Raw genomic sequence first — 72,089 nt, 5'->3', positions numbered from 1 at the left:
ACACTTGGCTGGGACAAAGGGAAAGTACTTAGACAAAGCGGTCTCCTGAGTAAAAGCAGGGAAAGATGGCGACTGAGAGCTTAGCAGAGTGACAGTGAGCAAAGCAGAGGGGCTGGGATGTTAGGAGACTAGAAAGTCTTGCTATAACATCTATGGTGGAGAAACAAACTGAAGTAGAACCGTGTGAACTTTTGTTTCTCTTAGAGCTGGCTTTTCCTTCTTTTTAAACATCCACCCATCCATCCATCATCTATCTATCTATCTGTCTGTCTGTCTGTCTGTCTGTCTGTCTGTCTATCATCTATCTTATTCTTCTCTCATACATTACATTCTTACCACAGTTTCTCCTCCCTCCCCTCCATCCAGCCTATCCTGCACCTCCCTTCTCTCCCAAATCCACTCCTCCTCTGTTTCCCTTCAGAAAAGAGGAGGCCTCTCAGAGATAATAACTGAACACAGGCATAACAAGTTACGAAAAGACTAGGAACAAACCTTCCTATCAGGCTACAAAACCCAGCAGGAGGAAAAGGGTTGCAAAAAGCAGGCAAGAGTGAAGAGAATCCACCACTCCCACTTTTGGGAGTCCCGCAAGGATGTCAAGCTACATAACCATAACATATATACAGAGGACCTAGCTCAGACCCATGCAGGCTCCATGATTGTCGCTTCAGTTTCTGTGAGCCCCTATGAGCCTTGCTTAGATGATACTGTGATCTTTGTCCTGTGGTTTCCTCGATTTCTCTGGTTCGTACAAACCTTCCTCTATCAGGTGTGTGGGGGGTGGGAATGGAGGAGGAAGGATGGAGAAAGAGAGTACTGGGAGAGACAACTGTAACTGAGGGACGTTGGAGGGATGTGGAAACCTAGTGCATAGGAAACTCCCTGAAAATCTATGACTAGCAGAGATTCCTAGTAATGGGGGTTACGGAATCTGAATCCGTATCTTTCCTTACCAGGAAAGGCTTCCAGCCGTGGAATCAGGACATCAATCCAGCCACAAAATCCTGAGCCTATAATTTGTCCTGTCTGCAAGATGTGCTCGGGTAATGGCAGGGCAGCCCATGTGGACTTTTAATATTATAAGAATGACATACCAGTCACAGTAACATTTGGACAATCTTGTCACCAACCCAGCATTTGAGAAAGTGGTAAGACATTTGACTCCAAATGCAGCCTTCCTCAACACCTGCACAAATACAGTCATCAAGAGAAGGGAAGCAGGGAAGTAGAAAATTGAAAAGGGCCATTTACCTCAGAAATGGTACCAGGTAAGTTGCAGAATGAGAAGAGGACCTGTTTTTTCACAGCTTCATGGTTTATGACAGGAATATTAGGCAACTGACTGACAGGGAATCTCTGCCCAGATGGAGCATGAGCTAAACAGGAGTGCCGGATATTGCACTAGATCTCTGCATCAGTTGACTGTCGGGAATGTGAGAAATGAAGCCTGCATTTGTCCACAAAGAAACCAGTTTTGAGTGGGAAACACAACTGAAGGTGCTTTAGGAAGCAGAGAAGGCTACATGATCCATGGCTGATTTTCAAGGCTGAAGCTACTCAACAGTAACAAGGGAGAAAAATTCATGAATGGATATCAATATGGTTTTCATGGTTTGTGCTACAAACTCCAGGGAAGCCAAACACTCCTTAAAGAGTTGCCAGGAAGGCACAATGGCCTCTATGGTGCTCGAGCTCTGATTGTCGTTAGAAACATTATCTTCACCTGTGAATCTGATTTCAATTCACATGTCAACTGCCCGTCTGGAGATATTTCTTCTACAGTGACATTCTAATGCAGTCATCAATCAAAAACTGTATAATGCTGACAGGTCAGCACACATTTTTTAGTGTTTGTATCCAAATCAGTGGTGTTCTATCAGACAGGATGTCTTCATTCATGCAACCCCTTAGATTGCTTATACGACACCCATTGTGGCTTCTAAGGCTCACAAGATACAATATGGATAATAAAGACAGATGTTATCATAATAGACACTCTGATTTGCCACTTAAAAATAATCCCCGAAACTCTGTGCATGTGGCTTAAGTGATGTGTCTTTTTTATATTATACACTCAGAACTGAGTAACTTGCCTTGCCTTGTAACATGGAAATATGTCAATAATTGTAAGAAATTAAAGAGAGATTTCTCTTTATAACATACCTTAAAAACTAAAACAGTCACATATTTTAGGAACATGAATTTTTGCTACAAAGATACAAAATACAGAGTAACTAACCCAAACTCTTGACTATTTTTATCTGTAACAGAAAACAAAAATGGGATAATTAAGGCATGTGTAATATCATTTTTATATCATAACCAGATTTAATTTTGTGCATGTAGCACTTTCTGCTCTATGTATTTCCACAAAGTAGAGAACATAGGGATTTAAGGGAAGGAAAGGCAATAAGGTGTTTCTGATAGCATCAGCACATCCTGACGCTCCAGGGAATGATACATAACTGGAGTGTTAATAAGGTTGATTTCCGATCTTCTGATCACAAAACAATCATTGTTTAATAACACAACTTTCCCTCACTTCCCTATACTCAGTTCCCTAGTAACAAAGAGAATTCAGGCTAGCTAGTGAAAGAGGGAACAAGCCCCGGCAGTAAACAATCTCCTTAGTGCTTTCCCCCTGGAATCAGGATGACTCAGGTGTCCTAGATAATTTATAAGAAGTCAGAAGTCTTCACTTTCCCAGTCAAAGGATGAGAAGGAAGCAGCTTGGGATAGTCAAGTGACAAGAAGAAATGTGCCCCATGCTTTCCTTCTTAGCAAAGAACCTTTCCAGGAAATTCCGTTCCACCATTGGGGTTTTTTGTTGTTGTTGTTGTGTTGTTTTGATAGCAGGGTTTCTCTGTAGCTTGGAGCTTACCCTGGAAATAGTTCTTGTAAACCGAGCCTGGCCTTGAATTCACTGAGATCTGCCTGCCTCTGCCCCGCCAACTGCTGGGATTAGAGGTCTGTGTCACCACTACCCAGCTATAACTGAAATACTTTATTACATAAATTATGATACTTTCTTTGTAGTCCACCAAAACTAAAGAATATATCAGGGAATAACTTGAAAGCAACAAACAAACAACTAAGCCCAAAGTAGAACATTTAGATAAAGATGAGCAATCCATAAGTAATCTGACAAGACAAAGTTTGTGATACTCACACCATAGCTAGCTAGCATTAACTCACTGCTGGGTGTGTGTGTCCGCAACTGTGATATAATGTCATCCTCACAACCCTTTTACTGTAACCAAATTTGATGTTACAATGTGGAAAGTGGCATGTAAGAAATCAAATAGTCACCTCCCTCTCTCCTCCCTCTTTCCTCTCTCTCTCTCTCTCTCTCTCTCTCTCTCTCTCTCTCTCTCTCTCTCTCTCTCACACACACACCACACACACACACACCTTGATAATACTTCAAAAACATAACACATGTTCGGATTTCAGTTCTCATGGGACCATTGATTGTTGTTAGTACACCAGTTTCTAGAAAAAATTAACAAATTTTTTGAAGTAGAAATATGAAACAGACACCTTATATGTCTTTAGCAAGTCAACAATGATACTAAAACACAAAATATGTTCTTTTATGTTTTTTATTTGATAACTACAAGTGTATGCAGAATAATCTACCACATTATGCACAAAAGGGGAATATAATAATATTGGCTACAATATTAACAAAATGTAATTATATATTGATTCCATCTTTTAAAATATAAATTTACCATGGAAGAAAAAATATTACCGGGTCAAGAATAAAAGGAAAAATAAAGTCAAAGACCTATAGTCATGGCTGTATGTATTAAGTCTTCTTACTTTCAGTTCTGAGTCTATATTTTCATGTCTGACATGAGAAACATTTCAAACATTTCATTGAAACGAAAAAAAATCAATTGAAAACAAATTTTAAAGCACCACCGTGTTCTCAGATGTCATGTATAGATAGCAAAATTATCCCTGTGCTATTTTAACATTCATGAATATATCGTCCAATCTCCTGTTTACTTTTGTTTTGTTAGATATATCAACTTAATTAACTTTTGTGGAAGAAACACTGAATTATAAAAATAATAAATATATACAGATATTTTAAGCAACTTGGCAAATATTTCTACATTTTCTTTAAAGATGTGATTATTAAAAGATTTTAAAAGGCTGATATCTATAAGAAATAAAACACAGATCTTTACATACAACTGAGTAAACGAATGATCTGTAAGGATTATGCGACAGTTGTAACCACTGAACACATCTCTTCAGTATTTCAGAGAGCACTTGTTTTCTTCTGTAGGACAAGAGCTCAGAAGGTAGCTCCCTTTATAACTCTTGGCATGAAGCATGGAGCACCGTCAGCCTGTGGTCTTACTGCTGGCCATGATAGAAGACTTACATTGCTTATATTCAGTGTCAGGGCCTTTCGTAGTACATCTTGTTTTGTTTTGTTTTTAATCTCCCCACTTTTCTTATCCATTAATAGTAGGGTATCTGTACTGTAGGTTCAAGACACAAACTGAAAGGAGAAAACTGTGTCCAAAGCCCTCCTTTTCTACTGACACTCATTTAGTATAGGTCATCTGCCACAGTATCATTGACATAATGGTCCACTCAGGCTCAAAGATGAAAGGCCTAACTAGAGCCAAACAGAATTTCCCAGGGAAGGGAATAAGTGTGTAGAGGACCATTGTAGCTCAATACTGGAAATAATCACCTGATACAATAATGTATTCTATACTAGAGATAACTCTTGAAATCATTTTCCAAAAACATAATGACTTTGATAAATTAAAAAGTGTTGTTTTACTAGTTTGCTTTTTGTTATTATAAAAGTTTTCGAGATAAAACAAATGGATAAAGAAAAAGGGGGTTTTGGAGGTTTTAGCTCGTGGTTGATCAGTGCTTGCTGCTTTTGGGTGTTATCATAGCTTAGAGGAAGCTGTGGAGAAAAGCTTCATGCAACCCAGAAACAAAAAAGACAGAGAAGGATTTTGTATCCCATAATCCCCTCTGAGGGCACTTCATCATTATAAATCCCTCTCGTTACTTTCTACTTCTTAAAAATTTACCAACTCTGAGTAAAAGCAACAATGAATAAATGAAATAAATGGTAGGAAATAGATCACAAGTGTGTCTTTTCCTGTGGAAGATTCATGATTCAAGCTATAAGGTGTAATGAAAAGCGGTAAAGGGATGATAAGCCTATGAGTATTTGAAAACGACTCAAGGAATCATATTATTTTATATTTATCTAAAATTAAATACACACCTTATTTAAAGTTGTGATGCTTTGTAGAGAGCCCCACATACTTCCCACAGGAACCATAGACAGTCTATCAAGAAAAACCCAAACAAGACATGGAAAATGTCCTTCTGAATTGCTGACCATGACAATCAGAGAGGCTTTGAGAACAGTCTAGGCTATTGTTGCTGTTTTCGGCTGCCTCTGAGAAGTTGCAGGTTAATTCCTCTTGCAGAAACACCATGCAGTGCATACACAGAACTGAAGGTATTTAAGGTGAGTCTGACCTGTAAGCCTTCTCCCCAGAGTCTGTCTTTTATGGTAACGGAAGAGTCTACCGCAATCTGCCAAGGGAGGAAAACAATCAATGGCCTTGACTAGCTCCGATGCCTATGGACTACCATGGTTTCCAACATTACAAGAATCCTGAAAGGTGCAATACTGGTACTCATTTCTATGCTCTGAACCACTGCTATCTAATTGAACTTAAGGCCCACTCAACAGAAAGGAAATTATGGCTAGAACTGGTAACATACCCAACTGCCCAGGGATGCTGTGGTTACCATCACGTAGGAAAAACTAATGCTACCACCATATTTCCTAAAGGTATTCAAATAAAGCCTAACTCCTAAATTTATTCTAAAATCTATATCCTTTTGCCTATGATGAATATCACTCACACCCTTATCAGAGATGTTTCTTTGTTCCAAATGAGATCATACAAGAAAATCTCATATAAAAATTATAATAATTAGCAAAACATAAAAGTAGGAGGTAGAAAAGGTCAACAAATATGGGACAATAGTTTGTGTAGCATTCAATTTTAATGATCTCAAAAAAATAGAAAAAAAGCACTAAAATGAGTAAAAGGAGAAATTACAAGTGTACTTTTTAAAATTTTGGAAATGTTTAAATAAATTAGGGAAAATATTGAAAAACCACTCATTATTTTAAACTTCATATAAAATTTTAGGCTATTTTCCTGATGAGAAACAATTCTAAATCTATTCATATATGCTTGAAGTGAAAAGTTCAAAATAATTTAGGGATATTCCTGGACACTTATACATTATTTTTAAATTGTGTAAGAAATCTTTTGGCTGAGTTTGCATCTAGCATATATTCACACATGATTAAAGTGCAAAATATTTTGGGGGCTATGCATAATATCTGCACTATATCTATAATACCAAGATTCTAGTTTCATAGCCTTTCACCTACACAGAATTTATGTCATAGTGAAAGGATACTGGATATTGATGTTGTAGGCAGATGTGTAAGTATAAATTTAGACGATTATTTCAATACTTGGGATGTGTGACATGATGTATTTTGATGATAAATATAATATGCATAATCTATGAGAAAAGTAATTTTGTATGAAAAATGTTCAGATTGATTTAAAACCATGAGTTTCTTTCTTCTTTCTATCATGGTCAACCCACAGAGACCAGATCTTCATTTCGTTTCCTGTAACAAAGGTGAAAAAAAAAAAGCTAGATTTGCTTACTAGAGCAAAATGTTTGATTTTCATAACAAAAATTGGATTAGTGTAGGAGTAAATTCTCTTTTTTTCCTTTAATTGAGGTTATAAACAATGTTTTTATTACTACTTAGAAGATCAAACATTGAAAATTGAAATTAATTGAGAAATAATATTTATTAATATTAATTATATTTAAACTTGTGGTATAGAAAGATCAATACCCACTAGATGATGTAAGGTGGAGTAGAAGAATAGATGGGTAGATAGATAAATGTTTAGAGTAGTAGTGGGTGGTTGGATTGATGGATAGATAGATGGATGCATGGTGAACAATGAAAAAGTTTAATATATTGATGGGAATGGTAGGTTGGATGGATGGATACATGAATAGATAAAGTTACAATCTATAGATAGTGAGTAGATCAAAGTATATATAAATGGGATAAATGCGTAGGTGTTTGGATGTATAGGTGGGCAGTTGTGTGGATGAAGGTTTAGATACATGGGTGTGTGTTTGAATGGATGGATAATAGATTAATTAATAAAGAACCTTATACATACCCTATGGAAAGATTAAACCTGGAACCACCCATACTTGTATTACTATAGCCGGCTTCTTTTCTGTCAGGAGTAAGAAGAGAAGCATAAAACACATATGAAAAAGTAAGAGATTTAACAGAACCAAGAAAAGATGTAATAATAAATGAGTGCCATACATTAGCCTGCCATTGTTAATTGCTTCTCTGTGAGTAGAAGTGGTATAAAGGCAAAAATGTGTTACTTCTTGCCCCTCTTATTTCTGTCAATACAACGTATTTTCATTGTCTCAGAACCAAAAATGTAGCTGGTCCTTAAATCTAGGGACCACTCAAGAATAAATATTTGAGAAGCCTGATAGTCAGTGTCTTTTCCGCTGCAATATATTATAGTATATAATATAGTAAATTTTATTTGCCTTTCAAGTTTATAAAATGCTATTTGAAAATGTTTGTAGGCAATACACTAGAAATCTGTAAGAGGTTTACAGATCCTTTTATGTGAACTCTCATTTGGTAAAGCATGTTGCACCTAGCACTATGACTTCCCTGTGCAGGTTTAGCCTCACTGACTGTGCTCTGCCTGTTGTTGTTGACGTTGTCTTCTGTTTCATGACAAAAAGGATTTGAATTCCTTGTCTTGAGCACCATTAGATAAATATTTACCATGCCAATCCCCTTCCTTCCATTCCTCGGAAAACATGGAAGCCAGGGTTCAGATGATGTTCATCTATTAAGATGCCTTAATGTAATTTGAGAGAGAACACCTTCTGTCCAAAACTTGATTCTCCACAAGACTTCTGAAAAACAAATTAATCAAGCAAAACTAACTCTATTTTATTTAGTGCCCTAACAGAGTACACTATATTCACAGAATCTTAATAGTGTGTCACATCATTGAAATTAAGAAAGTAACGCAGAATTTAGGATCATGACTGCATTAACATAAAAACAAGCCCACCAAGTCTGTTGTTCTGGTAAGGTTTGGACAGAGCCTATGGCATTTCATAAATTTTTTGTTTTATTTCCTCTTTGATCTATGGCATCTTTTGTGTATATAGATGTTTTGGCTAGTTGCGTGATGTGTACCATTTGTTGTCTTGTGGGCTGTGGAGTGAAGAGGTAGTCAGATCCCTTGGAATTGGAGTGATAGATGGTTTTAAAACAGCTATGTGGGTGCTGAGAATTATATTAAAAATCTTTGTCAAAAGCAGCTAGTGTTCTCAGCCACTGAGCAATCTTTCCGGCTTTGATATATGTTAAGTTCTTAAGGTCTAGTTTCCTTCTGGTGGTCTACCCTAACTTGGTCTTTATTAATACTTACTTATGATCTATTCTGTATAAAGCTTTGCAATTTCTTAATTTGGATGATTATATCCTCTAGCTTGGTTAGCACACATTTCTAATATGTGTTAGCCTCCATCAGATGGCCTGTGAATGTGTTTTTATTAATGATCAATGTGGAAAAGTCCATCCCACTCTTGGTCATTCCATAATTACCTACACAGTGCCAGATTAACACCAATCTGATCAAGCCTTTGGATTTCTGCCTTAAGCTACTGTTTCTGGCTTCCTAATTGACTGGATACTGTAAGATTTAATGCTTCTTCCTCCCCAAGTTGCTTTTCATCATGATATTTATCACAAGAAACTAAGCTGTTGTTATATTGCTTTACAAGATTAAATGTTGCCAAGAAGCTGTTCCTTACTTCATCTCTCTATTATGCGCTTGAAACTTGATGCCCCAGGATTACTCATTTCTCCTTTTATTTCCTCTTTTCATAGTTTTCTGTCTTCCATGATTAAATTTGTGTCTATCTACACACAAAAGTACTTAACCCTCCAAAAGAATAGAAGCTCTATAAGACAAAAACTTGTTCACTGAAAGACTCATGACTAGCCAAGGATCTTATCTTGTCAGGACTTGCATGGAGAGTTTCATGTTGCTACATCAAAAAATCCTCAAGTCCTGTATATGAACATGCTTGTGGGCCACTCTATTATTGGAGGCCTACCCTCAAGTACTCCAATCTGTACCCTGACAACTTGAAGCTATAACCCTTGACCTTTGATGCTGAAGGCTCAATGGAGATGAAGTTCTCTCGCACCAAAGGAACCAATAAATTCACCCCTGTCTGTCTTTGTGATTGCTGTGGGCCTACAGTGAAGATGCAGCAGAAGATGAAGTCTATAACCTAATTCATAATGACATTAATAGGGAACTATGATTCCAAGTCAGTTTTTAGATTCTACATTAAATAATGTAGTCAATTCAAAGTTATAGGAAATTGAACTCCAGTTGTGAATTTACAGAATGTACATGGGGCACAGAGAAGATTTGGATTAGCAATAAGCAAGCAGTCATCTGTGTAGACACTAACTAGGTCTGGGGAATTAGATAAATAGATCTTTATTTCATATCTATATCTTCTACAACATACATGTAAATGTGTCAGGACGCAATGTAGAATAAAATGCATTTTATTCTTTTTCATTTATTAAACTTTTGTATTTATTCATGAGATTTGGTCAGTCTCAACAACCAGTTTAGGTGATCTCAAACAAGCACATTTCTTAGCTCTAGACAATTTGTTAAATATGAATACCAAACTCTAGTGAGCTATGGTGTATCAGGTGTTTTACAAACAATTAGCAAGGCAAACACAGCACCAGAAGGAAAACAAAATGCTAATACAATTTAGTTGTCATCAAGGGACTAATGTTCAGCAAAAAATATGGGTATTATATCACATATTAATTCCATTTGCTAGCCTTTTAATGTCAGTGCAAAAGAATACTAATAATATGATATGATACATTTGAACATGCCAAAAACTCTGGCAAAATGTTGACTGTTTTCTGTACACTTTAGTTACAAGTGTAGCATATTTTTCCATGAAGACATCACTTACAGTGTTTGTGTATACAGAGATGAAGCTGGGTAAGAGAGTCTTTGTGTGAGTGTGTGTGTGTGTGTGTGTGTGTGTGCAATAGTATATGTCTGTGTGTGTGTCTGGTTGTCTGGTTTTAGTATATAAATTTAGTGTGTATGGTTTTAGTATATAAATAGTGTGTGTATTGTTTTAGTATATAAATTTATTATATACAATGCTATCATGCTATATACACACACTATATATGGAGAGAGAGGGGGGAAAGAAGAATTTAGAAAATGTCTCTTTATAATCACCCTGTAACTAAACCTGTAGGGCATTTCTTAATAAGTAATTGGTGTAGAAGGATCCAGCTCACTGAGAGTAGTCACAGCCCTGAGGAGATGAGCCTGGGTTTAATAGGAAACTATAAGAATCAAGCCAGTAAGCAGCATTCCTCTGGGGTTTCTGCTTAAGTCCTGCTTCTAGGATCCTACCCTGCCTGAGTTCCTGCCCTGACTTTCCTCAGTAATGAACTGGAAATGAAAGAGTAAATAAACCCTTTTCTCCTCAAGTTGCTTTGATCTTGATGTTTACTGCAGCAATAGAAAACTAATACAAGTTAATATTGATGTTTGTTATAGTTTTATAGTCAGAACTATAATACATAGAATCAATATAGCATTGTGTAACTTAACACAAATTTAATTTTAGCTAGCCTAAACTATAGCTTCCATCCCCTAAGCATGCACCCTTTATATAACTATAACACATGACCATACACAAGTTCATTAACAATCTAAAAATCAATTTGATTAAAAATATATGCAAAGTTTTACTTATTGTACAATTGTTTATAATATCCTAAATAAATTTAAGATTGATGTGTCATAAATAATAAAATGTGTAATCTGGAAGAGTTACTCAATTTTGACTTTGATGAGATACTTAAGTTCAAAGCCACATTCTTAATGATTTGTTTCAAATATTCTGAGTTTTCTCTAGTGTTTACCTCAAGATTAGTTTCCAAGATAAACAATGCAGGCAACACAGTGTCGGGTCATGATTGCTTTCCTTGCCTTATAATTTTGAGAAAATTATCACAATGGAACACTGACCTTGTTGTTTGATAGCTGGCCTTGGGTTCACAACTTGTACTACTGCACAGCACAGAACTATTGGTGGAGACAGTGATTATGCTCCACAAATATGAAGGTGCATTTATTTTGTTATCTGTGGGTAACCCTTTACCAGCCATTTATTCATTAATGGCTGCAAGACTAAGTTGTATCTAGTTTATCATTCTATATTTAAGAGAATTTTTTATTCTTTTCTTTTTGTTTTTATTTTTCGAGACAGGGTTTCTCTGTAGCTTTGGAGTCTGTTCTGAAACTAGCTCTTGTAGACCAGCATAGACTCAGAATCACAGAGATCTGCCTGTCTCTGTCTCCCGAGTGCTGGAATTAAAGGTGTGTGCCACACTGCCTGGCTTAAGAGTAGTTTTTATTATATAAAAATCACTTGCTTTTGTGCCTTTTCTGTTATTATCTAAATCATAATACACGTCAATTAAATATCCTTTTTATTGTTCCTGAGTACATACCAGGATTGTCCAATACTTAGATGACTTTATTTGAAGTGACCCATCTGAAGTAACCATGGGGATCTGGGCAGCGTGACTCCAGAACGTAAATTAAAGATGACAAATTACTGGTTGTACATAGCAATTTAAGGGACCTTTATAAACTCAGATGACTAGATCCTTTTAAATAGCTGTGAATCATGATCTGAGAATAGGAACAAATATTATTTAAACAATTTAAAATGTTAATTTGATGCCTCACACTGTTTAAATGTGTTTATCAGAATATTTCTAGCCGACTGAATTATTTCAATTATTTCAACAATTCTTTTCAACCTTTCTGAACTTCAGTTTTCAAAATGCAAATACCCTAACACTTACAGTATATCAAATGAAATATAAAACACAGAAATAACAATAAAATAAAGTTGGTTACTGTAAGTTATGAATTAATATTTATTTTTATATTTAAATTTGATTTTAAATAATGTGTTTCAATACTACAAAATCTGAATGAGAATTTTCCTAACTTTCAATTCCCTGGCTTTCTGAACATTCAACTATTTAATCAATGGGACCATATCTGAGGCTTCTTTATGTACACAAATCTAAATGTATTAATGAGAGTGATTATGTGTATCCACATGATATAGATAGACTCTCACACATATTTAACTCCATAATTTATTACAAATACTACTTATTTTTTGTTTTACTATTTTTACCTGATAATATAGCTTGGAGTTCTATGAGAGCATATGTATATAGCTTCATAGTTTTTATATTCTTGTATGAGAATTTCATAGGTACATATAATATGTTTTGATCAAATCTATCTCCTTTACCTCTCCTTTAATTCCTATCCAATCCCCCACATTTTCCCTTCTGATTGCATAATGCCTTTTATTTAGCCCACAGAATCTACGTATTGTTGCTAGTAAGTGCATAGGTGTAAGATCATGCTATGGTAGCCTCTCCAGGGTCAGAGATCTGAAAAGAACTGTCTCTCCTCATCTGTCATCAATCCCCAGTGACTCCTGAAGCAGGCTGATGCTCCATTCCCACCTCCCTTTTCATGCCAGAATTTCTTCTGACTTGACTTTGTATAGGCCTTGTGCATACAGGAATTGGCTGATGTGAATTCATGAGTGCAGACCCTTGTTCCTGTGTGTTCAACATTTGTGGGGCTTTCATAACCTACTGTAAAAGTGTAGCTTCTTTGATGAGAATTAATAGATGACTACATAGCCTACAATTATAAGCATAATGGCTATAGATTTGGCTCATCAGGACAAGCACTGGGCACTTTCCATAGCCAAGGTTCAGATTCCAGCATGAACATAGTGGCTCACAACCATCTGTAATTCTAGTTCTAGGGGATCTGATACCCTCTTGTAGGATTATTTGGGGATTAGTCATACACGTGGTACATATCCATACATGTAAGCATAGCACTCATACATATACAAAAAATAAGCAGAAATCTCAAATATACACAGAAGTGAAGAAAAGGAAAGATGTAAAATTTTAAACTTAGTGGGAGGGCTCAACATGATGGTGTATATCTTTAATCCTAGCACTTCAGAAGCAGAGGCAGGTAGAGCTATGTGAGTCTGAGGACAACCTGGTCTACATAATGAGTTCCAGGTGAACTGGGATTACAGAGTGGGTGCCTATCTCAAAACAAAAACAACAAAAATCAGAAATTAAAGGAGTTTACTAATGTCTACCTAGTGAAATAATAGTGTGAAGTTCATCTTTAGAATCATTTGGGGTTTTAAGTCCACCTAATGATACCAACCATAGGCTTCAACTTGCAGAGTGAGCTTTAAATGCTATCATAAAGTGGTTGGTTACTCCTAGAATATTTATGCTACTGATGCACTGCTGGGCATAGAAGTGGTCATTGCAGCTCACAGATTACACAGCAAAACAAGACTGTTGATTATTTTACTTCCATCTCTATAAAAGCTAGCCAGTAGGGATAAAGCCTGATCTGACCAGGTCATATGATTCAAATATGTGTTGTCTTCAGGACTATACTCTTTCTAAGTTATGGAGAGAAACAAGAAGTATAATGATAGTCTGTAATATTTTGGCTAGGTCTCTTCTTTCTCTTGTTATGAGAAATGTTTTGTGACTTTGCTGAGAAAGTATTATAGGTTTTTATTATGACATTTATGTACCTCTAAGGCCATAATCTGAATTTAGTGTGCTTTCATTGATTCTCAGACACCTCCATGTCTGATTCATGGATTTTTATAAATTGATTTCTGGCTTTTGCTGAGAAATACAATTCTTCTCCTTTTTCTTCCAATTCCAATATTGTTTTCCACATAAATTACTGTATTAGTGACACTTTTTATTGAAGCTTTTTTTGACTTATTGAGTGCTTCATTTCTATCAATCAGTTTTTCACATTGGCTTTCTCTTTCTTATATTTTTTCTTTAATATCATCAATTTTATACAAACATATAAAATATATTATGTATTTGTATCATATTTATCATCTACTATTTCTTTTATAGCTCTTACATTACTTCTAGAACATTCTTATCAACATCCATGCCTTTTTATTAATAAAAACTTTCTCATATGGTATATTCTGGTCATGCTATCCTCTTTCACCAACTCCTCCCAAATCCTCCCCAACTGCCCAACTCCAAGACCTCTTTCTCAGTTTTTTCAAATCAAGCAATAATAAAACAAAAGTAAACAAGAAACACACACAAAAAATGAGAAAACACAAAAATGGAAAACAGAATATAAAAACAAAACATAAATAAGATGAATAACATACCAAAAATAAACCCATACACAGGTACATGACATCACATACACAAGCACACAGACACACACACACCACACACAAACACATATACTCACAAACACTATTATGATAACTACTCTTAGAATTAATAACTACCAATATAACGTCTGCATTAAAGCATTATAACCTTTAATTGTGAGGTTTTTTTAAATTCTTTTTGGCACACACTGTGGAATATTATCCATCCAGTGGTCAACTATAAATGTCCTTAGTAACAAATTTTAAATATTACCATTTCTTTAAGAAACCAACAATTTACTTATAGCTTTCTATTAGCTCATACTTTAAGTGCACAAAACTATATCAGAAAGTATTTGGCCATTTACTTATTTCTAGCTACTCGTGTAGGTATGTAAAACAATATTGATGTCCTCAATTAATCAAACACAAGTTTATTTTATAAGAAGAACATGGGGATATATTTCTGGTAGGTTTGGCCAGGGTTAATATTTGCTATTATTTGGTGCGGAGCTGGTCAAAGGAAGTGGGTAGAGATGAAAGGGTCTCAAGAACCAGTAAGTGCTTGTTTTCCTGAGTGAAATGGATACAGTTCAAATTCCCCTATATTAATTTTCTTTCCTTCCAGCGAGAATAGAAAGGCCAGGTTTGGCTTCCTCTTTTCTTGTGACCCCTGGAGAGATCTCTGGGGAAATCATACAACACTTCCTGAAAGGTTTGAAATGAATTTCTGTCACTAACAGGCAATTTTCTTGTACAAACAAAAAATTCGTGGCTCCCCCGAGGCTCGCCCTACCATTTAGTACAAGGGACGCAATATTTCTGTTTTCATTTCTGTGGGCAAGGGACTGCCAGCTGGTCTTACAGCAGGGCTGCAAGGCCTTCAATGCCTCTGTTTATGTCGCGCTCTTTGTGAGTTCAGCAGTGAGCTGTGCTTATAAGTACTGAACATCCTCTCTGAAGTAACAATGAATAGTAATTTTGCTTTGCTTATGTGTGACCAGGATTCGCATCTCATTAAAACCCTCAAGAACCTGCAAAACACATTTTCACATCTGTAACCAACATGACTTGAAAGAAATGAGTCATCTCAAGTCAGTGCTGCTCCTTCACTCTTGCTTGCAGATTTCTGATTTGAAAGATGAGTGGGAAAAGTGAAACAAAGACTCAGAAACGCCTGTTCAGCGCCTTCCTATCAGCAAGTCATCTTCGGCAGAGCAGGAGACAGACTGCTTCCCATCGGCAGCAGCATCTGTTGAAGGATGCCACAGCCTATGTAGGTGCAACTAAGTTTATGACTGTCGGATCATAAATCAATAGTGAATAGAAAGAACTCCTTCTGCAAAGAGTTTAGATGGTGAAACTGTTTTCTTATCGCTGATCTTTGATCTAAATCTATAATAAAAATATAATCTGAAACGTATCTTTCTTCCATATTTAAACTCATTATTTATGCTATTCCTATTATTAAACAAGATTGTTTTTCAAGTTGCTGCTAGTTGTTGTCTTTTGAAAGATGATGCAACTTCAAATTAAAGAATAGCACTTGTCATAAAAAAAATAAATAAATAAACCCCACATGGTGGGTGAGCATCCCTGGATTTCTTCGTTCTGTTTATATTTGGTCCAACTTTGCTTCCAAATCACGAATAAAGATGCAATTTCAAATGAAGATTATCTGGTCCCCGTCTCAGATTCCACTCTGCTCCAAGGTGGTGTTGTTATCACTTAAGTCAGGAATACGTAGAGACAGCTGTGCTTGCACGATTTTCAGGAAGGATTTTCTCTCCAGTGGGAACTTGGATGCAATTCAACATACAGTTTTTCTTCTTTATTTCTGGATCCAATACGTGTACTTTCCTACTCCACAAATTTTAATTGTAACCCTCAGGGATTCTTAAGCTGCTTTCCAGGTTTCCCATGATTCAATACTTGCCATCTCTGTAGTGGCAATAAATATTAGTTTCCTTTTACATTTTTACCTTACAAATTCCTTCCTGCTGCAGTCAGAGGGACCACTTCTTTTGGCTTTCACATATTTGCTTTCTTTGCTTATTATCAATGGATACATAACAGAATTGTGAGACATTATATTCAAAGTATCATTTCATTTGCTCTTTATAGTTGGTAGGTATACACACATAATGTTAAAATATTTTACTTCTGATATATTAGAACACATATTACAGATTACCTTGAAATGCTTTAATAAAATGAAAATAAAATGCATAAAACATTTAGTCAATGAAAATAATTCAGCTGGAGGGTTATTGTAAGCTACGTGTGTGATGGTTTCTACAGCTGGGGCAGAGAATAGGAGTGGCAGGTGTGCCCTGACACCAGAGCCTCTCTCTTGTTACCATTGTGTGGTAATGAAGAGCAAGAACTGGAATTGCTGTTACACAGGCAGAAGAAAACCTCACAGCCTCAAAGATGTGTCCTTAGCATCTTACGTGTGCCATTCATCTCTCCTTGAATTCCTAATAGCCCTCTCTGTGCCTCTGTGACTGCTGATTCCACATACTTCTTGTGTAAGCTTCACAGCATGGATAACATGCAGGTGTACCGACAGCTTGATGTCACGGTGTTTTCCCTATTTAAGCAAACGAGGAAGAGAGGAGGATGGTGTGAAGGAAGCAGAAAAGGAGGGCTGAATGGAAGAAGACAGAGGTACAAACATGGTGGTGGCATAGCACCCCCTGAGAGGACAGCAAGCCTCATGTAATGGTTCCATAGGGCAAAGCAGCTTCCATTTCTCAAGGTCAGAGATTGGCTCAGTGTGCAGCTATACAACAGTACATGGTTCTCTAAATGCACACTACGTTCTCCTGAGAAGGACGGTTTCTACCTCTGCACAGTTAAACTGCTCTCTGGAAGTCAGGCTCAGAAACGCTTACTAACTCAAAACAAACCAGAGTCATTTGAGAAGAGAAAACATCAGTTGATAAAATGTTCCTGCCAGATTGTCCTGTGGTCAAGCTCATAATACATTTTTTGATGATTGATATTTAAGGACCCAACTAACCATGGGTGGCATCACCACTGGCAAGGCAGTACTGCTGGCATATGAAATATCCTGAGCAACCCCAGAAGAGGAAGACAACAAACAACTTTCCTGCATGGTATCTGCATTAGTTCCTATGTCCAGGTTCTAGCCCTGAGGTCTTCTTCTGACTTTTTTCATAAAGGACTGATATCAGGATGTGCATGCTGAAACAAACACTTTCATCTGCACAGTGATATTTTCATGGTATTTTATTATAGAAATAGAAATCCTAGCTAAGAAAGGTTCTAGTTTGTCCAAGATTTGAAGTTCTTGTTGAATTTTTGGGTTTGGATTCCAAGCAATCCCAGACATACTGAGAAGCGATGGGTAGGCCAGCAGGTAGGGGAAGGGGATCGACTAGGGTGGTATTTTAAATAGGGCTCTGACTCCAGCTCCAAGGAACGCAGCAGAGGCAGACTTGAGGGACAAGGGGTCAGCTTTACAAGTGGAGACGTGTTCCAAAGTCGGAATGATCCAGAAGGAAGGGCAGTGGTAGGTCTAGGAGTATCTTAAGGAGACAAGAAAGAAGGAGGGGAAGGAAGACGCAGGTCCCCACCAAATGTAGCAACTGCATGCTCCCTGGAAGACAGAAAGTTTGGGGTAGGGATGGAAATGGGCAAAGAGGGATATTTAAAAAGAGTTTCAGAGACGGAACTATTTTGCACATTTGTATGATTTGTGGCATGAACATGTTTAAGGAAAATGTGCTGCAAGGGGCAGTGGAAGTAGATATATGTTCTATTAGGAATAATATGGGTAAGACGTTAGGTTTTATTATTTTTTTCAATTTTGCATTAAGCTAGCATATAGCATAGCCATAAACAAAGTTTTACCAATTAACTAATATTAATTGTTAAGTAAATTTAAATATGTTTAAGTGTATTAAATTGTATTTTTGCTTCAAGTTTTAATTTGTCTCAGTAAAATTTTGTAAGAAATCTGGAAACAATTTAGAAATAGTTACAGCTAAGTGTAATGAAAAAGGGATATTTTTGCAATGTTTTTGTGAAGATAAGTTTTAGGTCAAATATACTTTTCAGTATCTATTTCTGATAGGAGTTTAGTTTGGCAAGAATATGGCCAGCCATGAGTATTTCTTCTTATTTAAAAAAAAAGTGATAGTAACTTAAGTAACTAAAATGTTTCAATTTTATTACCAGCTAAGCCATTGTTAATTACTTACCTTGCCTCATCTATAAACTAAATTTCCTCACAGATGCAAGTGCATAGACAAATGCATAGACCCTAGCTGGGTACTAGGAGATCTTTCCTGTGTTGTACCTCACAAGACACTCTGCAGATTAGGACAGGCCCTTGTGAAGTTGTCTCTCTTTGCGACACACAAGGTCCTTCCGTCTGGAGGGACACTGTGTTGCAGAGCTGTGAGCAGGCTCTGTGTTAGAAAACTACTCTGATTTAGCAGTTAACTGTAGGCCAGCGACAATTGTTACTGATTTTCCTGACTGGATTCTTCCCATCTGCAGCCCCAGTTGCACAGACAAGCTGGGAAAGGGATGAAGGGCTCACTCCTTTAGGTGCTATGCTTCCACTGTGCAGTAAAAAGGGCAGCTTCCCTGCCACTCCTCCCCACTGTGAGGTTTCTGCTATGCTGAGCCTGACAAGTGCTGGCTGCCTGTTTCCCTGGAGCTGTACTGGAGCAGCAGGCTGGGAGCTGCAGTGAGCCTTTTGTTTGTCTGCATCCACAGGGAAGACAGCTTCCTGTTCGGTTTGGGGTAAGGTGATAGTAGGTGTCAAGGAGATGATGTGTGACGAAATGAGGTGTCAAGTCTAGTAAGTTTAAAGCCTGCAGCACAGGATGGCATTCAGAGCGGTTTCCTTTGGAAGGGATGCCCCGCCCGCACTCCAGCAGTCAGCTGTTTGCCTGGCTGTTGTTTTCATTAAGGCCTTGACTAAATTAAATGAGGCCCACCTACTTTATGGAGGGCAAAGTATTTTGCTTAGTGTAGTGATTTAAGTGTTACCCTCACCATCTCACCAGCTATATGTGTATGTATATGTGTATATGTGTATGTGTGTGTGTCTGTGTCTGTGTGTGAACATATTTGCTTTCCTACAAAATTAGTATAACCGGTTAAATGCCTGAGTTCGCTGACCTATGTAAGTTTCTTTATTGTATCAGTAAAGTATTATATTAATTTCCACAAGTTTTTTTTTTTTTTTTAACCTTGTCTAAAATGGGCTGAAGTACCATCAGCTAGTTACTTCTTAAGGTTCCTCTAGGTGATAACTCTGGACTTCTCAGCATGGCCGTGCTCACACATCTGTAACCTGCATGTCATCCACGTTAGCAGATGTCCATGAAAGAAGAATCAGAAAATACAATTCATCTTAGACACTCATCTCAAATGACCCTAGAACGTGTTTACTATACCTGGGTGGCTGACAAGCCAGACTGGTTTCCCGTGCCTGCCCACAGCAATGACTTCCTCGCTGTGTGTGACTGCAAGGATGAACCTTGAAGATAAGCAGCAAGGTTGGTTTCCTAGGATTCTCAGAACATTTCAAAGAGTGAAATATCATTATAACACAACATTTTTTTAGTTACAAAGCCCATATCAAGATTCACAAATTATAAAAACAAACAAAAAATATAGTGCTCTGAGTAACTTTATAATATTGTGTCGTGCTATATTGATAGCTGTTCTGAGGTGCATATGGCCTGGGGCTCAAAGCTTGAGTATGCCTGCAAGGAAGCTGGTGCAACTGCTAGGGTGATAAGTATATTCTTCTTCTTTATTCACTGCCTATTGCATGAAGCCATTGACGACAACCAAAAAAGAAATTTAAAGTTACTGTCATGAATTGAAAGAAATAAACCCCCAAAGGTCACACCATTAATTGCTTTACCAAGATATCTTATTACTTATGCAGAGCAAGAAGTGCACAGTGAATATCCCAGCTTGTTGGCATTCCTTACAGGCGGCAGAGGACATTAGACACTTCATCAGGCAGGCCTCCAGTGGATGGCGGGTGTTCACAGGAGCAAGGGGCTGGCATTGTCTGTGGGGCTTTGCAATTTGAGAGAATACAGGAGAGGAACATAAACATGAAAGGTGTTTTGAAGGAATCATGTCATTCCCCTTCCACAGAGACATTTCCTGTAACCCCACTGTAAGGAGCAGGGCCCCTTTCTTTCTTTCTCAGCACACGGCAGAGCTCAGGCAGTTCCTCATTCCCAATGGCAGATGAACAGTCCATTGTGTGCAGATACGAACATGCTATATTTACATTTGAAAGGGGCCTTGCGAGTAACGACAAGCCTGTGACACCTAGTAATTGCACATTCAAGTTTTATAATTGCTAATTTTTTTCTCACACACACACACACACACAGAAGAAATAATAGAGCTGCCAAGTGATGGTAGCAGGCTGAAGTAGATCATCTGTGTCTCCCGTGTGCATTCCCTCCTTTTAATTAGATCTATCAAAGGATCCATTTACAAAAGCCCCAGGACAAAGATTTTCCGTAGCAGAACATGAGTCTCCGCAATCTCTGTTAGTGAGGGAAGGAAGAAATTAAGCCGGTGTTGAAGGCGTGCTGCATAACAGCGACTGATGCGACTGATGCTCAGATCCAGGAGAGCCGAGCATCTCCTCACAGCATCTCCTAACTGCCCATGTGTCCGCCATGACCTGCCTCCGAACACTCTGAGTCATGTCCTTCCCCTTTAATTATCTGAGATTAATTGAGAGAAGACCTGAGCTTCACTCAAACTCCAGTGTGATACTAGTAATAACATTTGTATATCTCAGCATCTTCTACAAAATGCGGATGATTACAGTGTCTCAGCAGTTCAGAGAGTTTACACAACACCCTGGGGACTTAGTGCAGATACTTATTAAAGAACACTTAAGGAATTGGGAACTTTTTTTTCTCTTTTCCATTTTAGAAAAATTGTCTATTGCAATTATCCCAGCCTAGCCTCCAATTCATTCTTTTACCAAGTATTTGAACTTGGGATCTTCCCATCCCAACCTTCCAGGTACCAAGACTATAAGAAGTCTACTCCCATGCCTGTCTATATTGTTCCAGAGACCTACTCCAGGGCTTCCTGCAAGCCAAGAAAGCATTCTACCAGGTGAACTATATCCTCAAACCAGTTTTCAAAAATTCAAAGCATAAATTTCCACAAATTCTTGAAATGATATGGTTTTCTCATATTAGCTAGGATTTCTGAATCTAATACAGATATACACACATAATGGACCCAATATTTTCAGGGTCTTTTTCTTGTCTTCATTCTTGTTAAAGCAGAAGCTGGAATTTTAAGTACACCATCAGGTGATGTGAATTTCTGCATGAAAATTATACCTAATTTAGGCTGTCATCTTATGTTGCTTTTTTGTTGTTTCTACAGGAATTCCTGTCTTTGCTGAGAGTCATTTTTGCTTGTTCCCATCTACATGCTGTGTCTCATGCACAGTCAAGACTAAGCCTGAAACTGACATTTTTTTCTTTTTTTATTTATTTTACATCCTGACTGCAGTTTCCCCTTCTTCTTCTCCTCTCAGTTCCCCTCTACTACTCCACCATCCACTTCTCCTCTGTTTCTCTTCAAAAAGGGACAGGCCTCCCAAGGGTATCATCAAATCATGTCATATCAAGTTGCAGTAAGATGAAGCACCTCCCCTTATGTTAAGGCTGGGCAGAGCAACCCAGTATGAAGCAATGGGCAGCCAAAGCATTAGAGACAGTCCCTGCTCCAACTGCTAGGAGTTCCAAAGGTACAAGCTACATAACTGGCACATATATGTAGAGGACCTAGGCCGGTCCCATGCAGGCTCCTTGATTGATGGTTCAGACTCTGTGATTCCAGATTAGTTGATTCTGTGGGATTGCTTGTGAGGTTCTTGACTCCCCCTTCCCTGCCGGGCTCCTAATCTTTCCTCCCTCACTTCAGATGCAGAGGCCCACATCCAAACATTAGGCTGAAACTGACTTCTTTGGAACTTTTTGAAGGTGAACCTCCAGGTGTAGCTGCATACAAAGACAGATCTGATGACCAAGGAGGGAAGAGAAGGTGTTTTTCTCTGGTTCCTGTCAAAGAATTTGGCTTGGTAGGTAGGAACTGCGTTATTTTCTGATAGCTGAGTCATCTCCCTCCTTTTTGGCTCATTTCACTCAGTTCACACTGTTTCTCTTCCTTATCTCTTTGCACTAAATATGATCTGCACTTATTATAAAGTAGTAGTTTCCTGTGTACTTTTTCAACCATTAAAAAAAATGCAAGCAAATGTGTTAGTTCTTACCTTTCCCATAAACAATGGTGTGGTGCATGCTAATGTTGTTTGCTAATGTTGGATTCTAAAAGTAGAAAATATATAAGTTGTCATGAGTCTATAATACAATAGACAGATCAAGAGAGTCAGAGACCAAGGGAATAAAGGAGAATGTAAAAAGGCAAAACTTCTCTGTATAGATGAGTAGCAGATCATAAGATTATGGAAATGAAGAACCACAATGCCAGCCCATTGTTCTGAAGTGGGAGAAGTCTAAGACCCAATTGGTCACAGATTTGGAATCTTGTTCTCATTGGGTTGGAAGTTAAGTTCCATTTCCCAATCCATATTGTTTGATGCTTAGTATCATGGGTATATGTGTAGTGATTGATATTTTGTGTTTGAATAAATAAAGGTTGTCTGAAGATAAGAACACAGAGCTAAACCACTCGAGGCCAAGGAATAGTGGCACACACCTTTAAACTCAGGACTCAAAGCCACCCTGGGCTACGCAAGATCGAATCTGTCAAAAGAGAGAAAGGAAACACACACCAAGGTGCTCACAGCACTTGAGAGTCACATGACTTTAATCCCAGCACTAAGGGGGTGGAGACAGTGGCAGAGATACCTATGGAGACAGCAGCCATGTTACAATGGTCACAGAGATGGCAAATCACAGAGCATCAAAGACTGTCAGTAACAGGAAACCAGAACAACAATACAGGGTGCTTTAGAGGAACCAAAGGCCTCCCTCATCTTGAGTTTGCAATCACTCCCTGGAAAACTGCTGTATGTATATGAAATATCTTGTTATTTCAGCCCTTCAGTTGGTCCTTATCCCTGCATTTCTAAGAAACTAAAATATATTTAAAAAAAAAACTTCATATACTTCCACTTTGTAGACTTCGTGTGGCTGGGCTAGGTGCTCAGGTCTGCTGTTACTCGCCACTTCACCATCTCTATACTCCATTCTCATGCCTTCCAATTTCAGCCTTCACCAGCACCATCCTTCTTTTTAATACTTCTTAATACCTTACATGTGAGTCTAGTTATTTGAGTGCAGTAGAACTATCTTATTCTGTACCGAGGGACCAAGAAATCATTTCTGTTAGGTTCCTGTTGAAAATGAATAGGAAACAACTAATAGTTGGAGCTACAAGACACTACCCTTCCAGAAATGAAGCAGAATCAGGCTGGAGTTGCTCCCAACCAAGTTTTTTCTAATATTGTTTTAATTGTTTATCTGTTACTGTGGTAAAACACCATGACTAAACAACTCATCTAAGGTAAGGGATAATTTGACTAACAGTTGATTCTATAAAAAAAAAAGAAAAGTCATGGCAGGAGCTTAGGGCAGGAACTCAAGGCAGGAATTCAGGGTATGGACTCAGGGAAAAAAGCCAGACCAGGACTTCAGAGCAGAAGCTCAGGGCAGAAACACAAGCCAAAGACTAAAGCCGGGAATTCAGAGCAAGAACTCTAGGCATAAACTCAAGTCAAAAACCAGGAGCAGAACTTCATGGCATGGACTCAGGGCAGGAATTTGGGGCTGGGACTCAGGGAAGGGACTCAGGGAAGGGACTCAGGGCAAGAAGTGAAACAGAGGCCATGAACAGATGCTATGTACTGGATTGCTCCCTGTAGTTTGATCAGCTTGTTCTTTTATATTTCCCAGGATCATCGACCCAGGTGTATCATCATTCACACTGAACTGGAAATCCCAAATGTCAATCATTAAGCACTAAAATAAAATGCCTGGTAGACTTTCCAATAGGCCAATCTTATGGAGCAATTTTCTCAGTTGAGGTCCCCAACCCAAATGATTCTAGTTTGTGTCAAATTGGAAAAACAAACAAACAACAAAATAGAATAGAAACTCATAAATCTTGTTGTTTTCTTTTAATCCTTCAACAGTTACTTAGCAACTTCACCTGGGAGAACATCCTGAATAAATCCTTCTAATACAAATCATTATGTCAGTACTTAATGCTAGAAAAACCAAGCAGATAGCCTGAGTACAGATGCTTACAGATGCTGTAGCATATATTCTTGATAGTTTTAATGAAGTCTGTTATCTGTCTAAGTAGACACTTAGTACAAATACACAGCAGGTTACAATAGTTACAAAGATTAGGATAAAAAAGCAATCATTGGAAGATAATAGAGTTCACAATGAATGAACCATTTCCATGACTTTATCTCCATGACTTTGAGGTCATTGTCATTCACTGTAGGATACAGATAAGATAAGAGATAAGCATCTGAAGAAAGCCTAGAAACAGTTCTGCTCTGTACAACTCTGTTTAAACCTAATAAAAAGCTTTCTTTATGTTACTATCCTCAAATTCTCTTAGTGGGATATTTAAAAGAAAATAACACTGTGTATTATTGATCTTAACCATTCTAACACAAGTGAAAGCTCATGTTGGTAAGGATTTGGAGCAAGGGGAATATTCCTTCTACACTGGTCGGAGTGCAAACTTATAAAGCCAGTATGGAAATCAATGTTGCGGTTCCTAGGAATACTGAGACTCAATCTACCTCTTGGATATGTACCCAAAGAATGCTCCATCCTACCAAATGGACACTTGCTCAGCTACATTCAATGCAGATTTATTCATAATATCCAGAAACTGGAAACAATTTAGATGAAACAATTCTCAAATGAAGAATGGATAAAGAAAATGTGGTACGTTTACACAATAGAGTACTGCTCAGCTACTAAAAAAGAATGACATCATGATATTTGCAGGCAAGTGGATACAAATAGAAAAATATCCTGAGGGAGGTAATCGAGACCCAGAAATATAAATTGCATGACTTATAAGTAGAAATTAGCTGTAAAGTAAATGATAGTCAAGCTACAATCCACAGATGTGGAGAAGTTAGTTAAAGAGGGGGTCTGAAGGTGCAACATATGGATCTCCCCAGGAAGGGGAAATAGAATAGATCTTACTGCTGGACTGGAGAAGGTGGGGACAGGAGATGGAGGGAGGAAGTATAGGGAGAGATAGTTGGAATTTGGGAGCAGTGGGAGGGGGTCTGGGTGGTGTGGTGGAAACTCCCTGGAGTTGATGACAGTGGCCCTAGTGAGGACTCCTAGTCACGGAGAACATGCAGTTTGAAATTGCCTTCTTATAGCCAGGCAAGGCTTCAGATGGTGGCACTGGGTCGCATTTTGTTGAGTTGTTGGCCAAGGGGATCCTATAGAGATCCCTAAACAACCCAGGCTGATATTAGGACAGAAGGTACCTCCCTGATAACTGATTTCTAGGCCCCATTTTGGAGGACAGCATCCTCTCTATGTTCCATAAATCATTATAAAGAGAGGAAGTTGCCACTAAATAGAGAACTTGGTGATTGACAGAACCTGGTCTTCCTTAGCATAGCAACAGTGGTACAACATGAGGTAAACTCTAGAATGAACTTCTTGAGCATTTAGAGTAAGTTGAGTTTGTCATTCTCTTTCTCCTCCAATCTTAATCTCTTTGGGGGCTATAGACTGAGAAAGATTAGTTCAAAAGACAATGATTTTTATTTTTTATTAATAAAAAATAATTTACAACTGATGGCTATGAAAGTCATTCTATCTCACAGAAATATTTCTAATGTTTAGCTTTATTTATTTTAACTATATTTATTTAATTCGTAGTTATATTTGTGTCAGTTTTTGTTACATCTTAGAAAGCATAATAAATATTTGCTGCCTTATAAAATACCTAGTCTTGAAACAGTGTGAAGAAGTAAAACAAGTCAAAATAACATGTTTTTGTAAGGTTATCTTTCATAAGCTGAATGGTCCAAAGTAAAGGTGAACTCAGTATTAACATTTTTATTTTAATATACACCTTTGTTGATTTTATTCCCATGTAAGAAGCCCTCCATTCTGACTATGATTCTGGAAGCTTTCGGATTCTGAACTCATTATTAAATGCAGAAAATATTATGTCATTATCCACACTAAGAATATAGTACATTCTCTGAAAATTAAATGACACAAATGCATACCAGTCATCTAATATTACTTTTGTGTGTAGTAGATATTAAACTCTTAGTTACACAGTCAGCAAATAAGTATCTGATAAGGTCTGTTATGTTGCTTATGCTATATGAGAAATAAAAATACAATGTTGACCAAGACAGAAAACAATTTCTTCTCATAAGATTCATATAGGTTTGGAAGATAGAGTGTCAAAAAAGAAATGATCATGAGGTGGTAAGACAGGAGAAAATAACATATTGAAGAAGCATGACTCAACCTGTTTATCAAGAAGAACACCAGTAACAAGCAATGTGGATGAGAATCTCAGGAGTGACAATGAACATGTGTCCTGAGCAAAATATCACCTGTCTTAAGAAATTGCAAAAAGTAAAACTCACCATGAGAGACATATACCCTAACTTCTCATGCCACAATGTGGGAGCAACCACAATCTACAATGATTGCTGGTACCTTTCAAGCTGCTAAAGTTGAATGAATGGTCCCAATATTTTTATACAAGACTGAAATGCTGGTGTGATCATTTTTAAACACTGTATGCAGAAATAAAATTATCATTTATAAGTTTATATAAACAGTATGGCTCAAAAATGTAGAAATAAAAAATAGGAATCTAGAGGTATAGATGACACATGCAGAGAAAAGAGAATGGAAATATGAACCAGTTTTTATATCTCCAAGGTAAATTCTTATATATCAACTCTGCCTTAGTCAACAGTCAGTTGTATGTCAACTCTACCTTAATGAAGTAATATTGTCCAAGTTGAAAAAGAAAACTGTAAAAAATTGTAGCAATAAAATCAAAGAACCAGTTTTAGTGACAGAGGCGTTGTTCTCCCTTATTCACAAAGTTGACATCAGTTAACTGCTTGGGTTTCAGTGTGAGCTAGTGATACCTTGTGAATTCAAGGATAGCCTGGGCTATCCTGTGAAGGTCAAAGTAGACATCCTAGAAAGATCATATCTCAAAATAAAAACTTCAAAATGATCTAGGGATGTAGGACATAGCAGAGCCATTGACTACTATGTACCTCTAAGGTCAAGGTCCTAAACCCAGTGCTATAAAAGTAAATAATACAATCAGTAAGTGAGTAACATTACTGCTTAAGAATGTTAGTGGATCATAAATAACTCAACCAAGACAGATGAGCAATAGTGAAATGATAATTAAAAGCACGATATCTCTCTACAGATTTGAACAATGATCTCTCAATTATTTTGTATTATACAGCTTAAACTCTATTTTTTCCCTTTCTTTTTTGCACTATATTTCTTTCTGTTTACTGGTTTTTTATTAATTACTTTTATATTTCCAGAGACAAGTTCGAGGCACTAAAACTAGGGCTTGAAGTAAGTTAATGGATAGCTTTCTTTAAATTGATCTCAGTAGTAACAATAAAGGATTATAATACTGTGGCTTAGGAGATTATCAGAACTAACTATTGGGTGTAATGAGAATATTAGAATCATTTCAATATGACAAACGTACTGAGTGTTTAGAATTATAAATATGGTTTCCAATCTCACAGTGTACTTGATAAAAAGCACTCCATGATACTGTCATGACTGAAATTGGTGAGGCCATACAAAATTTAAATATGTACTTTTACACACAGAGGATGAATAAAAAAATAGTGAGGATTTTAAGTTACTTATATCCTTAAAAAGAAAATGATTTAGCATAAGCTAAACATTCCAGCTTTCACGTGTCCTTTGAAGTAGTGGGTGATCAGTAGACGATCCTTTGTTTGAGTTGCTCTGTATGTTAGAAACCTGACTTGGGAGCTCACAAGTAAGACACATACACAAAAAGACCAAGAGCTCATGGACTCTATCAGAAACTGAAACATAAATCACCCCTGAGGAAAAGCTTTGCAGGAGATCAGAGGTTTTAATGGATGCTTAATGAAGTGGAGTTTCACATGGTGTGCTGCATTAGCATAAGCACTTTAGCTTCTGAGGGCATCTTCAGTCACTGGATTCTGCTAGCTAGAAGCCAGTTGTGGAGCCAGAAGCCAACAGCACACTGAATTGTGAGAGCAGGTTTAATTTGTTTCTATTCATGTATAATTCAAACTATTTCATAATTTATGAAATTTAGAGTGCCCAGGTGTAAATCCACTTAATTTCCAGCAGCAAACTCAGGGAATGAAGGCAAATAATAATAAACTAAATAAGCAAAATCAGGATAGCCTCAATGAAATGCTGTCCATGATTCACCAGTATCGCCCATGCTTGCCAAGGATCAATGAAGTAGATAAAATCCAAGGTAAAAAGTTAACAGTTATTTAGTGTTTAGTATACAAACAATCTAAGTATATGCATTAAATGTACATTTTACTGTTTGAGAATTTATTTGCATGTAATATATTTAATAAATATATATTTAATAAAGACCATCGCCCATATTCCACCCTCTAATTGCTCTTCTATTTTCTCTACTATGAGTCTCTCCCTATCATCTCTTTGGCACATATTCCACAAGCTAGATCCTCCTAGAGATACGTGTTCATTCATGTTTGTTGCTGCTCTGTTCACAAGAGTCAGGAAATGGAAGCAGCCTAAATTTCTATCAGGTAATGGATAAATACTAAAATATGGCACACATATACAATGATATATCTATCACTCATCTGTGAAGAAAAATGAAACTATGAAATTCAGAGATAAAGAGATAGATGTGGAAATATTCTGAGAAAGACTGATTTTGCATTCTCTCCTTCATAGGTGGAAGCTAGCTTTGAAAAATTTGATACATATATTTACACTCATATACTCATAGACATTAGGAAAGTACTATTGACTCATGAAAAGGGTTTCAAGAAAAGGGAGATAGAACTCAATGTGTAAAAAAAGGAAGGGGTAGGAATAATGGATAATTAACCACCTAAACCCTTTGAAAAACCCACATGGAAAACTACTACTATATAAACTTCCGTGTGTGTGTGTGTGTGTGTGTGTGTGTGTGTGTGTGTGTGCCCACCCTATAATAGAGAGGTGGTAATGTTTCTCTAAGGCATTATTGGCTGTCAAATGAAAATCCCAATGGCAGCAATGTATTAGTTCTTTTGGAGTTGTTGGTTGGAGAGTTGCATAGAACACACCCTCTCCTCAGCATCCAACATGATAGGTCTTTGCAATCATTCTTTTTTTTTTTCCTTTAGAACTTGGTAATATAAGAGTCTATTGCTGAAGACACCACATACTTGAGTCATAGAAGAAAAAGATATTTAGCTAGTGTTTACAGGAAAGCTTTTTTTTTATTCCTACTGGCTAGCTTGCATGATACTTTAAGGTTTTATACAAATTACTAAGGGAGAAAGATAATTGTTAGTCCTATCCATCTGTGAACCTTGATCATCCTGGCAAAATACATAGAATGCAATAGTGTAGCACAACTATAAGAGGAATAACTAACTTCATTCTTACTAGATACAAGTCCTGATCAACAAGATGGACCCCATGACTGTACCAAGGATCCAAAAGTAGGTAGGACATAGGGCATAGGAAAGAGACTACAAACATCATTCTGCAAATGTGACATTGTTAAATGTCCTAAATTACATTATTAAGTATCTTAAAGATATATTATAAACATAGAGTAAAGCATCATTCAAACCTAATCAAGAATGCAAAAAGGAAGAAGACATTAAGGACAGCATCAATGAAAGAAACTTAATCCTTACATTGCTGGGATGCTGACTATGATTCACTCAGTATCACCTGTACAAGCCACAGAACCAATCAAGTAGATAAAATCCAAGGTAAAGGAGTTAACAAGAAGGACAAAAAGAAACAAAGAAAACAAAGGGTCATTTAACTGATAAGAACAAATACTATACTTGATCTTCATTAGACAAAAGCAGGGAAAAAACAGCCTATAAGTTACAATCCCAGAGGACCTAGACAACAAAATAGACCCTATGAGAGACATACATGGATCTAATCTATATGGGAAGTAGAAAATGACAAGATCTCCTTTGTAAATTGGGAAACATGGGGACTATGGTAGAGAGAAGAAGGAGAGAGGAGAGTAAGGGAAGGGAGGGGAGAAAAATATATAGCTCAATAAAAAAACTGAGGGTCATTTGAAGGGTTATTTGGAAACCTAACACAGTGAAAGATTCCTAAAATACAGACAGATGGTGACCCAAATGGAATCAGTGAATAATGGGAAAGACAGAGCCCCAACTGGACATCCCTCATCACTAAATGAAACTTTCAGACTGGGAATGAGTTACATCTAATTAAGTTGTTAGTCTAATGGCGCCTTGTAAACTCCCAAGCAACCCCGGCTATGGCCAAGGCTTTTGGCAGCTCTCCACAAACTGATGGTAAAGGGTAAGATCCTTTGTTGAAGATAACACCTACACAATTTTTTTGAGTGTGAAGAAATTGTGAAGGTGCCTACCTAGACCCTTCAAGCCTACCTACTAATATTTATTCATGGTCTTGTAAGATACTCCACATACTACCAACGGAGGAAGGCAAATACCAACTAAGTCACAAACCCTTCAGTTTGCAATGGTGACTTGCATGCATAATGTACTAGTGCAATAGTGGCATTAAGTGTGTGGGAGTAACGAACCGATATCTGGTTTAATTTAAGGTCTATTCCATCAGGTAGAACCCATCTGAGTCATTGCTCAGGTGGCCAAAACCTGAGACAACATAGGCCAGTAACCTGGGAGAAAACAAAATTCTGCTAAAGAAACAGCAGCAAAATGACTTCTAACAACTGTCTGCTACAATACAAATCAGCCTCCTTCAGCAATGATCAGAGATTCCTCCCCCTGAAGTAGATGGGAATAAACAAAGAGACAATGTGCAGAGAGTGAGAGGCTTTGGAACACTCAGTCCCAAATGGGATCAATTCCCTTCCATCAATTGGCTCAGGGAAGTTAGCAGAAGAAAAGGAAGAATTGAAAGAGCCAAATGAAATGGAGAACACCAAGAAAACAAACCTTCTAAATTCAACAGAACTAGTGACCCATATGCAACCCCTCAGAGACTGTGGCAGTACTCACAGGGCCTGAGAGGATCCGAGCCTTGTGGGGTCACAACACTGAGAGTTGAAGTGGACGCAAGGCCCTGTCCTTAACATAGAAGCAATTTACTACTGCTAACTGTTTGCAAATGAAATTTAGTTTTTTCTAAAAGTCTCTCACTGAGTACACAAATCATTCTGAAGGCCGTCCCTACGCCAACCAGTCGGTGGCCAACAGAAAACTGGCATCAAGGAATATTGTCAAGGATATTTTTTTTTCTTATAATGTTTTGTCTGGTCAATATTTTCTTTCTTTCCCACCCTGCATGTTTTTTTTATGTATCATGGTTCCCTAATTTGTGCTTTTAGGAGATATTTTGTGCATGTGTGTTTCTCTATGTTTGTATGTGTTACTTGTGCTTTTTTGGCTTTTGTTTTTTTGTTTTGTTTGTCCAATTCTGGCTTATTTGTTTTTAATTTACTTTATTTTATCATTACTTTTTCTTTTACAAATGACGAGGCCAGCCTGGTCTACAAGAGCTAGTTCCAGGACAGGCTCCAAAGCTACAGAGAAACCCTGTCTCGAAAAACCAAAAAAAAAAAAAAAAAAAAAAAAATGGCTATTTGTTTTTTAATAAAGGAAATCAAGAAAGAATATATGGATTGGGGTGTGTGGGTGGGATGGGTCTGGGAGGAATTTGAAAGGAGGAAATCATGATCATTATATAATATATGAAAATACTTATTTTCAATGAAAAACTAAAAGACACATTATTCTCAGTACACAACAAGAGAGTCGTACATATGAACTCACAGAAGTGTTGAAATCATGCACAAAATCTGTATGATTATAAGCCAAACAAAATCCCAGCATGGATAAGGGGAGGAAGACAGGAAGTCTTGCCCCTAGATGAAGAGCTATTGGCATTGTCTGACTTCTGGAAGAGATAGAGTCAGTTTTCTTCACAGATATGGCCTCTGAGAAGCTAGCCATGTTCCTGTCAATGGCTCTACACCCATGCACAGACGAGCAGCACAAAGCCAACTCAGTAGGTTAATTTTTCTAAAACTAAAATACTTGTAATTCTCTCAGTGATCAGTGAGAGATAAATACTCTCATTAGTCCTGTTTAACAGGTTATAAAGCTAAACCACCATGAATGTGGATATTGCTCCATAGATTGTGTGGGCTGCCAGCAGTAAAACCAATTTTACATGCTATTGATGGAACCATAGAAAACCTACTTGTGAGTATGTTAATGAACAATTCTGTCCCCAACTATGAAAGCTGTGATAGAATTAGTAATGGGGGAAGAGAGAGAGAGGATTATAATTAAATGTAAATTTAGTTAACATTATAAAATGGTCAGCTAATTTTGTCAAAAAAAAAGGAAAAGGGGTGTCCTCAGACTTCCTTGAGATAGCTTAGGCTAGTATTAAGCAAATGAGGCAAGAGAAAAGTGGGTCTGGGTGTTTTAGTAACATCACAGAAGGTCTGTGAAGGAGCAAAGGTAAGAATGGAGTTGGCAGAGAGAATAGGAGTATCTTTGTTCACTGTAGCTCAGAAGTACAGCCCTCCATATTATACTAATGAATTATAAACTAAAGAATTATAAGTGTAAATAAAAAAGTAATAACCAATAAAATAAGTAATATACCACAAAGAGGAGAGATAAATTAGTAGTTCTTCCATAAGAAGTGGAGATGTAGTGGTAATGGTACTGCATGTACCCTATTCTGAAGAAGAAGTAGTAATAATGGTTGCTTCTCTGCATAGCAGGACCTCAGAACTCAGCTCAGGTCTGTGCCAGTGTTAGAGACAAAGAATTACAACTAAAACTGCCATCATGTGACAGTGAAGTCATAAACATTGTCATCTTTTGTACACTAGTGATGAGGGAGAATTGTCTATATTCTGTCAATCATGTTTTAAATAAACACTGATTGGCCAGTAGCCAGGCAGGAAGTATAGGCAGGACAACCAGATAGGAAGTAGAGGCATGGAAATGAGAACATTAGTATTCTGAAAAGAAGGAAGCTCTTCCAGCAGTCCTGTCCAGACACCCAAGAAACAGGATGTGACCTACCCTGCCAAAAAAGGTACTAAGCCATGTGGCTAACATAGATAAGAATAATGGGTTAATATACGTTATAAGAGCTAATACAAAGCCTGAGCTAATGGGTCAATCAGTTTATAACTTATGTAGACCTCTGTATGATTTTCTATGGGACCTAATGACTGTGGGAACATACTATCTTAAATCATTCAACACATGTGTAGAGATGAAGAGAAGACTGAAACATTGGCTAAAGGGGAACAGCCTCAAAGGAAGGAAAAAGAGAGGGAAGGAAGAGGAAAGGAGATGGGTGGAGAAGAAGAGAAGGGAGGAAAAATGAGGGAAGCAAAGAAGTAGGGTACAGAAGAGAAACACCTTAGTTGTGTGCAGTGAGGATTCAAGAGATCATTAATGCGACCACACAAGGAAAAACCAGATTAAGTAAAAGCTTAAATTAAAAGGTAAACATTTTACCAAATACTACTGTTCTAAAATAAACTAAGAAAAAAGTAACAATAAAATGACTTCTAATGACATTGCTATACTTGTATATTACTTGCCCAGCCATCATCAGAGAAGCTTCCTCCTGCAGAAGATGGGAACAATACAGAGAGCTACAGACAGTTATTACACAGAGAGTAAAACATACATCTCTAAATAGGTTGTGTTCCTCAATACCCTCCCAACACTCAAAGGAACCCTTCAGAAAGGGAGGCAAAAAGAATGTAAGATCCAGAGGGGATGAAAGACATCAAGAAAATAGGGCCCTCCAAACCAGCATGAGCAAAGTTTACTTGTGAGCAAAGCTCACATGAACTCACAGACACTGAAACAGCAATCCCAGGACCTGCACAAGATCTGCACCTCGTCTTCTGTGTGTATACTATAAATTCCAGCTTAGTGGAGTTCTGGGAATTGTAAGTGTGTGAATAAGTGAGTCTCTGTTTCTGGTACCTTCTCCTGGGCTATTTTCTTCTGTTTGCTTTGTCTAATTTCAATGGGTTAATTTTTGAATCGTCTTGTTACATTGAACTATTAGCCCTTAGAAGCCTATTTGTCTTCTAATGAGAAAGAGAAAGAAAATAAATCCAGATGGGAGGGGAAGTGGGAAAGAACTGGAGAGAAGAAAAAATATAATCAGGATACATTATATAAGAAAAGCACATTTTTAATAAAAAGAAAACCAAGAGAAAAGCAATATAAATGGCCAAAAATAGAAGGAAGTGGGAAAGTCAGAAGAGATCATGTAAAAGAGATAATATTCATCTTTCACATTTGATCGGCAACAAATTGATTAAGAATTACCATGTTAAAATAGTACAGGTATTATTATGTGTTTTTGAAATAACAACCAAAAGAAACAGTAATAAAAAGGTTTAACCTCTTAGTGAAAACAAAAGAAGGAGACATATGGGTGAGGAGACCATTTTCTTTTATATAAATATTCATTTGAATAAGCACATTCTGTAGCATTCCATACTTTCTTCATGTGCATATATTGTTTTGATTAAAGACTTTAGCATTTAAGAAGCATGTCTTCTTGCCTTCTGTATATCTTTCTACATCACCTGTCTTTGGAGAACACGCATTACCTCCTTATTTTAGAAGATAAAGTTTTCATTGAAAGTTTAAGGAAGTTTAAAATATTTAGAGTTTTAACCTCTTTGAGCAGAACACGAACCCTGCTTTTCAGGTTGATTTTCTTTGTTAAATGATCTTCATGCACCAAGTCGTTTTTGACCTCATGTGTTGCATAATGTTCTTTGCATTGTCTCTCATACTCTTCTTCTGGCAATTGCCAAGGCAGCCAAGGTAATTAAAATAAACAGAATGGGAGAAATAAACAAAAGCAGCAGCTGAGACTGAGGTGCCCCCAAGGGTTGGAAGATACTGATGCCAAGAGTGGACTGGTTTAGCGCCAGCACTTAATCTGAAAGAGCAGGTTTGCATGCAAGCCCCAGGATGTCTGACATCAGACCAGAATAGATGAGTTAGTCTTATGACTCATCGTTTATTTCTTTGCTTTTTATTGGACTAGAATAGTATCTTTGGAATTAGAGGAAGATGCTTAATACATAAATTCATATTTACTGAACAAACTTTTTAAAAATCCTCATACCAGACAAACTTCCAAGCACTTGGATTATTTTAACGAACAAAATAGGTAAAGACACTGCCTTTGTGATGAGGTGGAAAGAGCAGAGACTCTTCTTGGATTGTTTGAAGACTTAGTCAAATCAAGTTAAACAAGTTAGAACATAGAATAAGAGGAACTATTGATTTTCCATCAATATAGCAAATCCTCAAGTGCCTGGTTATCAGAAGCATATAATAAGATGGAAAAGGAAAGGTGATAGTTATTACCTTATGGATTTGACTTGACCTTTACTAAGTAAACTCAGCCTTGCCACACAACACCAGGCATGTTCTAAATTCTTTGTATCACTGCATGAATCCGTATACCACTTCTCATAGCACTCAATAGAGTACCATTGTCTTCTTCACTTTGAAATAAGAAAATTGAGACTGAGATTTTAAAAACCTGATCAAAGCCTCCATCTTGAACCTAAAGTCTGGAGCAAAGCTGATAGCCCTGGTGTGCTTTTAACCATCACACTACAGGAGGAAAAGAAATCTACCTGAAGAATTGCTGTTAGGAAAAATAAGCCCCACAATGTCTATAACCATGTGAAATACTTACATCCTTGTGTCCAGAAATGCTAATAATATTTGAGGTAACTGAGTCAGAAATTATTACATATATTAAGATGTTTATATAATATTAACTATATTAGGAAAAAATAAAATACAAGTAAGAAACCAACTATACTTTCTAAGTAATCGAAATATCAAGAGCTTTGTGCTTGTTAAAATAAAGCAAGTGCTTTATTTTAATTATTTATTTATTTAATGTGCTTCTAAGCCATCATTGATATTGTCCAATTCAGGAAAAAACAGCTAAATATGAAATATTCAATTTAATGTCAAAAATTGTTATAGATTGGAAAGTAATTCCCATGAATGCACAGCCTAGAGATTTGTGTTCACTCCATGAACATTTCTTTAAAATCTTTGTGCCAGTTGAACTTTCAAACCATTGGATTATTTTATTGGGAAAACCAGATTATCTGTGTGATGATGTGGAATGAGGAAAGACTCTTCTCAGATCAATTAAATATTGAGTCAAATTGTTTTAGTTCAAATTTTTGTATTTATTAGGTTTAATAAAGTAACTATGAAACATTACTCACAAGGAAAACTACAGTTAATGAAACTACTGTCCATAGTTAACACCATTTTAATGTAAAGATTAAAATGTTAGATTATTATTGCATTAGTTGAAGAGAATATACATTTGTATCATGTTTGTTTTATTTTTGATAATAAAAAATGCCTACCAGATTTCATGCTGGTTTTTGAAAAGTTGGATATAGAATGAAAGAACATTTCTTATGTGCTTAATCTGTTAATAAATTAGGAACATTTCAAAACACCTTCAACCATCATTTGGTAAGCAGACTCGTCACAATTGCAAGCAACGTTCTGAGACTAATTGAAAAATTGTCAGCTTCTCCACCTGGAAAAAGTTACATCAAAACAAATACTAAAATACTGCTCTAGAGAAAACATTATATATGCTTTTTTTTTTTTCATTAAGCTCGGGAAAAGCTGCATGTCCAAAATCCGAGGTGCCAATTTTATATTTAAAATACCATTGACGTCTTCTCTATATGGAAAGATCCGAGTGAAAACTAAGTGATAGGAGTGGCATCTAAACTTGAGGAAAAGCAGAGACTTATGCAATTAAACGTTAATGTCTCCTTGGTCATCTCTTGGGAAAATTCTAGCTAGTCCCAAGTTCACATATCCAGTTTTCACGCATGTAACATTTATGTCTCTAGGCTTGACTATACTCCTCCTTGTATCTACATCCATGTCCAAAGATATGAGGGTTCCAAGACTGCCATTGCCAACAGAAATCTCTTCCAGACTCATAGCTAAGTCAATGGCATGATTCTTGTTTCTCTGTCACTGAAGAGAAAATCATGGACTAATCTTTAATGGTTGCCTTCCAACATTCAGACAAATACACTCATATCTTTGCTCTTTCCTCTCCAGTCCCAATGACATTAATTATATGGAAATAGTTTTCAATTAAGATATTTCTTACATTAATGTAATAATAATTGTAAGACTTCAAAGATAAAAACAAAGTCCATAGAGTAAGTGGCAAATGCTGGTTCTGAGTGGCTGTGAAGAAACAACAGATACAGGAAGAGAAGTCCCTTGTGACTGATTAGGGATTACAGATTCATAGTGACCTTGTTGGAGACCTGTATGTCCTGTGTATGATGCACATGTCTCTATCGTATGTTGTGGCAAGTGTTGTAAGAAGACACATTTTATACATGTATGAAAATTTCAATATATATGTATTTTGTACATATGTATATATTATGCAAAATACATACATATGTACTTGTAAAATAGCTTGACTGTTTTCATTTCTTACTAAAAAAGAAAAAGCAAAAGCAAAATCTAAAAATGATTATACTTTCTATTCACAGTCATAAGGTTCAAGTGGACTCATTACACTAGGCAGATACTTGGGTGTTCTTTAGTAATGGCGATTGCCAGAACTCCATCTCAACATGTGTTTGAACCTACTACTCTGCCAGTGTTCCTTCTTTTATTTTTTTTGTTATTATGAAGACTTACTCTGCTAAGATAGCTTCCTTCAGAAATGTGTGGATTATAAAACCTTATTTTCTCATGAATATATAAATATTATATATATATATATAAACAAATAGACAAATAAAGAATATATACAACATACAAGGTAAGACAAATGACACAGAGGAAAACCCAATGCAGGTGGGTTTCTGCTTTGGGTATGGGGGATATTGTAATATTAAATGAGTAACTTCCTCATATGTGTTAGCATGATGAATCCTGTAAGTACATGTGATGGTAATACAGAAATCCTTATATGCACTTGATAAAAACTTTAACTAATACTGTCATTCAGATGAAGATGGTATTTGGGAGCCCCAAAAATTAAAAGTAAAATTGCCATAAAACCAAGAAGTTCCACTGCTGAGTATGTATCTGAAGGACCTAATATCAGGATTTGGAGATACCCACACTTCAGGGAACACTGCCACATTTTACAGAGGTGCAGAGAGATAGGGGAGCAAGTAAAATGTCTATCAGTGAATATTCAGGAAAGAAAAGATGCTACACACATGTGGTAGGATACCTCCAGCCTTGTGAAGAAGGACATCTTGCTGTCTGCAGCAACATGTGTATCTCTGGATGACATTGGGGTAACTGAAATGAGTCAGAAATAGAAGTCCTATGTGATACCACAAGATATAAAGTAGTTGAGCCATAAAACTAAAAACTAGAATGCTGGCTTGTAGGCGCTTAGGAGATGAGGGACAAGCTTAAGAACAAGTGGAGATATTTGAATTAGAGGGCAAAAAGTGTCAGTTATGCAAGACAAATAAAGCCTAGAGATCCACTGTGTATACTGGTCCTTACAGTTAACAGTACCACATGTTTAAATGGTTGCTAGGATATAAATCCTATATTAATTTTATTCTAAATACTTATATCACAAAATACTAATAACAAATAACATTTTATAAGAGAACAAAGGAAAATTTAGAGAAACAATGTTTTTTGGGAATAGATTGAACTAATGGCTCTGAGGGTGCAAACCCTCATACAAACTCATCAGAGTGCATACCTGAAATATGTATGGAAGGCTGGGGACATGGACCAATGTATAATGTTTCCTGTGCAAGTGTGAAAAGAGACTTCAAATCCACAGAATCCACTTGTAAACTGAGAAAATTTGATAATAAACGTGTAATCCCAACATTCAGGGAGCAAGGGCAGGAAATTGTCAAGCACATTAGCCTACCAGACTAACCAAAATGGGAAGCAACAAATTTTTTTTTTTTTTCTCATGGTTTATTTTTTTTTTATATTTAAAAATTTCCATCTCCTTCCCTCCTCCTCCCCCCTCCCTCCCCTCCTTCTCCCCTTTCTCTCCCCTTCTTCTCCCCCTTCCCTCCCCTCCCCTCCACCCATACCTCCCCTCCCTCCCTCTCAAGGCCAAGGAGCCATCAGGGTTCCCCACTCTATGCTAAGACCAAGGTCCTCCCAACTCCCCCCAGGTCCAGGAAGGTGATCGACCAAGCTGAGAAGGCTCCCACAGAGCCCGTCCATGAAGAACAATCAGAATACTACTCAGCGGTAAAAAACAATGACATCTTGAATTTTGCAGGCAAATGGATGGAAATAGAAAACACTATTCTGAGTGAGGTAACCCAGACCCATAAAGATGAACATGGGATGTACTCACTCATATTCGGTTTCTAGCCATGATTATAGGACATCGAGCCTATAAGTTTGGGAAGCAACAAATTTAGCAGGAGAACCTGTCTCAATATACAAGATGAGAAGCCATGGAACAGGATACCCAGTATCAACCTCTTTCCTTCACAGATGTCTGCTATGCACCCATGAACATATACACACACATGGATGAATGACACAAATACATATACAGGCAAAATGACTTTCAAGTAGTTCAGTTTATTGTAGATTAAGCATACCTCAATGAACAAAAAAGAACAAATGTAGCCTTTTGAAATGCAACCCCAAGGAGGTCACATTTGAAAGACAACTATGAGTATATTTTTTTCATATTCACACTCCAAATTAGCATTCTTCCAAAATAAATTAGTTTAACAAATACACATTTATAATGTGCAAACATTAATTGTATAACATACTTCTGAGTCACTACAAATGAAGAAACACAGTTTTACCTAGATACACTTAAGATCTTATTGCTTTTGGTGTGAACGATGCTTCTGAGTTATACAATTTAAAAATGTCATTCAGAAGAGATAAATCAAGGTCGAGCACATCAAAATCATTTTAATTCATTAATATAACCTTATATTTGTTAAGAGTCTTTCTCTAATTTCTCATGGACCTTATTATCACCTACAGGAAAAGTGGAAACTTCTTAGGCTAGTGAAATTAATGATGTCCACATAAATAAGGATCAGAGAGAGTGATGCTCAACTATTCAGCATACTCGAAGGAGACACAGAGGAAACACCATGCTACTTGGTTTAGGTTTTGAGTACAATTGATTGTAATATGATTGATGAACGGAGGGTACCTTCTAAAAATACTTAGTCTTAGTTCTATACCTCAATCTACAGCATTTGAAGTTTCAACATACCCTAATTTATCTCTAAAATTCTGTCAGCATCCATTTTCCACTTCTAATACAGATTGCTGACGCATTTTTCCATTTTTCTATGTCTTATCCACAACCAGTTTCACAGGGGAGCAGCTCAACAGCTACACTAAGAAACCATTTCACCATTGAGCAGAAAAGCCCTTCATTAAAAGGCTGTTCAAGCTTTCTAGGTTCCTCTGGAACCAGAACATCACTAGGAGATTAGAACAGTATGGTAGGGTATATAATTTGGAATGAAGAGAGGCTCTGGTGAAGTCTGTTTTAGCACTCTGTAAAATAACAAATAATAGTTTTAATTTTATTGTTTATAATTCTATGTTTTTAAAATATCTAACTGTAGTGTTTGGGGATATAGAGAGAAGAAATGAAGTCCAAATACAGCCTGATATGGACAAACATGTACTGAAAACTTCACCCTACACACCTTTCCAATATTTCTCTTCCTCTTTTTCCTCCCTGCCTTCTTCCTGTCTTGCTCACTCCTACTGTGTTCCTCTTTACCGCTCTCTCCTCAGAACTACTATACTCACAAGCATGGAGAGACACAGATAAAGAAGAGCCCTTGTAAACTCTTCAGCCACACCAATGACATGGTATCTGTCATCTTTCCTAGTTTGTACTCAAGCTTACACCAACTGCTTCTGTAAGTAGAGCTCACAACTGATTGGCTTTGCACACGCAGGAAGCAATCTGTCACGTCAGGTGCTTCCATTTTCTGAGCTCTAAATCTTTTACACACCATCTCACACATTTCTGGAATGAGAATGAGAAAGTATCGGCCTAGGTTTCATTTTGGTTATATTTTCTTACAATTTTGTAGAGAAAGACAATCTAGGACATTTGGTTTGTGCCTATGTGTGCTGGAAAGGTCACAGAGTCTATTTCTTTTTTAACTCTCAGAGATAGACAGATATTCTTGTTAAGGTGAATAAATAGAAACATGACAGAGGTACTGAGTAGGCCCTCTGTACAATATTTTTAGTCCTCAGCTGGTCACACCTCGACCCAAACAGCCTTCTGACTAAATTGACCAATTGTAGCAGGGTATAGGTAACCTAGAAAAGTAGAGAAGAGTGTGAGCTTCTTTACAGACTGTGAACACAGAGCCTGTATGATTCATAGGGGAGGCCTGGATAAGAGCAGAGACTGAGAAGCATCCAAGATAGGAAAAAGAAAGGAATTAACCAGTAGTGGCATTTAATTTGTACTTTAATAAACTAAGCTTGCCTGAAGATCAGAAAGGAAAACAACTCCACTGGTCAGCCTTACAGACCAGGCAGTAACAAACACCTTTAATCGCAGTAGCCACACTAGTTGCCATAGAAACTGGTGCATGCCCTTAATCCCAGTGGTGCATGCCTTTAATCGCAGCCCTAGAGAGGAGACAGCTCTCATACACAGTCTCATTCTGAGATTCCTGGAGGCAGGACCGCCATTTTAGACTGAGTTCGAGGTAAGAGCCAATGGCTTGATTGCTTTGCTTTTTGGATCTTCACGTTGAGCCACAATTTCTGTCTCTGAGTTTTTATTAATCGTGTTTCATTAACCACTCTGGAACAACTTTTCAAAACAGCTTCTGTGAGGTACCTACCTTAATCTAGTCCACAGAGACAGAAGTAGGATGAGAACCACCTGGTGAGGGATACAGGGCTAATGCATGTAGAGCTTCAGTCTGGAAAATAAAGCGTTGAGGAGACGACGGCAGTGATGATAGCCACAGAGCCGCGTTTACAAACATTAGCACCAGGCCGGGGATGCAGCTCAGTTGCACAGTGTTTTCCTACACGCTTGAGGTCCCTGGTTCATGACCTAGCACTTCATAATCCCGCACAGTGCCACACAGTGTAATCCCAGCAATGGAGAAGCAGACACAAGTATATCCGGGGTTCACAAGTCATCGAGTGCTGTCTAACAAGTTAGAAAACAGCCTGGGTTACAGACGATCCCGTTTCAGAGAATAAATAATATAACTGGGGAGATAGCTCAGTTGGTAAAGTGGTTGTTTCACATGCACAGGGCCTGGGTTCAAGCCTCAGAACCCATGTTAAAAGGGGTAGAGTTACTGAAGAGACGTATTAGTATTATTAAAAGACATACTTGCAGAGGACTAAGGTTCCCAGCACCAATACTGGGTGGTTTACAACCACTGTAACTCCATTTCTAGGAGGAGCCAATGTCTTAGTCTCTGTGGACACACACATGCATGCATGCACACACACACATGCATGCATGCACAGATGCATACAGACACACACGCACACAGGCACACACGCGCATGCATGTGAACACACACAATACACACATGCACACACGCACATACACACACATACACACCAAGTGTGTAGAATGTATTGTAAATTACTCACAAGGTCTTCACACATTCCAAACCAAAATATACATGAAATAAAAGCACTAATAATAAGCCAGAGTCACCAATAATGTGTCCGTGTAAGGTTCAGTGCAGAAAGCAAAGCACTTCTCCTTGGTGTCATCTGACCGAGAGCAAGCATAGCTTTGGATTCTCTCCTGGTTCTCCCTGTATTTTCAGTCAGCCCTGTCTTTCTATTACACGAATCTGAACCTGTGCAAGCCTGAAAGCTGTCTGGAAAATTGTCTGTCTCTGTCTTTCTGCGTCTGTTCCTAACAGAAAGCATCACCTGGGGGAGGAATGAGAGATAATTCACAGAAATCATCAATAGAGTTTCACGAGTGATAAAGTCACTGACTCCAACTGATCCCAAGTGACCTAGATAACAATCATCAGTTCAAATATCACTACAAACAGACTTATCAGATTATAACAAGCTGTATCCAATATTTTTAGAGTATATTTGCTTTATAACTTTGCTTTTATCTGTATTTGCTGTTTAGATCAAATAATTAATGTTACACATAAAAACAAACATGCATTTATCTTGGGTCAGGGCACAGAAGAGTAGATTTAGGATTACAGCAATATTAGCTTAGGTTGTATAGGATTACACAAGGAATCCAAGGCAAATAAGGTTGGTTGTTACATTGTTCTTTCAAAGGCAGGCTAAACAAACAGGCTGATCGATCACACAGTAGGAATAACACTCTTGAGACTTAAGGGACCTCAAGGTGTATTGTTAAATTTGCTATGAGGTCCAGCAAATAGTCAAGTCCCTTGGAATGTTAGAAATACTCTTATTCTGCATTTACACATGAGATACAGAGGAGGGGTTCAGGCAGGGACAGAAACTCCACACAGCCGAGCTGTACTGTGCTGCCTGATGACGAGAGGGGCAAACAGGACAAAGGTCTACCCGAAATGTCCAGAGCAGAAAAAGACTTACAAATGTGAAGCTGTTAAATACATATGGAATGACTGAGAAATCGAATTCTAAACCCAATGTTGACCTTATTTGTGTATGTATTTACATGTGCTTAATGTGTTTTCATATGTGTGTAAATGTGTGCATACTCCCCAGGAACTACCATTATCTTGTTTTTATGAGACATAGTTGTCTCTCAATGGCCATTTGTCCTGGAACACCATGATTAGGCTAAAGTGGCTGGTCAGACAGCCCAGGAATGATCCTGTCTCTACGTATTCAGTACTGTGATTGCAACCATGTTTCATTGGAGCTTTTTCTTTCTCATAACCCTGGAGATTAAATTCAGAAGACACTTATATTTTTGGTTGTGAGCCTAGCCTTAATGGGTGAGCCATTTCTCTGAAGTAGCTACAACTGCTTGTTGAAAAGAAAAAAGAAAAGAAAAACTCAATGAAATGATTCCTAATGATGTTCTGCTATACTCATAGATCAGTGCCTAGCCCATTCTTCATTAGAGTCTTTCTCAGGCAGCTGATGGGAGCACAAGAGACCTACAGCCAAGAACTAAGCTGAGCCAGGGGAACCACACAGAAGATGGGAAGGAAGGATTGTAAGAGTCAGACGGGTTGAGGACACCAAGAGAACATGACTCCCAAAGTCAACTAATCAAGTCCCATGGGATTAGGGGCAAAAAACACATACTCTGTATTGGTCCTAGCTAGGTGTTCTTCATATAACTTATGGTCATGTAGTTTGATGTTCTTGTGTGACTCCCAACAGTGAAAGTGGGGATTGTCTCTGTCTCTTTTGACTGCTCTTGGGACCCTTTCCCTCCTGCTGGGTTGCGCCACCCAGCCTTGATATGAGGGTGTGTGCCTAATCTTATTGTATCTTGTTATGCCATATTCGGTGGATATCCCTTAGATACATGTTCTTTCTGAAGGGTAATGCAGAAGCAGTATATCTGGGGAGAAGGAAAAAGGGTTCTGGAGGTGGGGAGGTAGGGAGGGGAAACTGAGTTCAGGTTGTATTATGTAAGAAAAGAATAAATAAACAGGAAAAAAACTGAAAAAGAAAAGAAACATTTTAGTACATGAGTTTTCCTTTAGTAGCCCTGGACCTTGCTTTTGATTATATAATACTACTAGACATTATATTATTATATCATATTGTCATGTAATATTACATATAACATATTGATTCACTCCTTATTCTAAAGTCCATTTACCACACCCCATCATCTCTTGGGGCTAAAATGTTTGTTGAAATAATGTACCGTGAGCATATGTTAAGTGAAGTGCATGTCATCAAACTGTATCTACAGGTACGTACCAATGGATACAATTTAGTGTGCTATATGGCTTATGAAAACAGGCCAAGCTATTTTTTTCTTTAAAATAATGAGTTAGATTAATTATTCTTAATTGCATCACATTTCATATTCATAGATAGCATTCTAAACCTACCTTTTCTCATAATTCATTATTTATATGTATTTCCAACCATATACCTAACAGCCACCTGAAATCAACATTAATAATTACACCACTAATTACAGACAGCAGTTAGGTAGGAAGGGAAGTACTTAGTATCACCAGTCTACAGAGGAAATAGGAATTGGGTTCATGGAAATCTATTTTTTAAAAATAAATTTATTTATTCTTTGGCAACTTCATACATATATACAATATAACTTGATCATATGTACTCCAAGATCTCCCCTTCCACCCACTCTTGGTGAATCAGTCCCACAAACTATCTTCTCCTCCCATCTTTATATTTTTATTCCACTGACTCAAGTCAGTACAGCTAGCAATGTGCTTAGGCAAAGTTCCAGTGGCCACACCTTCAAAGAAAAATGACTCTACTTTTGGTGGTTTCCTCAAATGCAAATGGCTCCTCAGCTAAGAACGGAGCCTCATGAATGCTCCCCTGAACAACGCTGGAATTATTCATGGCTTAATCTTCTGCAGGTCTTGCAGAAGGAGACATCGCTACCATGAGCTCATGAGTGCAAGGACAACGTAATTTGCAGATGACGTCATTTCACAACACTCCCACCCATCCTTCAGCTATTACCTTTTTTTCCCATGCCCTTTTCCATGATGTTCCCTCAGTTTTCTGGGGATTGATATGTATGTTCCATATAGCACTGACAGCAATCATTAATTCTCAGTATCTTGTCAGTTATGAGTCTCTGCTTTGACTGCTGCTTATAAACCGAAAATGTTTCTCTGACAAAGGCTGAGAGTAACACTAATCTATAAGTACATAATCCATGAGGAACTGAGAATTACACTGTATGCATCAATGACACTCAGTTCCATAATTATATGCTTTTGTCCAACATTAGGTCTTCCTTTCCATTCTTAGTTTCTATCACACACAACCCTCTCCCAATTTTCATCAAGAATCCCTCCTAAGAAAACTTCACGCTAAGGCCTATTGATCATAGATCATTAGCATCTAAATTTGGCTTCCTAAAACAAGAGCAATGTGAGCACGGACATTATTTATTGATAGGGAATATATGGAGAAAATAGAAAGCTGTATCTACATTTGTGATTTTACATGTGCATGTGTGACATTTACCATGAATATTACCGCCTCTTTGCTCACTTCGATCAGTGCTCTTGCTTGTGAACTTGCACCAGTTCTGACCTGGGATTCCGACAACCATACCTACTCATGTAATGAATGAGTGGAAGAGCACATGGTGCTTCTGTGACGGCATTTATATTCCTCCTTATTTTTCAGTCACAGGGCTATTTCTCCTGAATTGTTAATTCTCAAACTTAAAGTCATGAATTCACAAAGCCTCATGGCTTTCTTTAGAACCGAGTGGTAAAGCTGCCTTGTTTCCTCCTAGCAGATGTTTGTAAGTTCAGGTGAAGGCCAGATCACTACAGGAGCAGGTGCCTTAAGCTTCAAAGCCTTGGAAAATGTTTCAGTTTGTAATGCCAGCAAATGTTGACAGATCAAAGGTTGATAACAGCCAGTTAACATGCCACTTATCTGTTCCTACTTAATGACCATATTAAATAAAGACTTAGGTTACGCTGAATTCTCACACACAAATATGTTGTGTGCTTTTGTACATAATAAGCACATGTGCCCTGAATCCTGGGAGAGGTCACCTGAGGCTCTTTGCTGTCATCCCCAAACTTATTCCTATTAGACAAGGTCTCCCCATGAGCCTTGACCTAGTCTGGTTGACATCAAGCCCCAAGGGATCTTCTATCTTCCAAAATGGCAGCAATTCAGTCCCACGGGGAATAGCTTCTTATATGGGTCTTGGGAACTTGAACTCAGATCTCATGCTAGCACAGAAAGTGCTTTCATCTACTAAATCATCTCCCCAGCCCAGTATTTATGTTTTCACACTCCTCAAACATTTTATATAATATTTTCCAATGCAGAAATATGACTTCTGAAACTTCCAGAAATAGCAAGTATGGTTTCTCTATAGTAACTATTTCAAAATATCTTGAACTTTCTGTTGAAACTGAACCCATCCCTGGCTTATTTTTAAATGACTGATAAATAATACTTTCCTTCTGACTTCACAAAACTTGATTTAAATGGCAGTAACACCTGTAGTAAACCATTAACAGGAAATACTCATCTTCATTTCCATTTCTTATGACCATCCTAAACTAATCACAGAAGACACTCTGCATCTCCAGAGTACAGTAACAACGCTTTGGAGAACGATCTAAACCATCCTTGAAACAGTTTCTGATTCAACATTTTGCTGCAAAAATACCAAAACCTCATAACTCCTAAGATAATTTTGATTGAACAGATTTGATGAAGATTCTGAATGCTGTCATAACCAGAAGTGATTTTTCTAACTCCTAATGCTGGTTAGTGTAAAGTAAACCAAGAGATGGATTAACTGTAAGATTCTCTGAAGTCTGTCTCTCAAGTGACCTCAGCTATAACATTTCTAGGCTGATTAAACAGCTTTTGGGTGAGATAGCAAGTGCAGGAAGAGTCTCCTTAGGGAAAAACGCTTTATTTGTATTTCGCCATAGCTGCTTAAACACAGTTCCTGGAGGAAATGTATGTTAAGGTTTAAAATAGCTTAAACAGAAAATTTTGAATATATTATAAATATGAACATGATTATTGAAAATCCTGGGTAATAAAGTCTACCAAAGTTTTTGTTTACACTCTTTTTCTTTACTACCCAGCTTTCTTTCCCAGCTTTACTCTGTAAGGACATTGCTCCAATTTTAATTTGAATTACATTTGACATCTTGTATTTCCCACCGCACACGAGGTATCTTTCTCAGACATCATTCCTTTGAAGCCTTCTTCTTCTTGTTACTCATATGCCATTCATTCAAACTCATTAAATGAAATTACAATGCTAAATTCTTCATCAGTGACTGACTCTACTAGGTGGCTGATTCTGAATACTAATAACTTCCACCCTTTGGTACCAAACACAGATGAGCCCTAGCCAGCAGAAGGGACTCTTGACGAGTTTCTGGAAAATGGTCAAGGCTTTGGACAAAGAAAAGTAAACTCATTTCAAGGTTCTAGGATGCAGACACATTGCAGAGGCACCTGGAAGCTCATGTTGACCTGGAGACTAAGAATGCCTTCATGCTTTGGGGTGATGGAATGAACACAGAAATGAATGAGAATAAGGGGCTGAAGCATCACCTTAGTGTGGATGCATCGACCTTGAACAAGATAATCTTCACTGATCTTCTTTCTCTTAAGTTTTTAGTATTTGTCACCATTATTAACATAAACTTCCCAACTTGCAGTTCTGAAAAACCTAGGCTCTCTGTTTAAAGAGTCAATAATACAGGGCTGTTGAGGTTGCTCATCAAGTAAAAGTATATAATTCTAGGCCTGATGAGCTATGCTCCATTCCTGGGACCCATGTAGTCCCAAGGAAGAAGAAAGTTGACTGCCACAGGCTCTGTTCTTATGATCACATGTGTTCTATAGCACATGTGAACCTACAAACATGCACAAACTATATTCACAATAAATAAAAATTAAATATGCACAAATAGCTCATAATGCATAATGGAATCCATAAATGATTATTTACCCTCTACAATATGGTTTGTGTCCTATCTTCTCATCTTATAGCATTTATATACATGGTATGGTGATTTTAAAGAAAATGACCTTTTAAGGAAGTGGTCCTATTTGGAGGTATGATGGTTGGAGTAGGTGTGGCCTTGTTAGTGGAAGTGTTTCACTGTGGGTGGGCTTTGGAGTTCCTTATGCTCAAGCTATGCCCGGTGTGGGTACAGACCACTTCCTGTTGCCTACAGCTCAAGATACAAAACTGTCAGTTCCTTCTCCAGCACAATGCCCACCTTCATACTGCCATGCTTCTCTCCATGATGACGACAGACTGAATCTCTGTGCAGTAGGCCAGCCCTAATTAAATGTTGTCCATTATTAGTGTTGCTGAGGTCATGGCATCTCTTTACAGCCATAGAAACCCTAACTACCACACATGGTAAATGTATTACTAATGGCCTACTGACTCCCAGTCTCCATTCTGCAAAAACATTTTGGCTGAGGTTTTACTCTCTCTCATGGTAAATTCTGTACAACTGATGATGTCTGTGCTACTAGTAATCTAAGTAAAACAGCTTTAAATCACCTTTGATCCACATAACAGCTCCACCATGTCTTTATCAAACTTCTAAGATGTGACAATAAGCTTTGCAGACATTCATTAATAAATGGATTTTATGACTTTTAAACAGTTTCCCAAAATGTAGTCATATATTTAAACACAAGTAATGTGGATTTTACTCCATATTAGGACATTTGTAAGTTTTCTGTGTAATTACCATATAAAAGAGGTTTATTACATATGTTCACAACATATTCATTGTATACTTTCTTGATTGATACTCATATATATAGCAAAGTTATACAAATCAAAATAGGCTAATGTGGACTTTACACAGAGCACTTTTCTATGTTTTGATAATATAATTACAATCCTTTTTGATTTTACATAAGGTAATCTCTAAGAAATAGTTTAAATTAAAAATTTGTAGATAACCCTAGCATTTGCTAAGCTCACCTTTTATTTAAATGTCTACATTTGCATACTTATGCATAGGACATTTTATATGGACATTCATGTGCACATATCTATATTTATAACTGTATTATTTGTTAATCTTTAAAAGTAAAGTAAAATTAAATGTAACTATCCTAGAGTTTCTTGGTAATCACCCAGTATTGAAAGGAATGTGAAACTACCCCATCAAGCTCTGAAAGCAACGGCATTATGGCACCAAGCTAACTTTCTATTGTGCTGTGACATGCAGAAGCCCCTGTGGGAAAAATGAAGTCTCATTCCTATCACTTATCACACTGATAAATGCTGAGATGGGGGTGTCCATTCTCATTTGCTGCTCAGTCTTCATGGCTTGTGGTCAGGCTGGAAAGGATTGAATTCCCTCTTGTGGGTTCATCGCTGATTGGTTACATACAAAGAAGGACTGGATATGTCAGAGCTGTGCCGCCTGCTTCCAGAGATGGGGAGTTGGGATCGGTTATTATACTGTCTGAACTTCATGTCATTCTGGGAAGCCACAAAAATTATCAGCTGCTTTTAAATTACACGTGAGAAAGAAAAATGCTCTTCATAAGTCCTCAGATACTCCATTTTTAAAAGTTATTTGGGATATTACATAGCTGTGAAGAGATGTGGAATAATAAAAGAAAGAAAGTACAAAAAGTTACAGATCGTAAGAGAATATTGAAAAGGCAACCAGCAAGAAGCCGTGTTGAGGATAGCTGACCAGTCAGTTAGTAAAGGGCGTTATCACCTGATGGAAGGAATGGACATGCAACCATCACTACGGTGCTAGCCACCTGCCCCAACAAGTAAACTTTCTACTTTAGCAACTGCCAACCCCAGCATCTTTGTGCAGTTCTACTCTGTAACCTATTTTACAAAAAAAAAAAAAAAAGCAAAGCAAAACAAAATAAAACAGTGAACAAATGGTATGGTGTAGTTTGCATTATAAAGCAATATGTTGGGGGCTGGAGAGATGGCTCAGTGGTTAAGAGCATTGCCTGCTCTTCAAAAGGTCCTGAGTTCAGTTCCCAGCAACCATGTGGTGGCTCACAACCATCTGTAATGAGGTCTGATTCCCTCTTCTGGCCTACCGACATACACACAGAATATTGTATACATAATAAATAAATAAAAAAATAAATATTAAAAAACAATATGTTACTTCATTTTTATATACAAAAGAAAGCATATAATGGGATTATACATTAACATGGTATATAATAAAATATCTACTGTATCTTAAAATACTTAAAATACACTTGATGTGTATTAAAATATTTGAAGTAAGAAATAATCACACTCTAGCTGTCGGGAACAACAAAAGATAACAGACTTTATTATCATAGTGAAAAGCACTCTACGGTAGTGAGCGAGTGGCTGTTTTTTCTAGATTGGCTCAAACATTGCAGCGTAATTTTAAATTTTCTATAATTTTATTTCATTTTATTTTATTTTTATTATTGTAGTTCACTGAAATTAAAAATAATTGCAAGAATTCCTCCCTTTTCTCTCTCTGTCTCTTCCATGCAGACCAACTCCCCTTCAAATTGGTAGATTTTTCTCATTGCTGAATACTGTAGCACGCGCGCACACACACACACACACACACACACACACACACACTATTTTTGTCTGTCAGTTTGTTCAGTTGGTACTCCCACCAACAGTCTTTGTTTTCTGTTATTTTGTTGATCTTAGCTCCTCTGATTGGAGGGAGATGAAATCTCAAAGCTGTTTTCCTCTGTATTTCCCAAACTGCTAAGGATGATGAAAACTGGTTTTGGTAATTTTTTGTTTAGCCATTTTGAACTCTTTCAAAGAGAACTCTTTGTTTTGACCCCTAGCTCATTTTGTAATTGGGACTTTCTCCCCCCCCCCTTGAATCTTTTCCCTTTGCATTCTTTTTATATACCGAATATTAATTATCTGTTGTTGGGAGCTGTGAATCCCCCAGATCCTGAATTTCTGGTAAACAACTTGTAATGTTTGTAGCTGCTCTGAGCAGGAGTCCCTCCTGATGGCAGGGGAGTGGTTTCTGGTGGGTTTGCTTGGGGCGTGGCTATCAGCTAAGGATCCCTATATAAGCTGCACCTGGACACAATAAATGGGGCATTCTGGCATCAAGGATGACCCTTGTCTCTGTCTGTGTGACTTTGTGTGTTTCAGTCTCCATCCCCTTGCCTGGTTCACGAACTGGATGGTAGCACATAGAGCGCAGACGGAAGTGGTGCGCATAATCTGTCAGATGTATCACTGGTAAAGATTCTCTCCTATTCTGTTTTGTCTACACATTATTGTTTCCTTAACTGTAGAGAAGGTCTTGAGTTTTATGAGATCTCACATGGTAATTGCTGGTCTAAATTGCTAAGCAAACCTAGCCCTAGTAGAAAGTCTTTTCATACACCTATGTATTATAGAGCACTGTCTATATTTTCTTCTAGGAGTTTTAGCATTTTGGGATTAAAATTGAGGTCTTTGACCCACTTGAATGTAACCTTTGTTCAGGTCAGCAGATTCAGATCCAGTTTTATGCTTCTGCATGTGGACATTCACTTTTCTCATCACTATTTGTTAAAGATGCTGTCTTTTATCCAATGTATGAACTCAGGTCTTGGTCCAACATTAGATTTCTAAAGTTCCATATGCTCATACTTGGTGTATCTATGCTGTTCTGTTAGTCTGCGTGGTTTCTGATTTGTTTTCTGCCTTTGCTTTGTGCCACCACAGTGTTGGTTTTATTGCCATAGGACAACAATATAACTTGAAATATGGATTCATATCCCTTCAGTATTATTCATTTTACTCAGGGTTGCTTTGAATATCTTGAGTCTTTTACTGTATCCATATAAATTTTAGGATTTTACTTTCTACTTATGTGAAGAACATTGTAGATATGTTGATTGTGGTACAGGTAATCTATAAATTGTTTTTGGTAGGGTGGTCATTTACACAGTTTAATTGTACTGATCCATGAACATAGGATGCCTTTGTTTGTTTTAAATGTTGTTCTCAATCTTTTTCCTCGGGGTTTTCAAGTTTACATTGTAAAGATTTTTCGCCTCCTTGGCTGTGCTTTTATTTTATTGCCTTTGGGGCTATTGCAGAACTCTTTCTCCGTGTGTTTGCTGTTGGTGTATAGAAAGGCTAAGGATTTTTGTGAGTTTATTTTTTTTTACCATGCCACTTTGTTGAAATTATTGTTTCTAGAATTTTTCATGTGAAATTCTGGTGATTTCTTACATATATCATACATTTCATGTATAAACAAGGATAATTTAACTTTTTTCCTTTTCCTATCCCTTTAATTTCCTTCTCTTTTTCCCCTGCTTGTGTATTTAGCACAATATTAAAAGGGAGTGGAGAGAGTGGAGTCCACTATTTCCTGTATTCAATGGAATTGCTGCAAGTGCTTATACATTTAGAATAACATTAGCTGTGAATTTGTTATAAATATATAACTTTTTGACTATTTCTTTTATTTTGGGGATGATAATTATGGAATTATTCTCCCCTTCTTGTCCCTCCCTTCAAACTCTACCTTATTTAGGTAGACAAATGTTACATGCTAGCTCTCATCCATGAGCCCTAACTTCAAATCCTCAAATGTAAGGACATAACCTGAAGTAACCACAAATGCCAGGAAAGGAAAGCATGGACTTTTAGGAGGAGAGCAATAGAGAGTTGAATGGCAAAGTACAAGTAATTTGAAAGGAAAATGAGAAAACCAGGAAGGGGCAGTTAATTGAAAGAACAGTGGTTAACATACAAGAGATTGACAAGAGAAAAAAAACAGCAGGATGTCCTAAAAAGTCACAAGAAATTATACTTGTTTACTTAAAAATGCACATATGATGTCTATAAATATGAGGTGTGAGAGTATGTTTAAATGAAAATTTCCCTCCTAGTTGGCAATGCTGCCCCAAGAACCACAAACTATCAAAAGCCCCACATCCACATAGGGCCTGAGAACCACCTATTTTGTTGTTGGACACAAGAGTTCATGAGGTTCCCCAAATATTATAGATATTGCTAACCTCAGTGGCTGCCCAAAGTTTGAACATAAGTCCTCACTGCTAAGAAATTATTTTCTAAGTGTATTAGGATTCTCTAATACAGGGTAACTTATAGAATTAAGCTCTCTATAAACATAGAAAGGTGATTTACTAGAATTATTTTAGACTGTGGTCCAGTTAGGCAAACAATGCCGTCTATGAATGTGATGTCCAGGAATGCAGTAGTTGCTCAGTCCATGAGGTTGGATGTCTGAGATGGTCTTTAGTATTCACTGGAATCCTAAGCAGCAAGCTTTAGGGCCAGTGAAGGAATGGGCTTGCTAGCAAGGAGAGAGCAAGCCAGCAATGAGCAAAATCTTTCTTCACCAATATCCTTATATAGGCTTCCTGCAGAAGCTTTGGCTCAGATTAGATCTGGATTTAATATCTGGATTAGAAGTACATCTTCTCACTTTGAATTAAATCCCTCACAGATGTGCCTTCCAATTTTAGATTTTACTTAATTCCAAATGTAATCAGGTTAACAACGAAGAATAGCTGTTACACAAAGCAATAATTAAAATCTAAGTATCAGGACAAACAACTGTAGGATTTTACTACACAGAAAAAAAAGGGGCATTTATTATGGTGTGCTAAGCTTCCCAGTGGAAACAATGACAGTCAGAAAGTGGCAGTACTTTTCATAGTATCTGTCTGAGAATGTTACTATTCTCAAAGGTTTTCTACCAGAACATACAAGATTAACTGACTGCATTCACATGTAAAAATAGATTGGAAAAAATCCATAGTTCTGTGTCAAAACCAGAACAGTCATGCATCTGATTGTGAGGACAAATTTGACTCTTCTTGTGGATCTTGTAGCTGCAGGCAATTCCTCTATATCACTTTCAAAACAGCTTCATTAAATACCCCCTTGAATATATTTCACGTAGTTTTGTGAAATGGTTATTGCCAAGCTTGCAGTGGCGTATTTTATCACTAGAATGTGCATATTAGTACAAATAAAATTATAGCATAGTTTGAAAAATCCATATCTTTAGTGAAACCTGCCTGACATGTAGGTATTGTTTGTTGTGTTTTAATGCTACCTTCATCTCTTGTTACATACATAGCCATCCTGCCTCACAAACTTCATAATCAACAACAGATAATAGTGCTCACAAGAAACCTATCATGAGTGGTTAATCTCTCTATATGATTAAGAACTCAGTCCTTTAAGAAGACTTTCCTACCGGGCAGTGGTGGCACACGCCTTTAATCCCAGTATTTGGGAGGCAGACGCAGGAGGATCACTGTGAGTTTGAGGCCAGCCTGGTCTACAAGAGCTAGTTCCAGGACAGGTTCCAAAGCAACTAGAAAACCCTGTCTCCAAAGGGAAAAAAGACTTTTCAATATGTTAAGACCATGAGAATTTAATCCCTTTCTTATAAACAAATAAGTAAAATCATAAAAAGCAATTATATGAGCAAAGTTGCTTTGCAGGAGGCAGATAGACCAATTCAACTAAAGACCTTATAGATGTATACACACCACAGAAGAGATTAGTATAAGCAACAAGTAGTCTGCCACAGAAATCTGTAAAGTGCTGTATAACTTCATAACAATGATTACTGAAATATGGATATACATAGTAAAATCTAAAGAATTAAATGAAAACATTTAAAATGTTGCAAATAAGAAAAAGGTATATTAATAATTAAAAATATTCACTTAACACCTTTGAAAGAGCAAGAAACAGAAAAGAGATGAAAAGGGGAAAAGTAGAAGGATTTAGGCCAGCAATATATCATATGCAAAAAACTTACATGACATTCTCTCTATAAAGATATTGTCTTAGGATTTCTGTTGCTGTTTAAAGACACCATGACCATGGCAACTCTTATCTCAATTGTGTGATGGCTTACAGTTTTAGAGGTTTAGTCCATTATCATCCTGGCAGGACATGGCAACATACAGCCAGACATATTGCTGGTGAAGGAAGTGAGAATCCTACATCTTGACCCAGAGGCAACAGGAAGTGGTCTGTCTGACTGGAAATGGCTTGAGCTTATATAAGACCTCAAATCTGCCCCCACAGTGACACACTACCTCCGACAAGGACATTACGACCCTAACAGAGCCACATCTCTCAATAGTGCCATGCTCTACGAATTTACCACTCCCTTTCCTTTTCTTAATTTGTTTATCTCCTTGAACGCAGGAGTTCACTCCGTTCTACTTCCTGGTTCTCTTTTACTCCTCAAATTGTACATTTTGTATTTTTACTTACTCAGGACACTCATTTTCATTATAAATCTTCATTACAGTTGCCACTAACAACCACATGAAACAGTCTATACTACATGTTCTTGAGATTTCCTCTGTCAACTGAACTAATCAACAATTCTTCACTATAGTCTCAGGCAGATTTTTCAGTCAAGGCAAAAAGCAGCTATATTCTTCATCAAACTATCACAAGAGCAGTCTCTCGGCCACATACTAACATTCTTCCCTGAAACCTCTTTATTTGGGCACCCACAGTTCAAATCATGCTCAGCACCACTGTCTTCAATCTTCCTATTAGGTTGACCCATGAAGCAGCACTTAAAGCACTCAACTGCTTTTCTAATTCACAGTCCCAAGGTCCATATTCCTTCAACAAAAGTATGGTCTAGCCTATCACAGCAATATACCAGTCCCTGGTACCAGCTTCTGTCTTCCTTAGGGTTTCTATTGCTCTGAAGAGACACCATGACCAAGGCAACTCTTATAAAGCAAAAATAAAATTGAGATGGCTTACAGTTGCAGAGGTTTAGTCAGTTGTCTTCTTGGTGTGACATGGTGGTGCGCAGGCAGACATGGTGCTGGAGAGGGAACTGTGAGTCCTACATCTTGACCTGCAGGCAAAAGGAAGTTGTCTGTCAAGTGAGAGTGTAGAAACAGAACCTGTTTCTACAGTAACACACATCCTGCCACAAGGCTATGCTTACTCTAACAAAGCCACATCTACCAATAGTGCCATTCTCTATGAGCTCATGGAGACCTCACTGCATTAAAACTAATACATACATGTATCCTGTAAAGTGAAATATAAGAAGTAAAAGACATCCATGCACAGGAAAACATTGGAGTGTTCCAACAGGTATAAAGCATAAAGAATCGAGAAAAAGGAATATTATCCTAAATCAAGAGAAATACCATGTAATAATAAAATAATTAAGACATAGAAATACTAAAAAATAGTATAAAGCTTTGAAAACAAAGATACACAAATTGAAAGCCCTTAAACAGAAATAAGTCAAGTTTACAACTATAGGCAGTTCTCAACATTTCCTTCTGAATAATTGAGGAAAATATTAAGCAGTAAGTCACTAACATTGACTAAGAAAATATAACAGTGAAAAGTACTTGTCTAGTATGTAGAAGGCCATGGGTCCAATCCCAAGTCAAATGGGAAAGAAGGAAAGACAGAATGAACAAAGGAAGGAAAAAAGGAAGGAAGGAAGGAAAGAAGGAAGGAAGAAAGGAAGGAAGGAAGTCAAAAAGGGAGGGAGGGACAGAGGGACAGAGGGAAAAATTAGTATAAGTAGTTTAGACCTACATAAATATTCTACAGGTAACACTGACCCCAGTTTCCCTGTATTATCATTTCTAGTCCATATTATAATGAAAGACATACACAGAGGAATAAGGCAAGATACAGTGCTAGACTGGGAAGGAGGGAGCCAATACTTTGGGTATTATATAGAAATCTCAGAGGTAGCAAAACCCTTAGAACAAGCAAGTGAATCTGGCAATGTCACAGATGCAATGTGACAAGCCAGTTACATTCTGGCATTCAGGGTGAACAACTGAATTTTCTAACTAAATTATATATGTGACTATTATAGTGTGAGAAGGTAGATTGCCACTGAAACAGAATACTGGGACTTAGAAATGCAGAAGCAAGAAAACTGAAGTACAATCTGTCAAGGATGTCTATATTAAAAACTAAACATTGGAGTAGTGATATGCTATGCTATGTTCATGAATAGAAAGACTCACTATATTAAGATTGGATTCAGGGACCTTAAAGAGAGTGTGTAAGGGGGCCCCTTGTTTGTTCTCAGCTTCTAGGTAGTTCAGACCCAAAATAACCACGCAGAAACTGTATTAATTTAATCACTGCTTGGCCCATTAGCTCTAGCTTCTTATTGGCTATCTCTTACATCTTAATTTAACCTATCGCCATTATTTTATATTTTTCCACGAGCACGTAGCCTACTGGCTAGATTCCAGAATGTCTGTCTCCAGCAGGGCTTCATGGCTTCTCCTTACTCTACCTCCTTTCTCCCAGCATTCGGTTTAGTTTTCCCTGCCTACCTAAGTTCTGCCCTATCAACAGACCAAGACAGTTTCTTTATTAACCAATGGTATTCACAGCATACAGAGGGAAATCCCACATGAAGAGAGAATCTAAAATTTTTTGCAGATTTGATAGCATAATTATAACATAAAAACCACTGAAAACAATAAAATTTGCATGTAAAAAATGCCCAGGTTTTGGAATTAACATAAAGCAACAATATTTAGGAATAGCATAATTTAAACAATAATGTATAATTTAATATATCATTTTATAATATAATTACATTATATATTTTATATAACATATAAACATTATATATTATATAAATAAGTCTTATGGACCAGAAATGTCATAAATGTACAAGATAATTCATCAACAAAGGGTGTTGTTATAAGAAAACTAAAAACTGGATATTCATTTGCAATATGTAAAAAAGTGATTAAATGAGTTCCTCAAACTGAATCAAAAATAAAATAAGAGTATCATAAAACTAACATAATCCATACAAATAAAGTTTCTAGTCAATATAGGATAAATTTTTAAAATTTTGGTAGTAAAGTTTTACATAATTGTTACAAAAACATAAAGTATGCAAATATGAAATGGAAGGTTGCTCTCTTGAAACTACTATAAAACTTGGAAAATATTAATCTACTGGAGAAATAACTTTTCAAAGTAAGTTACTAATGTGTTAAATCTAGTATGTATAAAGCTCAAAACTCAGAAACAAAAATAAAAATTCTAATTTGTGCAGAAAGTAAAGACGCACGCAAATACAACTCTATCAAGGAGGATGTGTAAGCAACAAATTTGTGTTATGAAATGCACATTTTCAGTAAGGACATCATCTGTCAATAATAATACTTCAGTGAGCTGGAGAGGGGAGTCTCAGTGAAGAGCACTCAATCCTGTACAAAGAGCGTTGGTTGGGTTCCCACCATCCACATCAGGTGTCTAATAACTGCCTGAAACACAGCATCCTCTTCTGGCATTTATGGGTATCTACAAACACATGACACACGTACATACAAGTAGGCATGCATATTTACATATCAAATAATTTATATAAAATATTACAAAAATTCAGTAAGCCATACCTGCATTTAAGTTATCAGTCCTAAGCAGCTCATACAGTAGTTAAAGATAGGAAGGGACAAGGGAAGAAACTTAAAGCCTTCAATCAGATTCTTATCAATGCTCATAATGACTACCAATTAAAGAGTCTAAAGGTTCTATGACACATGTTTGATTCATGCTGATATTGAGTAGATCCAATTAATGTTGGTTCAAACACTAGCTCAAGAACATGAGTTAATATGGCAAGCAAATTCTGATGAGGGCAAGAGCTCAGCATTCAGCATCCATAAACCAGGAAACCTATATATTTGGAGTAGAACTACCAATGCCTTCATTTCAAAATGAACCCGATGGTCTTGATAAAGTAGTATAATATAAAACTTAATGTTTAAAACAAATAAAAATGTCAATTTACCCTAAATCTCTTTAAGAATTATATTTATTAAAATTAGCAAGGTGACAGGGACTATTCATAGAAACCCAATATACAATATCAGCTCTATGGCAATATAAAAAAGTTAAATATAATAAAAACACATCATATATTAAATCATAAATATGTAACATAGTATATATGAATATAGAAAGAAAAAACATTTCTAAAAGCTAATGAGAATACACAAATATGTATATGTATCAAATATCTATATATTTACTTATTTATGAATTTGACAACTAAATATTGACCCAAATATGTTCAATATAATTTTCAAAATACTCTAATATAGTTGATTATTATATAAGGAATAAGAAAAATACTTTGAGAAATAATATAACATATCTCTATATTAGTGAGGTGTCTCTGTCTAATGCCAAAACATCAAGAAAGTATTATTAATGAAAACCTTGTTTCCATAATATATATTTAAATCACTAGTACAGAGACAGAAAATAAATTATTAGAAGAGAATACAGAAGAACAGATTCATAGTAAATACAGATTTAATATATGAACATTTATTATTATTTATCACCACACATATGATGTATTAATAAGAAGAGTTCATATAATCCATCATATAAAACATTATAGTAAGTAAAATACAATTGTAAATCCATATCACAGCATAATCAGAAACAGATGCAAACAAGACTTAGTATTAATTTGAAAAATGCTGACGTATTATTCTAGAGATAATTTAACCTCAAATAAGAAAATTATCTCCTAAATAGACTTCAAGAACCACATGCTATAAAGCAAATTTTGATATTAAAAACACTCTATGATTTAGGTTGTGTTGAACATTCAAGGAAGCGTGAGAAATGTGAAAGCAAATGCAGTAACTGGGACAATAAACATAGGCATTTATGATAGTTTAATAACTATTAGCAACCATAGATTAACCTGACCAACCATAGGTGCTAGAGAGGTAGCTGCGGGTGTTCATTTCCCACCTCCTACAATGGGCTCACAACTATCCATAATCCCAGTTCCAGAAGACCCTGTACCTTCTACAAACCTCCGGGAGCACCAGACACACATGTGGTGCACAAGTGTAGATATAGACACAACACTCCTATATATAAACTAAAAGATTAGTCTGAAAACTAAGAAACTACAATATAAGAGAGACTCTAAAGGAAAACAAAGAAAACTATAAGAAAGATCATCAATAATTCATCACTAATTAAGCCACACAGACAGATATGCTATCTTAAGCTTCCCCCAAATGATAAAACTATAATGTCTGGCTATGCTACTATTGTGTTAATATGCAAAAATAGAAATCTATTTACAACAGACATCACTTACTTAAGTATAAGTAGAAGTAATTTGTTAATATTAAGTAAAATTATGATGTAATGTGCTACTGAATTGTAATTTAAGTAGATATTATATTTTTCACTCATCTACCTATGATTCCAGATCAAGGAATGAGTTTCTGTCATTTTTTTAAACTGAAATACTAGACAGGATCTAAAAACAAATCTTGAAGATTTGTGAATAAATAAATTATGGCATGCATAGACAGGATGATATTAAACTATATGTCAGTACAGCAGATCAAGTATATATAAAATGCTATTGATTTTATAATTTAACATCAAGTAAAATGTATATGTGCATTGAAGTATCTTTATAAAAATTTAAATTTATTGGAATATTGGGATATGTAATTAGAAAATCAAACATATGAGTTTCATTATTATATAGCTTATTCCAGTAAACGCCAGCTATACATCTGTCACATTATAGTTATCTAGAATATGCAAAAACTGAAAATAAAAACAGAAAGAACCCTCCATTTAAAAAATGAGACATATAACTGCCAGATGGTAGTGGTACATACGTTTAACTCCAGCACTTAGGAGACAGAGGCATGTGGAACTCTTTGAGTTTGAAGCCAGCCTGAGCTGTAGAGCTAATTCCAGAATAGTCAGAGCTACACAGAGAAACCCTGTCTTGAAAAACCAAAATAGATTAATTAATTAGTTAGTTAGTTAAGAATGGGCCACAGTTACTTTCTAATTCTATGAAGAGACACCATAATCAAAGCAACTTATAAAAGGCAGCATTTTATTGGGGTTTGCTTAGTTTCAGAGGGAGAGTCCATGACTGGCCTTGGGGGGAGCTAGGCAGCAGGCAGGCATGGTACTGGAACAGCAGCTGAGACCTCACATGTTATCCTTAAACAGAAAGATGGGAGTAGGGGATTGAGCTTGGCATGGCCCTTTGAAACCTCAAAGCCCATCCTCAGTGACATGTGTCCTCCAATGAGGCCATACCTTCTAAACTTTCCAGAATGGTCACCCTTTGGCAACCAAACCAAAATATATGGGGCTATGTGGACCATTTTTATTCAAACCAAAACATGTGAGACTAAATAGGAAGCCATCAGACTATGAAACACAAGTGGCTAAGAAACACAACAATGTTCAACACCTTTAGCTATCCCTAGGGGAGTGAAAATAAACACTGTTTTGAGATTTAATCTTATCCCATTCAAAGTAGTCATGATTAATCAAACAAATGTCAGGAGATACTAGAGTGGACAGAGCAGGGAGGGAACAATTACTGCTATTGGAAGTCAATGTGAGACTCACCAGGAAGCTAAAGATAGATTTGTCACAATATCCAGTGATATTACTGTTGAGTATGGTAGGGTTGTTTGTTTTGTTTTTATTTGATTTAATTTTTATTCTTTAGTGCTTGGGTGAGGTAATTTGTAGATAACTGTTAGTTCCATTGGATTTATGGTGTCACTTAACTCTGGAGTGTCTCGTTTTAGGTCACTGTGATTTTTGTTGTTTTTATTGTTGTTTTTCAGATTATCTTTCAGTCTCCTGGTAAGAATGGATCATTGAAATCAGCCACTTACTGTTGGGATTGAACTGATGTTTTATAACTAAAAGTTTTGATTTTTATAAATTGGATGCTGTTCTGTGTGTAAATGTTTAAAATTTCAGTTTTTACTTAGCCAATTATTCTTTTAATGAGTACTAGTATCCTTTCCCTTCTCTTCTGAATTGCTTTGGTTTGAAATCTCTTCTGTCAGATATTAAAATAGCTAATGTTGCTTGTTTCATAGTTCTACTTTCTTGAACTACATTTTCTCATCATTCACCCCCATGATAGTGTCTGTCATTGATCACAAGCTGTATTTTTGGAAGCTGAAATTAAACAAAGAATCAAAACACCCAGATTCATTTTGTGATCCCATCTGCTATTCTAAACATATTTATTGGAAAATTAAGACCATTAATATTAAGAGGCATTGAACAATGTGTATTAATTCCTTTCATTTATTCTTTTGTTTTATTAGATATCTTTTAATTAATGTTCTGGAATTGTTAGCTCATTATGCCTATTTGGTTGTGTTTAAACTTGTCTTCTGATCTAAGTCTTCCCTCCAATTTTATCAGTGGAACTGTCTTAGTGGTTTTACATTCTTTACATCTCTTTGTACCATAGTAAGTATCCTTTCTTCTTTGAATATGACTGATAACTGTGCTGGGTACAGAAGTCTGTACCTGTAGTTTTTTGTAACTTGTAGAGCACCAATCCAAGCCCTTCTTGTTTTCACAGTCTATACTCAAAAGTCATTAGTTATTCCTATGGGCCTGCCTTTATATGTGACTTGAACTTTTTTTCTTGAAACTTTAAATAACCTTTCTCTATTTTGTAGATTTTATGTTCTGTCTATTGAATGCTGTCCATACGGTTTCTTTTCTGGCCCTGTGGATTCGATTTTCTGAATGCCTCCTGAACATCAATAGGCATTGCTTTGCTTAGATTAGGGAAATTTCTTAAATAACTATTGTTGACAATATTTCCTATGCCTTTTACCTAGGTGCTCCTTTCTTTATAGCTGTACCTAAGGTTGGTCTTTTAATCATGGTTCTGAATTCACACATGCTGTGTTGCTAAGGCCTTTATATTTCTGTTTATGATTTAACATATTTTTTGACTGAGAGATTCCATTCCTCAAACCCCATAATCTCTCTTCTACTTGATCCAACTCAATGGCGTTTCTTCTAAGATTTTGTTTGAATTTCTGAGTTTTTATTTCGAATTCTGTTTTATTTTGAATTTTCTTCAAGTATTCTGTTTATTAAATTATATTCTCATATCTTGAATTACTTTTCAGTCTATTAGTAAGAATGGTGTGTTGAAATGACCAATTTACTGTTGTAATCTAACTGGTCTTTTGTTATTTTGTTGGTTATTTTTGTCATAGAGATAATAAAAACACACAATAAATTATCCCTTTGCAGTGCATTGTACTGCATGACCACATTATTTTATTCAGTTTTCTTGGTTATGTCTTCATTTTTTTTTTTTGGTCTTCATTCTAGTAATTATTCCTTCCTTCATTGTGTTCCTTCATCATACGTATTATTGTTACTTCCAAATTTTTGTCCTGTATGTCATCTGAGTGATTTTTTTGGGGACAACATTATTGTTGACATAATAATTTATGGCAGAGATTTATGGTTTTGCTTATTCATGTATTTGTGTGTTTGCAATGAAACCATGGCAATTTAGAGGCCATGCACAATAAAGACACAAGGTATTATTTATTTTTCGTATCTCTGGGACAAAAACAACCAATAAAATCAACATGAGGCAAGAAGGGTTGATTTGGGCCCACAGTTTCAGTTAATAATGATGGGGAAAGCATATTTTATTAAGGTCAGTGGGGTCTTGTGGTGGAGGCTCCCCTCAACTTAATGCATCATAAAATAGACAAACTGGAAACAGTCAGGCAACAGCCTTCATTCCTCATCTTCACTTGGTTATAACTGATAGCTAGACAATATGTCATAAAGGTTCCACAACTTCCCCAAATGTTTCCACCAAATCTGAACAAAATTTTCCAATACATGACACTGTATGGCACATTGCACTTTGAAGGAATAATTCTTATTGTTTGCATTTCTGACTTTGGCATCTGGAATTCCTTAAAGTGCAATGAGCTCAATAAACCTCCTTCCTATTATCATCTGAATGAAATTTTAGCTATATCAATATACGCATGACACTTGAAAATGTTAATGTGGGCACTTTTCTTTCCTTTCATTTTTTAAAAAGTTAATCAGTAAAAAATATTGCTGCATGAGAAATTGCACAACGGTATACTTCGTTATAATGAGGCAGAGAAAAGCAACTTAGTCCTAGTTTCTGAACACACCTCCCTTTTATGAAGAGACAGTTTCCAAACTAGAAGCTATTTGAAATCCAGGTAAAGTGAATATTAATCTCTCAGAGTATGTCTCAGACTAGATTATTCTTCTCTTATACTGAATGAATCTCATTATTGCTTCTGAAAGAATAACTACAGTATAAAGCATATGTCTCCATAAAATTAGAAAAATATCATTGCTTCTAGAAGAACCACATGTTAAAAATTCATGTGAGCAGGAAGTACAGAAGCTGAATTTATAGAGATTAGCCTGTCTCTGTTCTGTTGGATGATTAGTTGCTTGGCTAACTCACAAACATTTCCTGAGGAGATACAAAGTCAGCCCATCCTTTCTAAGCACTGAGGATGTCTCTAAAAAGGAAGGTACCATTCCTGCCACAGCCTTTATATGATGGGGTAGCTGACCAATTCCTTGTCTGAGGGGCGTGACCCCTCCGGGGCACAAAATACCTTTAAAAGATCCCTGTTTTGGTTGTTTGCTCTTGGTTCCCTGCTCTTCGCTGGAACTCTGGCTCTGTAAGTTTCTCCCATTTTCTCCTTTTATTAAAGCTGAGTACTTCACATAAGGCTAGTTATTGGTTATTTCCCATTGCCGGCTGACCATGCCCGCTACATTTATGACAGGGTAATAGGGAGAGGTAATACAAAATAAAAATAAATAAGTCAGGAATGGGGGTCATACTCTTTTAACCTCATCCTTCTGGTTGTAGAAATATAAGCATCAGCAGTCGAAGGCCAATCTAGCTAAAAAAGAGTTTAATGTGACTTTGGGATACATGAAACCCTACCCAGAATAAACACTGAAAATAATCGTGACAACCATCACCACTGGATAATTATAGAAACTGAAATATTGATATAATCTGTTTTTTGTGACAGCCATGTTAAAGAGACTAATTTGGTGTGATTATGTCTAGCGAATAAGACCATAAAGAGCACAAAAACAAGTTCTGAACAATGAGTAAGAGTCAGGTTTACCATGAACTGAAAACATAACTCTTAGAGAAGCAGTGATGTCAAAGGCACTGAGATGAGAAGGCGCTTGAGGCTGCAGGGAAGAGAGGCAGCTCCAGTATCGGAGGAACAGAGATACAGGCTGTAGCTCGTGACAGGCCAAGGCCTGATGAAACGGGTCTTCCTATGGCATGATAGGTGATCTAAAGGGGCTCTCGATTAGGTAAGAACATAACACAGGAACTGGATACAAGATAAAGAAAGGAACACAGGGGAAAATAACGGGGATAGTGATGTCCAAGTGGGAGATGTCAACCTGACAAAATGCACTGAATGAAATGCAGCAAGAAGCAAAGAGCCCTCCCTACATGCTGAAGGAGAGCGGTATTCACAGAATTTCAGGAATGACTGGTGAGCAAGCAGGGCAACCTGCCAGGGTCTCACATTCAGTGAAAAATTAAAGCCCAGGGACGAGACTTTTACACTTGGAAAGGACCACCTCTCCTAAAGAGCACTCTCCAAACTAGCCTTATACCTAAAACCAGTTTGTTTCCCACTGTTCCATATGAATGGTGAAACCTATGATAGCTCCATTTTGAAGAGGTGCAGAAGCCATAGACAGCATTCATTTCAAAATGCAGTGGTCATAGCAATTATTAGTCAGTCTGATTTTATGCAGTCATGCCATTAGCAGCTCCTTTAGAAATGTTTGGTAAAAATTCTAAAAACTCAGTTCTAAAAATGTTAGGTTCTTATGGAATGAAATAGTAGGCAAAATATAATTGCAAAATTTTAATGCATAATATTTTAAACATAATTTACTCAGAAGAAATTTATTAGTTTATGCTTTCCAAACTGTAAGACTTATTTTCATGTGAAACTTCATGATGAATTCTTTTAAAAATATGGTAATAAGTATTATATTTAAGATGTCTAGATTCACAGCAAAACCAGGTCATCCATGTTAAAATATATAGCTACTTTTACAAAATAGATTTTGGTGTGATCCAAATTTACATACAGTGTCTATTTCATCTCTAAATACTTGTGAGGTAGATGGTTGTCTTCTATTTCTAAGCAGGTCTTTTATGATAAGCCTCATTATACAACTGGAATGAAATAGAAATTTCAAGCATTGATGTGTGGAATGATAGGTGGATGTTAATAATAGCTGTGCTGGAACCGTGCCATTTATTACAAACATCTTTGCATGCATAGCAAAAACTTCGTAAGTCAATGTTTGTCTGAAAAGATCATACCTTCAAATATTTACAGAGTGAATATTCAATGAGCAGCCTATGTTGACAGGGAGATCTATACACTTGGCACTCTCTGTAGAGTACATGAACCATCTTTGGGTAAATTCAGGAAATGCAGCCTTCGTTTGAGCCCCACTTCCTCATCCCTGCACTATGTGGAACATGTTTGTTATTATCCTGTGATATTGCAATCAATGTATCTCCATTGGTACAAAATATTTAAAACATAAGAGATTAAGATTGAATTGTTAATACTAAGAAACAGTCATCTGTGCAGGAAATCTCAGAAAACGTCATGTGAACAATGATAAATATAATCTGTCTTCTGGAAAGCCATCATCAATAGCTAAACTTTAATTAGTATGAGAAGATGACTATCTATGTTTGTCTGGAATATACATGATTAAAAATAAGATTATATATACAGGTTTATATACACACAAAGGGGAATTAACTATCGCATCCTGGATTGTACGAACAAAGGAAAGTGAATGTTTAGTTAATTACAAAAGTCGCTTATTCATCAGACTTGAAAATTACACCATTGCAAATCACAAGTTCTCACTGGCTGAGCAGCAGCTTCTGCTGGACTAAGTGGATTCATAACATGCAAAGATTGTCCGTGTGGCTGCATACTTCTGTCTCCTGACTGACCAGTGTCTTCCCAGTGTTAAAATTCTGGCCAACCTTTTAAAATTGAAAAATCCGAAGACTGTTTTTTTTTTTTTTTTTAACCTGACATGTAAACTAATCTGTTTTAGTAGGTTAGATTCTGCTAAGTTGCCTCTGAATGCCTCTTCTCTCTTTCTGCTGGTTAGAAGATTTCTAATTTTTTTTTGTAATATGAGTACCTGGAAGATGGGTATGGCCCATGTGTTTGAGCTTTGGTCAGGGAAGATAGAAGCCATAGCATTTTGAGATAAGACTAGAAATAAGGATGACAATGCTAGGAAGTAAACAGGTGGGAAACTTTGGTTTTGTCTTTTGCCTTCATGTGATGATTAAACTTTTTGCTATTTTTCCTATTTACTGTTTTACCCTTTGCATCAACCTCAAGGTCTCACATTTGCTAGACAAGTGCTCAGCCGTGGTGACATCTCATAGCCAGTAGACGAGGTAATTAATTTAATGTGGCAAATTAACTGTGCACTAAGTTGTCTGAAGTTTTGATCAGACTTTTTCCAACTCTTTCTACCTACCAATATGCTTTAGGGTAATGTTAACATGTTACTTGGTAAAATATATCAGACCTCTCCCATTATGTGGTAATGTCTCATCTAATTGTCTGGAATCCTGAATAAAATAAAAGGTTAAAAATCCAGCAGGTGAACTTTAAACTTTATCCACACCAAACAAGGCTTTCCCGGCCCCGAACTTCAGATTTGAATCAATCACCTGTTTTCATCATCTCAAGAGTGACTGCTTTATTGGGGATATGTATGCTTAACTCATGCAACTCATGCATATATATGGAAATGTGTGTGTCATTTTAATGTACATCTATATATAATTTTGCATGCATTTCCTTAAATTTTCTGACATATAGATAGACATGAATATACTGATAATAATACACAGGTAGAGTGCTTGATTAATAAAATACACCTTTCTAATAAATCTTTTTGTTTGCTGTTTTTAATACTGAACTTGAACACAGAGCCTCATGCATACTAGCAAAGTTCTACCATTGTGCTTTATTGCCAGCCCTCTTTTTACATTTTCTTCTGAAACAGGGTTTTACTAAAATTTTCACACTGGCTTTGTAATTACTCTGAAGCCCAAATGCATTAGAATTACAATCACCCTGCTTCTGTCTATCCTCCAGAGGAATCTGCAGGACTGAACCACCAGGCTCAGTCTTTAGCCACTGACCCCTTCCTCGCCTGCACAACATGGATCTACATATCCACGAACAGAGGGAAGCTCCCTTGTAGCTGAGCTGAAATGTGCCGCAGGATTGCAACTTGCATCACTGCAGGCATTCGCGTGCAGGGATCTTTAAAAACTCACAAGGATAAATAATCAAAACAATGTGTGCAGTTTGTTCTGTAAAATGTCTGAATTCTAGGCACAAACTGTGAGTTTGGTTCTGTTGATTGATACTTTATTATTCAGGAAAATTTGATTTTACCATTTTGTATTTGGGGTTAAGAAGAAAGAGACATACAAATTAGCTGTAGCAGACAGCACACACAAACACACCAACAAAAAAAATTGGTCTTGATATCATTCATCTAAGCATTGGTCAAAACACTGATAAATTGTATATTCTCTGTCATATATTAATTATACTATTGATGAAGGCTATTTTGCTAAAGCCTTCATTGCTCCAAAGAATTAGAGTTGGATTGTGAGATTTATTCTTGATGCTGTGATTTTATTTTAAAGACACTCAATATTTTACATTAAATAGACACAACCAACAACTAACTTCTGTTGGGGATTATGTATCAACTAAGAGTCTTATGAGAATTCAAAATTGTCTGTGTATTTGCTCCTTTATTCCCAATTTTAAAATATTTTCTTCAGTATCTTTTGAGCATTATTTCTTGATATAAGCCCGAATATATTGCTATTATCAGATTCTACAATTTTTATGTTTAAATATGTTATATTAAAAATTAATGGTTTAATTAGTTTTAAAAACTGTTTTATATACCTTTAGATCTATTTCTGTTTGACTCATTTTTCAGTTTGTATAGATTTTCTGCATAAAATATTTTGTGATATAAATTAATCTGTCTTTTCCATGATTATTTCTTGATTTAATATTATTATCTATATTTTAATGAAATTATTAAAAACAATAGCAATATCACCACTACAAAGCATGAAGTATATTCCAGATTATTCACTATTTTATATCTTATGTACACTGCTCTCTTTTTTATAGTTTACATTCATTTTATTTTACTTTTCTGGTAAGTCTGTATATGAATACAGTATTCACATAATTTCTACCCCTTCCTCTCCTTTTTCCAACTCTTCTTTAACTTGTAACTCTCTGAATTTATGGCTTCTTCTCTATTTCTCTCTCTCTCTCTCTCTCTTTCTCTCTCTCTCTCTCTCTCTCTCTCTCTCTCTCTGTGTGTGTGTGTGTGTGTGTGTGTGTGTGTGTGTGTGTGATGGATATACACAAAGTACATTTAGTGTTGTGCTTAGGGCCCCTAGGTAAGAATGATTCTTCCTCTCTTAATATCTATCAGTTGCCTGTAGCTCTTTGTTTACGTGTACAGTATTGTGAGACACTCCTCATCCATGATAGAATGTCAGCAGATGCTATTGTTGTGGATTTTATTTTTAGGTGACCATATTATTATGACAGTGTGGGTGCCGCTCCCTGTCATACATAGGAGACACTGCCTTACAGCAGATGTTCTGGTCCTTTGACTTTTTTTCCTATCCCACTTTCATGCTGTTCCCTGAGCCTTAGGTGTAGGATTGCGTTGTAGGTACATCAACTGGGACTGAGTTCCACACTGTCAGCTGTTCCCTGCATTTAGCTAGTTGAGAAATTCTCCTCTGGTCTCTCTACTCTTTGATGAGAGGTGATAGGCACACTCATCTGTGGATATATGATAGGTCTTCAGAAGACAGTACGGAATTATACTGGTGCAGGACTGGGGCACTAGAGTTTCCTCTACTGTCTGTGCCCTCATCTACTGTGAATAATTGTCCAGTTCTACAGTACCAGACAAGGATTCCCTTCTATTGAGGGGGCTTTGGAGTATCCAATTGAGTGACTATTGATTAACCCAAGATATATGGGTTACTATTGCACCCGTGGGCATTTCTCCTTTTGCTGGTTATTGTTGTGGCTTGTAAGGTTTACGGCTAGGCAGGATGATTGAGTTTTCTTTCTCGGGATCTTGCAGGTAAACATATGGAACTAGAAAATATACTAAACCAGGTAACCCAGGCCCAGAAAGACAGTCTTCATGTTACCCCTCATTTGCAAATTCTACTTCCAAATCGTTAGATGGGAGTAGATGTCAGTGTGGATTCTGGAGTAATGGGAACAGGCTCTAGAAAGAAGGCAGTAAATACAGGTGCTCTGAATAGGAGAGCCAAAAAAATGGAGGGGGCTTTATTTAGAAATTGGGGAAGGAGAGCCGGGCGGTGGTGGCGCACGCCTTTAATCCCAGCACTCGGGAGGCAGAGGCAGGCGGATCTCTGTGAGTTCAAGGCCAGCCTGGTCTACAAGAGCTAGTTCCAGGACAGGCTCTAAAAAAGCTGCAGAGAAACCCTGTCTCGAAAAACCAAAAAAAAAAAAAAAAAGAAAGAAAGAAATTGGGGAAGGAGGG

This window comes from Arvicola amphibius, chromosome 5, assembly GCF_903992535.2.
Source record: "Arvicola amphibius chromosome 5, mArvAmp1.2, whole genome shotgun sequence".
Classification (NCBI taxonomy): Eukaryota; Metazoa; Chordata; class Mammalia; order Rodentia; family Cricetidae; genus Arvicola; species Arvicola amphibius.
The sequence above is the reverse complement of the archived record's forward strand: the minus strand, read 5'-3'. Positions refer to the sequence as shown.